Raw genomic sequence first — 72089 nt, 5'->3', positions numbered from 1 at the left:
TTAAAGTTGAATTCCCGGATAAGAAACACACATGTTTTAGTAAGCTGTCACAATAACATAAGTAAATGAAAAACATCGTGTGTGTTAATAATCATGAAATAACTCAGATGTACTACCTAAGACCATATATAGCGAATTTTGCTTTTTGTATTTGCAAGACCTTACGTTCAAAATACTGGTCAGCGCATTTTTTCTGTTTCTCGCCTTATTTTCATTGTTGAGCATAATGCTGTTACTTACAGTCAATACACGACAAAATTTAATGCTGCTTGGTGTTTTTGTAAAGAGAAACGGAAATTGCGATTATTTCCTTCTCACATTTTATCTGCGCTGCCTGTATAACTAGACAACGCTCTAAAACCATCACTAAGTGATATAAGATACAAGATATTATGATCAATGGCATGACATTTCCTTCAAATGAATATGAATGCCGCGAACAATGTGTCAAATATACCCATTTATGATTGTTAGTGGAATAGAAGAACAAGTCGTTTTGTCATTGTGAAGTTGATAATGGATGTCAACGTTTGAATTCGAATGGTACAGGAGCCTCAGCCAGTTTGAATACATGAATATTTCCACCAAATCGAAAAGACAAATTTAGACCAAAAATCATTTAGACCGAAAATAGATATTCATATATTATACAAGCAAATAAATCAAACACATTAGTGTGCTAACAATATACTTATTTTTCAATTGAGAAACTAATCAAAGTAAATACTACTTGTCTGAGGAAAAAGAAAATGATATACCGGTCAAAAGCAAATTAAACATATAAGTAAAACTTAAAGGATTATAAATACTGTATACATTTTGTTTGTTAATTTTGTTTATTTATTTTGTATTGTTTGTCTAATTTTGAAAGTCTTTGTATACTGTACACAGGGCTTCTTTGAAAAGCAGTTCTGCTGAATATCAGCAGAACTGAACCGAATATCCCTGTTAGAAGATGCTGTGAATAAATAAATAAATAAATAAATAAATAAATAAATAAATGATTGAATAAGAAATAAATGATTAGGTTATAGAATCGCACACTTTTCTACACAATGTATACGCACACATTATGCACACACGCATTATACGTAACTACACACACACACACACACACACACATATATATATATATATATATATATATGTGTGTATGTGTGTGTGTGTGTGTGTGTGTGTGTGTGATATGAGAAAGGAAGGAGAAAACGGTGCGTAGCTTTGACATCGTTATTCCTCTCACTGTTCCCCTTTTTCGGAAAAGTGCAAGAGTTGAAAAGTTGGTCTCCGCCGGAAATCGAACCCAGGTCTTATATAATTATATATGATATATTATATACATTATATACATAAATATGTTATATGTATCATATATAAACAAGTATGCGTTGTTTCTATTCATTTGTTCATGTATTTTGTATTTAACTCTATGATTCGTATTTTCTACAAATTGTTAGCAATATGATTTATTAAATACATACTTTGCATTTATATTACTTTTTTGTTCTTAAATGGATATAAAGCATAACTGAACTAAAATGAACATTATAATTGAATGATAAACCATATCTACTCCTTTGTACAAAATAAAAATGTACTTAAATATCAGATTATTTTTCATTCTTGGCTGAAAGAGATTTAGATATGAACTTTTATTGGACCTTTACATGGCAGTGACTTTTATCCTGTATCTAATTTGCTTGTGACTAACATGCAGTCTATTTTTTTTTTTTGCCGATCTCGTTTGATAATCATGCTCAAGGAAAGTAAAATAATCTTCAAAAGTAGCAATAATTTCCTCGTATCATACAGATATGTCTAAAACTTTCAAATCGTTAAACAATGGTGCAGAATTATATTGTGGGGATCTGCAGTGACGTTGTTCGAACAACACGGCCAATAAATAGTATGAGGCATAGCAAATACCCCAATAGTCATGTAAAGAGAGCGTGTTGTATATGTAAATAGAGATGAAAACATTTGAATCATGCGATATAACGTAAAAATGATGAAGGAAAAATATACTGTCAAATAGATCTAATTCACTCAGATGCGACTAATATAGAATACAAACTTGAAATAAAGTGTGGTATCATGTCATTTTAAATCAATATGTTTAATTTACTATATCGAAACCCTGTCATCGCACTTTAACCAACAAAGTTTACCGTCTTACAATCTTTTCAGAATGACAATTCGGTAAAATTTAGTTAAAGGAAAAAAAAACAACGAAATTAGAAGCTGTCATGTTTTGGAAGATTTTCCAAACTGTTTATCACTTGTAAATTACGATAATTAAAAAAGAAACAACAGTGAGATAATTATGGATGGCGTGAAATTTTTAGGTAGAATAAGATTCTAGGGCTAGAAAACTTATAAACAATCAAATAATATTGAAAGCATTCTAAATCATGCACTTTATTTATCGTCTACATCAATGCGTTTGATACTGTACGAGCTGAAATTTTCGCGTACAGACATTTTCGCGAATTGCTACATGGAGGACATTTGTCTCGCGTGTTGTAAATTTCGCGGTTGCGAGGGTCTAACTGAACTTAGCTATTCACGCGTTGTTATTTCCGCGTGTTGCTATTTTCGCGGTTCAAAGGCGATTCGCGAAATTCGCGAAAATGAAACCACCGCGCAAATTTCAGCTCGTACAGTATGCATTTCATTTCACATATCTATATCTTTGAAGAGGTGAATAAAAAAAGAATTACAGAACACACAAAAGTTATCACAAGGCAATACAAAATGTGCAAAACATCAGGCAAATTAACTGAGATCAGATATAGCAAGGAATATAATTATCTACAAAGCTGCTTTTCAGTAATTTCTAAAATGGTTACCTGGTAATACACGACTGCACTTTTATTTTCCTCTGATGATACTCCCAGTGAAACATTCAGTCATAACAAGTCAATAAATTTTCTCGAGTTATATTCAGGAATGTTGTTTGAAATTATCAAATATTTGCAGAATATCAGAGACAAGGTTAAAAATGTTATTGGGTTATGGACAGAAGCCTTACATTCATTTTCACTGTTTTCTCCCACAACATGATAGATTAAACATCGAAAGACAAATTATAGTCAGATAGTATCAAGTGAGTATATACACTTTGCTTTCTTCTGCAGTTTAGAAAACAAAGGTATGACTGTGTATGACTTTTATCCTCTAAAAATGCGTCTTCTGATATTGTGACGAGCAGAAAAATGAACGCAGCACACAAGCATGATAGGAATATATTGTTTGTTTCTTTCTTTGACTTTTAGTATTTCTTTTTCATACGTATATTTTACAAAAAGTTAAATGATTACAGTTATCATTAAGTAATATTTTGATTCTGACAGTGGATTTACTTTGAAACAGGATAACGACTGACTAAAATGAACAACATTATAACATGACAATTAATACTTGTCATGTCTGACAATAAACGGCTTATTCGTGAAACAATTTCATATAACTATTATTCACATTAATATTCAACAATTCTCAGCATTGATTATACTGATTAACATTGGTTGTTCTATCCCTGCCTCACATTTTAGAACTGTTTTGAAGCACTAAACCTTTTTTTTTTTGTTTTTTTTACTTGCAGATGGTAAATAGGAGCCTAATGCCTTTAATGAATGATTGTGGACTGTCGTCATTTTCAAACATGTTTTCCCCATATTATCATTGTTAAAGATTTGCCAGTTTAACACTCCTGGTTCCCTTTTCGTAGTCCTGATACGGCAGATATTTTCAATAATAGTTAAGTGGTCATTGGATGAAAGAAAAGTGTGACGCGATGTTTACACATTTTTTTTTTCCAGAGAACGATTTTGCATTTAAAGGGAATAACTCCGATTTCAAAATACCTATATCAAATTCATCAAATTATGAATGTCAAGATTTGCTTTTTGAAAGGAAAAGATTAACATCGCGCTCAAGCTTAATCCAAAAATAAATCATGTTTCTTATCAGGTTAGAAGAATATTTGAAAATGACTGATTTGCTCTTTCTGGACGTAGAGCTTAAAGTTGCATTTCACTTCATTTGTCACCTTGTGGCATTGCAAACTCTTTAAAAAAAATACTGTATTCATATATGTGCACCAATGTAATAGATATCATAGAAATTGTTCCAGTATAGGAATGAAAGCAGAAGGTATTAACGATGGAAAGAAGAAAGGTTTAAAATGAACATTTAATATCAGTTACGTAAGCGTTATTGCTTTTGTTTTGAATTGATCGTTTCTAGTCTGTTTCGTGCGCCAAAATTTCTTAATAGTACCGAACACAGACTATAAAGTCTTCTACCATTCTCCTATACCCTCTCTAGTAACTTATCATTTCAATTTCCGGTACGTGTCTTCATTTATGGAAGGGGGAAAAAACCGCCTATGACGGGTCAAGTTTATGTGTTCTCTTGTTGTCGCTTGCACGAGAAGCGAGAGGAGGATATCTCTCGAGTGATTATTTTTTGAGGTCTAATTTTATCCCGAGACTTTTGAACAGCGAGAAGGGGGAAGAGGGTAGAAGAAAAGCAAAGAGTTAAGGAAAAAGGTATGAGAATGTTTGGGCTAATAGTACACGGGACCCCAGAAATCTAAATCGTACACGCAATGTCGGTATGGCCCGTATTAGTGTTTATTACGCCAACAGCGGTGGGTCCTGACATGGGGTCGGGACTGACGATATTACACAGGTAAGGAAAGAAAACACACAATCCATCTGGCAAGTCGTATGGCTTTTTTCCCCCCTGTCTCTCCTCCTTCAATTCTCTCCCTCTTTCTCTCTTCTCTTTCACCGCAACACTCTTCTTGTCCCACTTCAATACTTTACTCTCGTCGGAGAACCGACGGAAAAAAAAAATGATTAGAGCAAAAAGTTAGGAAACAATATACACGAGTGCGTAATTACGAATGCAAATCCCCAAGACATATTTTCTACATTCATGTTCATGATTATGAAAAGAAAACAGCTCCGATGAGAATCTACATTTGCCATGTATTCAAACAAAGAAAAATGAGTCTGTACATTACGGTTTATTCAAACAAAAAGTGAGTTCGTTCGTTACTCTTTTGCGTATTATAATTGCGAGCATTGTTATACAAACCGGATTTGTAATTTTTGCTTTTATACGCAGTTAGGATGAAGAAAGGGGTGGAAAAGGATGAAAATGGGGAGGAAAGTTACTTTTTAAAATACTATTCACATGCTTTGAAAAAGAAAATGTATGAGAGTGCGAGCATCCTTGTCCAAAGAAGGGAACACAGACACAGAAAGAAAGACAGACAGACAGACACACACACACACACACACACTCAGGTGACACACACACAGACGGACACAGAGACAGATGCACCTGGTGATCAGCATGGGGAAATGTGAAAGCACATGAGCTGCCATTCTCGGCGTAATTTCCCAAAAAATAAAATTAGCTTACTTCCGAAAGAAACAAGGTTTTTTAAGGTGCTCGCGTGCAACACCATCCGAGTTTCGGCTCATTTTGTGATATGAAACTGCCAAAGCAATGCGACTGTGATCCTTAGCAGTAGACATCATCCAGCATGCATTGCGTCAGATCAGGCCTGGGAACGTCTCTCTTTTCTCGTCTCTCTGCTCTTTCTTTATTGAGAGTTGTTATTACCTGCGCAGAAGGCATCAATCACATTAATAGTCCCAGTTTTATTAAATGAAGCCTGAATGCTTTGCGGAAGAGTCGCTACATTCTTTTTATGATTTGTGTAATTCTCGTCTCCTTCCCTTTGTTTTTTTTCTCTCTCTTCTTCATATGGCATGTTCTCTTTCTCCTTCTTAGCTGTCTTACCAGCGCCATTTGCGCCTTCTTTCACACGTCTTGTCTCCGCCCCAGTCGACCGTAACCCCGTCTTGTACTTTCTCTTGCGTCCAAAGGATGTCCAGCTGGGACGGTGAATATTGCCAATTTGGCGGGTCGACATTCATACCCTTCTGCAATATTCTTCCATAATCAAGATGATACGATTATTCCCACCAAGAGCACGCTATTGTGCCTGGGCGAGAACATGTATGCAATGGCGTGCACCGTGAGTTTTTGTGCGAAATTACTCCCGCCCTCACGTGCCGACCACAAAATCGTCTTGAGCACCGCTCACTCTTTTGAAGCCCAATGAATTCACACAAGATATCCAAGCCCGCACATGTATATTTCCGTGAATCGCTTCCACCACTAATAAAGGGGGGAAATTAGCGTCATTGTCGTGCTCGCAGTCAGGTCATTTTCATAAGCAAATTGTTGAATGTCCGACATGTCACGAAAACAGCTGGTTGATCGGCATTGATCTCTGCATTCCTCTGTCAAACTCTGAAAGGTTTTTTAGCCTTCGTTGGCAAATCGTCGAAGAATCAAGGGATGGAGGGCTTACACTGTGGACAGGCTTATCAAAGCTTCGGATATCAACTCATGTAGATCTGCTGACAAGATTAATCTATAATGTATCAACATTACTCTTTTTTATCTTATTCCAGTTCAACGATTTTACCTTATGGCATTACAAGATGCTGGCCAAGGAGAAGAAAAAAAAAAGAAGAAAAAAAAAAAGAAGAAGCGTCATTCAATTCAAACAATAAGTTCAACATGTGATTATATATATATATATATATATATATATATATATATATATGTATATATAAATGTATATATATATATATATATATATATATAAATGTATATATATATATATATATATATATATATGTGTGTGTGTGTGTGTGTGTGTGTGTGTGTAATATACATATGTATTTATTCATTTGCTCTTTATTGGTATAACATTGCTTGTTTCTTTGTAATTGTACCGACAAATTGATAGGAAATATAGTTTGATCTGAATTGAAAAAAAAAAGCAATCTTATATAATTCATGACATTTGCAGTTAAATTCTGTCATAAATTGTATCTAAAACTGAATGAAGAAATAATCTAAACTGAACTGAAGTGAAAAATAAATATTTCAAGCTCATATGTGACAAATACGTATTCACCTATCCATTTTTAGACCAATAACTTCAAGCATGTTAGAGTTGTTGATTCCGCATAAACATTTCTGATACACCTTGATCTCTATATGGCATCATTAACACTAATTTAGAGTCACAAATATGATTGGTTTTGATGAAGAAGGCATGCCTGTCAACTTACTTTAGCCATTTTTTTAAAGAAAATGAAATGAAATCATTGGATGAGAAAATGTAACCCCGAATACTTTAATTCATAATCTGTCCTTTTTCTGAAATACAGAAAATGAAATAAGGTTCGTCAATCCGAACGCTTGTAGGGTTGTACTCCGAAAGATTGTTATTATGAAGGTTTGTTAATCCGAAAATGAAATGTGGTTCATTATTTGGAAGATTCGTTGATCCGAAAATGAATAGAAAGTGCGTAGAAACGAACTTTTGGAATAGACAGGTTCAGTAATGCATTTATATTTTATGCATGCTTTGTTCACCAACGTTGCCCTTTAGAACCACAAAACTCGCGGGAGGCTAATTGCCCTATCTATAGCAACAACTATACGTGAATTCCTGCCCATGTTACTTTACGAGAAGGAGTAGGCGAATGAAATACTTCGCTACTTGGCTGTTTGCAGGAACAGAAACATAGATAAATTGTAATACATCACAAACCTTATTTCATTTCTGGATCAACAAAGTGTCGAATGAAGGAATTTGGAATGCAGAACTGATGACTTTGAAGGATCTTTACCTTGCAATGCAATGAAGCTATACTGAGATTTGTATAAGTATACTTCTATGAAATTTTCTGCTGCAAAATAACTTTTAATCAAAACGTACTGGAGTACTCATGAGATGTGTTTACTATCAATAGATATCAATGAAAGGAGGCAGTCATTAAAGGGATGGCATAGTTTCGTTTGAGACCTAGCTTCAGGTTTTGATCTTTTTTCGATGAGATAATGAGAAACCTCTCATAAAATATTAAAGAGCACGTAATTCCAAAGGGAATTCATATTTAACGTTTATTTGATGAAAATTGGTTTTGAAATGGCCGAGATATCCAAAACAAAGCGATCGGAATAAAAGGTGGGACCCAACTTTTATTAGGATTGTTTTGTTTTACTTTGGTTTTGGATGTCTCAGCCATTCCAGAATCGAATTTAATCAAATAAATTTTGAATCCCTCGTAGAATGGTATGCTCGGTACTATTTCATAAGTGGTTTCTTGGTATCTTGCAAGAAGTTAAAAGCCCAATCCTCACCTCCACCAAAACTACTAGTATAGGCTTACTATCCCTTTAAATTTATTGCAACAATAGCATCAAGTTAATATATTGGACTATTTCAATATGGAATTAAAGTTTGTAATTGAATTGAATTGAATTGAATTGAATTGAATTGAATTGAATTGCATTGAATTGAATTGAATTGAATGGAATTGAATTGCATTGAATTGAATTTAGCTTTCATTTTTTCTAAATGAAGAAATGCATAAGATATGATAAAATGAAAGGAGAGATTGAACAAACGTTTAATGTCTGTGGCTCGGTTGTAAATAAGATGCATACATTACATTTGGAGAAGTTAAAGGTCACATAAAGGAACCATGTATGTGTTGTCATCCATATACGGAATACGGAGATATAATGAATTTCTTGACCACCCTGTGCGAATATGGAACTGCAGCTTCCCAAGAACTAAAAAGTTATAATCCAAAGAGTCATTTCCCCCGAAATTTGAACATATTTTGATCTTAGAAATGAAACTAATGTTTATGCAGGCGGGTCTGTCTTCAAAATTATTCTACACTTCTACATGATAACAAAATCATGTTAATCATTATAACAAAATCATGGTAATCATTATAACAAAATTAAAGGGTTCATATAGTTTCGGTTGAGATGGAGCTTCAGGTTTACAACGGTTTTTTGTGATTATTTTTTGAGACATTCAGAAACCTGTTATAAAATACCTTTGATGAAATATGAAAGCGCATATTATTCTAAGAGGAATTCAAAGTTTTTAAATGAAAATTGGTTTTGAAATGGCTGAGATATCCGAAACAAAGCGTTCCTAATAAAAGGTGGGACCCACCTTTTATTAGGATCGCCTTGTTTGACTTTGTTTTTGAACATCTCGGCCATTTCAAAACCAATTTTTATCAAATAAACTTTGAATTCCTCATAGAATTGTATGCTGTTTAATATTTCATAAAGCGGTTCCAAAGCATCTCACAAAAAGCTAAAAGCTGAATCCTCATCTCAATCAATACTATGCCATCCATTCAAGCTTGTGTCAATACTATTATTTTTCAGTGTCATCTGTATAAATTGTACTATATCCTGTGATTACCAATTTATCTTTATCTACTAATGTCCCTTGAACACGAAGAGGAACTGCGCCTTTAGGGCTCTTTCACTTTCGAGTAGTTCGATATGCGTGAGATTTCGCACCACATATTGTTTGGTTAGCACCGGAACGGCAAGACCTACTTATTACTCCCCAAGTTTGTTGATTTTGAGACCCAATTGCATGACTCAACATGACACTACACTTTGACTTTATATTTAGCGCCTTTTCCCTTTCTTTCCTTTTTGTTTTGAATAGAGGAATGCAAAGCAAATTAATAATGTCGACAGAAAATATAATACATGAACAATGCAATTAAAAAATATGAAGAACTGCTGATCAGTTTGTACACCGACGTACTTGTTAAGTCCTGTGAAAAAGTAATAAATATTCAAACATAAATCAATGAAAATGAAGAAATAATATGTTTCAATCATACATTTCATACCTCCCGAATCATCCAACTTATATGATGAAAACAGCGCAATCCGCAAGACACACGTTATTATACAAGTAATTGTATGCTTGCAAGTGCGCTAAATAGAAATTATAGAGAAATAGATAAATTAAAGACAAATAGATGGTTAGATGGATAAAGAAAGGAATACAAAGAGATAGAAGAGAGGAGGAGAGGGAGATTATCATAGATGTAATAAATCCACTTCAAGCGTTCGGTCGTAAAAATGTAAAATAGTTAGATTATCTTGAATAATGAGCTATCAAAATGATCACAGTGATTGTGTTTCGTTATTAATTTGTTTTTCTCTCTTTGAATGTTCAGGGGAACATTTCAAGAAGCGTTTTGTTAGAAAGTTTTTCTGACGAACTGTTAAAAGCTACTGAAATCCTTGCATCTGATTGGCTGAGAGCACAATTGTCCGACAGATTTGTCTGACAAAACCTACATAAAATGCCCCCCTGATGTCCAACATCGTGTCATGCTCTCATTAATGACGAAACTTCGACCACAATGAGTGCATCATAATTATACTGACAAACCGCGACCAGGGGGGCATTTCATGAAGCATTTTGTCCGCCAACTTGTCGGACAAAATTTGCTTTCAGCCCATCAGAAGCAAGGATTTCAGTAGCTTTTAACAGTTTGTCAGACGAAATATCTGACAAATTGCTTCATGAAATGCCCCCCAAATATCCGTAAAAGAAGTGACGCAAACTGACCCAATCGCTGTAGTGTCAAGTGAAAATATTTTTTCTCTTCCAGATATACTCTGATTTGTGAACAGAGTTGTCTCGTTGACGCTCATCCACAAGCTTTTGCTCTGCCGTGTGTGGCGCCCTTCACCACATCCCACATCGGTATTTTTATCACTGGTGAGTCACGGCGCTGTCGGCATGCACTGTCGAGTGGCTGGCAGCGTGGACGCAGGAATGGAAAATATTGAACACCCAACGTCACTACAGACACAGGTACTGAATGGTATACGAAAAAATAAGAAGACAGAGAAGAAAAAGAAGTATCTAAATGCCTAATGATAATAATAATGATAATGATAGTAGTAGTAGTAGTAGTAGTAGTAGTAGTAGTAGTAGTTAATGATAATAGTAGTAATGATGATGATGATGATGATGATGATATTAATAATAATAGTAATAATAATAATAATAATTGTGATGATGATGATAATAATAATAATAATAATAATAATAATAATAATAATAATAATAATAAGAATTGATTTCAAGATATTGATGCTGGTTTATAAAGCTCTGAATGGTCAGGCCCCTGGTTATATCAGTGAATTATTGAACTTTAAATCTCAGACTCATAGCCATAATCTCCGCAGTACAAATGATAGATTGACATTGCAGATACCCCAAATCAAAACAAAAGTTACCTTAGGTGACCGATCACATTTTTGTGCAGCCCCTAGGTTGTGGAATAGATTACCATTAGACATTCGGAAATGTCAGACTTTAAATAGTTTTAAATCAAAAGTGAAAACTTTTTTGTTTTAGCATGGGCTTATTTCTTTTTGTACTTCCCATGCAGCATTGTGCAACATAGGAACTTAAGAGCTCTTGAAGCGCAGTAGAATATATAGACATAGTTTCTGTGCTTAATAGATTATTTATTATTATTATTATTATTATACAAGTTATAATGATAATTATAATTATAATAAAAATGATAATAATAATGACGAGGGAAAGGATAGGAAAATGCAACTTAAAAGGATTGTTTTATGACCTACGATCCGGTATTTTGCATATCTATTTTGTACCAAGTGAAACACACCAAACATAGAGGAGGATATTGAATGAAATGAAGATAGACTGTTAACACACAGAGTTGGATGACATCCCATTTCTATTATTAATCATTACCTGTATTGAGAAGAGTTTAATACCAAAACGACTTAACACCATTCTTGTTACTCTGAGACATTTTGCAATTAAAGCTGTTATGAAACAAATAAATGATAAGGAAATATGGGGTATTTTAAATCAAAATTTCAATCACATTCCTTGTTATTTAACAGGTGAGATACAGAGAGGTTGAACCTCTTTGGTGAGATATCACTGGAAAGGTTTTATTTTACTCTTTCTGATGATGTTCTTACTCTCAAATGTTTAAGAATGACTCTTAACCCGTTTTATTATCGACTCTTCATAAAATGTATGTTTCATAAGGGTGCTGTTCGTTATTCTGAAGGTTCGTTATTCCGAAGGTTCGTTAATTTGAAACACACAAATTTCCTAAACCTAGAGGTTCGTTAATCCGAAAATGAAAAAGGGTTCGTTAATCCGAACATTTTGTGGCGTTATTCCGAAGGTTCGTTAGTCCGAAAATGAAATAGGGTTCGCTATTCCGAAGGCTCATTTATCCGAAAATGAAAAAAGGGTTCGTTATTCCGAAGGTTCGTTAATCCGAAAATGAAATAGGGTTCGTTATTCCGAAGGTTTGTTGATCCGAAGTGATATAGGGTCCGTAACGAACCTTCGGAACAACGAGCTTTGTTTCATTTTCGAATTAAGGAGCCTTCGGAATAACGAATCTTATTTCATTTTCGGATTAATGAACCTTCGGAATAACAAACCCTATTTCATTTTCGGATTAACGAACCTTCGGAATAACGAATCTTCGGAATAACGAATCTCCGGAATAACGAACCTTCGGAATAACGAGCTGTAACCGTTTCATTAAATGCATTAATAAATGTAATATCAAAATAAGAAGTATAAAAATTCTTGAAAGCAAGAGAATAATATAAGCATATTCTCTTGCTTTCATTAATGCCTTGTCCGCCTTCGACTACTAGTACTTAACATAACAATGTCGAAATTTCGGAGCTTGGGTATTTGGTCCAGTTGAGTTCATCGTGTCACTGCCGGCAACCAGGGATAGCCTGGTGGAAGTGTCGCTGCCCAGAAAGCAATAGATGACAGGTTCGAGTCCCGTGGTTCCTTTTTCTGACATGTTTGTTAAATTGTAGATCAGCAGTTGCGATCTTACAAATTCCATTTGCAGAATGAGACAAATTGCACCTGCACACACATTCACCACCACCACCATCACACACCAGAGTTTATTTTCCCCTGCTACCTTCGCAGCAGAATTTATATTGTTACGAATTTAGTACGTCCTTATCTTTTCCTCGGGCCGGCCATCTTTTCAAGCAATGCTTATAATGGCGGCCCTCTGCATAATCGTTTCTTAACTATAAATGTTATTCTTATTGAATCACTGCTGCATAGACATGCATACTGTATATTAAATTTCTTTCATATCGTTGTTTATGCAAGTCAAAAGACTGTGTTAAATTTACTTTACATATGTCCTACATGTTCATGATTATGTACTTAATATGTATCGTGGTTTATGCAAGTCAAACGACTTTGCGTTGAATTTACTTTGTATATTTCCTGTATTTTCATGATTACTTATGTATATTGATTTGCAGAAAAAAAAGTATCTATCAAACTTCTTCTAAAAATTGAAGAAAATTCACACTTCATCAAATTCTTATTCGTACGTTTTACCAAAACAGAACAGATTATCGATAGTTTTTTGTTACTTTTTTTTTTCATGGACAACGAGTCTTCATTCATTGTCTTTGAAAAGGATCATTTGTTTCCTTCTTATATTTGATATACCCCTTATATTTCGAAATCGTAAATTTTCTGACCAATATTCCTCATAATGAAAGTACAGGTGATGTTGTGATACGCTGAAGTTAGAAGTGAACTCAGAAATCGATACAACTAATCTAATTGATGCAACTCACTCACACGCAAACACGCAGGTAAACATAAACTATTCACTTCATGGAGTCTGCTCATGCGTGCTCGGCTCTACCCCCCCCCCCCCCAATCTTTTGCATCTATATTCACACTGTGATCTTATAACAATGTCGATTGTAAACGATACAGCGTACGTAACAATGGCGTTGGTTACTGATACTATGATAAAAAAATGTGATGTGAAGGTATGGCATGTGTGCTCATTCAGTGGACTTTATGTACGTATTTATGGGTAATTTAGTAAAAACATATATGTGTGGTTTAGAGATGGTTTAGACACCTGGGAATAAAATGTGCTTGCGTACTATCTTGATAAAGCAATTCATTTACACTGATCATATGCTATTGTGTTGAGAGTTCACGCGGGGAGTTAACGGACATGATTATGTATGGAAATGCGTTTAAAAGTTCCGAAAAGGTCTACGAACGCTCAGTCAGTCACCTTTAGCAATCTGTCAAAAAGTCTCAAATCTCATCACAGAGCATAGGCAGAAGGAGGAGAAAAAAAAAAGAGCAAACCAGTATGATATTATACCAAGTCGATTTTTACCCACCGAGATGGGGAAATAATCCCTTTCCGAGGAGTGCGCACGGTCGTTTCGGATCTCGCCCGTTGCTCCCGGCGTTTCAATCTGTCAGCGCGCCGCTCTGAACTTTTCCTTTCCTGTTTAAAAAGAAAAGCACCACCCCACGGTCTGTTTGTGTGTGTGTATGACTCTCCTGCCCTCCAATACCAGTTTGAATTGAGACCTCCCATCACTTTCATACTGTGCTGTATGTACTCATCATTATGAAATTGCTCAGTACTATATAATAGAATCGCGTAATCTGTTGGTATTTTACAACTGCATCGAATTTCAATCTTCAAGAAACTCTGATGGTTTTCTTGTTGTAAATTGGGTGTATTGATCGTGTATGTAACTCCATATTCTCACAGACTAGCAATATAGGGATGGTTGAAAAAACTCTGCCACGATGGAATATCATAACTAAGTGTTGTTTTTTTTTTAAATTATGAAGCCTTCACATTAAAACAAAAACAAAAAAAATCCAAGAAGAAGGAGAAGAAAAATGAGAGAATCCAAATTTCGATTATGTGAATTATGCCATCTATGTTAGAACGTCAAAATATGAAATGGTTCAGGACTGAACTTCAGCCTGGTTTATTCGAAGAACACCGATAAGCTGCAGAATACATGGAATCGTAAGGATAAGGTATAATTATCATGGGTTGTCTCAAATCTAAACCTGATTGTGATCACAATCGTATAGTGTGAGGGGTAATAAAGGCCGTGATTCTCTGTTTTGGAAATACTACAGGATTTCATCTTGGTTTGATTTTACATTTGAACTGACATTTAGAATTATAATTTACTTACAAAGAAATCGTTTCTTTCCGTCGGTCGAGCGTCTGAAAAAAATAAAATCACTGTTTCTTGTATACATTCATGCTAATGGTGTTCTTTTTAAACCAATCTATTAGACGCCACTTAAATCCACTTCAGAGCCACCACTATGATATGTATGATGTAAAGCGTATCGTTATCTCATCATGAAAAAAAAAAATCACATCACGATTGCAAACACCCATCTCGTAAGTTATATACCATAGGGAGAGTTCAAGCTCACATAATGTTTTGACATTGAATATGAGTCCCATGTCCAAATATCATTTTCAAATCACACATCCCCCGCTGATTTTTAGAGTGAAATTGACCTTGGGATGGGAGGAGACTCCATGCAATGTTTTCAACTGGTCTCCTTTTGTACTTCTCTACCTTCCTCTCATTCCCTTACTCCTAAAAACTTACATGACTTTGAATTCTCTGCGAGTTAGAATCTGAGCGGGGAATTGTCCAATTCGGCACAGCGAGCGTGGTGCGAAAACTTGCCGGATTTGTACGGATCACGCAGCGGGCGCAGCGCCGCGTTGGACCCGCGAGGGAGCCCCTCCCGAGCGCCATTCGTCCACTAATTATCGAATGGCACGTATAGAGCCGATTCGGTTTGCAGGAGTCATCCCGACCAGTAAGTTAAACATTGCTTGTGACATATATACTCATTTCACTATATAACTGACGTCAAGACATAACTCTTCTCTTCAACTTAAATCCCATGCAATACTGATGGAGCAAGAGTCATGCCGATGAGTATGAAACATAACATACCATACGACGGCTGGCAAGCAAACGTAAAGCGCTCATAATGTATCATTACGTTTAGATGTAATGTAGATATAGGTGAAAACATTATCACCTTATAGGTTTAGGCTTATGCGTCATTATTTATTCAGCATTCAAGAGATTAATGCATGGGGAATATCCAATATAAATGGGAATATAAAATTCAGTGAATGCGAGTTTGAGGAAGATCCTTTAAATGGACAATCCGTTAACATAGTTTTCAAATTTCACAGATTTCACAGAAATCCATGTGCATACATTACTGGATAAATTGCACAGTACTGTACAGTAATGAAACTGTATGTAAGGGAAATGTAAAGAAATGTCTAAATATTTTCATTGTTCTATAGCGTAATGAAAAACACTGAACATTTCTTCACATAGTTCCATTACCGTGATATCCTGAACAGTTCCTCTAGCCACTTATCCAGCAATGATTCATTGTTCTAGCGTAATGGAAAACACTTTTCCTCATGTAGATACGTATTTTTTATCCCTTTTTTATTGTTGTGCTATTTTGACATATTTTGTGAAGTTAGATAAGGTTAAATGTTAGATATATAATACAATGAAAATATTAGATTATACATTGTGATAGGTAGATGAGATATTGTTTTGGCGTTTGTTTTGTGTAATTGTTAACTTAAAAATTGGTTATTATTATTATTTTTTTGGGGGGGGGATATTTCATTGTTGATTGAGGCTTATAGTGGAGAAGTGTTCGTTGTAACTCCATCTTTTTTGTATAAAGTTGCTTCTTTAACGAATTTATTGTTGAAACATGGTAAATGTAAACATTTTGAAGCATTTGATTATTATACATGTGAATGATGTAATGATGACGTAGGACAGGACATTAATGAATGTGTTTATGAGTTGAATAATTGTATGAAAATGATATATGCTGATAGTTTTGTTTTTAGTTGTAAACGCAGGGCTAATAATGTCATGTTGTTCTGGGTAATGTGATATTATCTGTTGATATATTTAAGTTTCTGTTGCATTCCGTGATATGTCTCTGGTGTACTTGCGATGTATTTGATGTTTATTTTGTTTTGATATCCAATGTACGAAAAATTTCACTTGCAGACAATAAAGTAATCAATCAATCAATCAATCAATCAATCAATCAATCAATCAACCAACTAATCAATTATATAGCGTTTCGTTTTAACCTTAACATCCATGCAGCGATGACGGCACATTGATTTAACCAAACTTATTAAAATCATGTATTTAACAGCTTGTCCAGTTGTCATTACGTTCATTATGCTTTCTTATCATTTCTTGTATGTTTGTACTCACTGCATCCACATGAATTGAATTGAATTGAATAATAGTTTGGCATGTTCCCCTTCAAAACGTGCGAGTTTAAAGGTTGACCGAAATAAGCACTCGACATGATGAAGACTATGAAATCATCTAAAAATGATCTCTCAAAAAATTGATGGCCGAGTCAGCGTATTACAGTTTGTAACGTACTGCGTCTCAGACTAATTCCTCATATACCATTATGGTTTCTTAAATATTTATCTTTATCATTATAGACTTCAATAGCTTTCCCGAGCTTTTTTCTGCCACATATATATATATATATATATATATATATATATATGTAATGGAGTAGTGTCTGGTTGTCATTATGTGTAGCGTTATAGTTATTAGAGAGTACACTGCTGTATAGATGTATGTTTTGATTCTTTCATGGTTTATTAAAGAACTTTACCGTGCCATTGCCTTAGAAATATCAATCGCGTTTCTACGTGTTACAAGAAATGTCACATCCACGACAATTATGAAAATCAAATACTATAAATAAAGAAGGAATTAACAGGACGTTCATGGAGGTCTCTTGACGCGAAAATGTCCTTCTGGCAGAAAAACTTTCCAGAGATGATTATGACCTCAGAGTCTGCGTCAGTTATTATCTGGGAGAAAAATCTCTTCCAGCGAAAGAGAACTTGAAAGCCAAACACTGGCACAATCATTCAATTTTGATAAGCATTCCATAATTCTATTTGGACAAGTTTGCATACGTCACAAAGTGTATAAACGGGTTTGGAAACAACGTCGCTCCGTTTGACCTTTGACCCGCTCCTTCGTCGAGGTCATATTCTCGTGGGATCTCGTTTCACTTCCGCTCATAAATCTCGCCAATCTCGCCACTAATGATCTCTCAATTGAGCTCAAAATATCCCCATTAACATGTGTAAAAACGATCGACAGGGGCTGTAAATAAAGCGGGAGAAGGCGAGAGACCGCTTCTGATCCGAAGTCGACAAGTTTCAGAAAGGTTATTAAAACTACTTGAAATAATTATGGTTTCCAGGATTCGCACAAGTAAAATTTTTGATATCATTTTTGAAAGTTATGAGCCCTCGATGTTGGTGGCGAAGCTGTATGCTAATGTCTCTCACTTCTGTTTATTTTTCTGTGGTTGGAAATCATGAATTAAGTGCAAATGAAATCGCGGCCGGAAATTGAGAGGATTCAAATGAGTGAAGGGGCAGAAAAGCGGCCAACAAGGCCTAGGGTAAGGTAGAAGCAGAAGAGAACTACGAGTAACTGAAGCATGTGAAGTCACCAAACATATCTTCATGTAGTATGTTTTGTAGTAAATTCACAGAATATAAAACAAGGAAGGCTGAGCAATTTCCTATATGCGTTATGCATGAGTTTTCAATTTAGTACTAGGTAGATATCTCTATTACTCCTGCCATATCATCTACTACCAATTGCAATAGCCATGATAGTAATTATGATAATGGGTATTGAATACTTAAGTAACAGTAAAGATGAAAAGAAGTAGTGATTTCATTTCTGCTAAAATCTTATCTGAATTCTTAATTTTGCTATGACCATTGTCATCCTGATTTTTACCTTCTTAAAAAAATTTTAACCTATAATTAGTTTAACTGCTCTACTTATAATTTTCATTATTTTGTTTATTAGTACTACCATTGTTTTTGATATAATCATTTCCCTTATCCTACTAATACACCATGAGAATCTCCTTGCACTTTACCATCACAACAATTACCAATTATAGCTATTCAGAAAGAAATTACAAAACATCAATGAATAGTTTAGCCTTTATCAATTTTCTGCTTCCTTTTGGGTAGAGGAGAATTCCAGTAAGACGGTCAATCCAAAAAAAAAAAAAAAAAATACATACATTCAGATGCGGATCTTCGAAGAATATAAACACGAGGACTTTACGCATGATTTTTGAAGGTTAGAAGCACACAAAAACACAAATCGGGTATTTTACGGAACAAAGGGAATCTAACACTCAATTTTCGTCTTCATTGCGGTTCCTGTATAGGTCCGACTTCAGACACTCCTTGCATTGATTCTCATAATTAGGAAAGGACCGAGATTGAACTCATTTTGCATTTGGGTTTTTATTTTGATATGTACGACCTGGCTGAGAAATTTTAGTACGTCGGAAACAAAATATTTCTTTCATCACTATGAATCTTGAAATCTCATCAGATCGCGTAATAATGGGGCTTATTTCATGTGCATGCAGTATATTCATTCCAATAATGCAGGATAGGTTTGTCCCGTTCTGTGCGGTTACAACCTCCTGTAAACTGAAGCTCACAATAACACCAATGTTCGCCACTTGGCAGGGGGTGTGAACCCAGAAGAGAGGGCAGTAAAGACCAAAAGTAAGGAGAGGGCATGTCGGTACCGATGTGGGGGTCATTGTTTTGCCTCCTACACATCCGATGAGAGTTTCTTGTTGAGAGAGGGTGCAAGGAGCTGAACGCACAGCTCAAGGGCGTTCCCCCAAAGGCGCAAAATAATTGGCGATGAATGCTGGCTGCATCGTCTGAGGAGGAGAGCATGATTTATGTGAATCTTACGCTGGGAACGAAAGAGGGCCCAGCTGATACATTCACTCCGCATCAGTTGACACACCGCAATGACTGGCTCACATTTTCACGAATGTTTTCACTCCCTGTTTGACGAGATCTCTCCCTCCGCACCCTAGAGTCATCCGTGATACCAGGGAGGTTTTTCCACCTCCCTGGTGATACCAAGGACCTCCTTTATTGAAGAACATCTCAAAAGATGGTGAATAAAAAAAGGCATTGCTATAAATATGTCCATGGATTTGTTTGTAACTCCTTATACTTTGGTTACCGTATTAAATATATTTGGATAAAAAGAGGCATTGCTGATAATGTCCCTTAATTCGTTCGTAGCTCAAGTTCGGTTTGGTTTGGTCTTCCAAAAAGATGTTTGGATAAAAGGGTACTATTGTCAATGTCCATTGATTTGTTTGTAACTCTAGTTTGGTTTATAAAGTTTGGTCTTCCAAGACGATGTTTGGATGAAGAAAACGCATTGTTGTTAACGTTCATTGTTAAGTTTATAACTCCACGGTGGTTTGATTTGATTCGGTATTCCAAAAAGATGTTGGAATAAAAAGGGGCATTGTTGTTTAATTTGTCCATTAATTTGTTTGTATAACTTCTGTTTGGTTTGGTTTGGTTCCATTTGGTGTTTCCATAACATAGTTTGACAAAAAGCCATTGCTGTTAATGTCCATTGATTTGTCTGTAACTCTAGTTTGGTTTGGCTTCGTTTGGTCTTCCAAAAAGATGTGTGGTTTTTCAAATACGTGGCATTTACTGTTGTTAATGTCCATTGATTAATTTGTTTGTAACTCTATCGTGGTTTGGTTTGCTTTGGTTCGGTCGGGTTTTATTTTCATCACATCCCTTTTCTCCTTGTACGGTAACAATAAATGGATACAAACTTTGCCAGGAATGCAAAAGATACAAATCAATACAGGAATTGTCAATTCGGCTTAAAAACACTGCCCCTAATAACATAACATAACATAACATAACATAACATAACATAACATAACATAACATAACATAACATAACATAACATAGCATAACATAACATAACATAACATAACATAACATAACATAACATAACATAGCATAACATAACATAACATAACATAACATAACATAAAATAACATAACATAACATAACATAACACAACATAACATAACATAACATAACATAACATAACATAACATAACATAACATAACATAACATAACACTAAAGGAAAATAGCGACATTGCATACGATAATCATACGTATACCAAAGTGAAAACAACACAGGAGGCGGCCACCATAGGCGGACACCTTGATGGGGGTCTCATCCTACACATTTGATATACCATTACTATATATGTGCCTGGCTGAGATACTGGGTGCCCTAATAGGTCACAGGCAACAAAATATGCTGTACTAAAATTATTGTTGTTGTCCAAACTAAAAAACTTACTCGTCTGTCAACAAAAATTACTCACAGAACCGACAGAATCCATCTTTAGCATTTTTTCCCATAATTTTTGCCAAATTGCGGAGGATTATGGGGTAATCTATGCTGTATTTTACAAGAAGAATTGTTACATGTGAAATCTTAAGATATTTGTCTCCTTGTCCCTTTCTAAAGGGAGAGAATGTGACAAAGAGTAATAAGTGATGAACTGGTAGGAGAAGGAAGTTTCTCATGACAACACTTTCTGAACAAGAGGAGTTCCAATGCATGGGTGGGGCCTGCAGATATGTGTCCAAGGGTGAAGAAAAAAAAGATAGTGGAGCACAGTTCATACACCTATTGTTCCAAAGTTTTGATAGAGCGTTGGAAAGAACTTGAATTACAAACAAGAGCGAAATGATGCAAATCAGTGAATCAAAATCATTAAAATACACCTATTTTCTCTTTCATATTTTTTGGTGTCCATGTGTTATGAGAGAATCACCTACAGGAAGCTGGACTTAAGTTTTCAAAAAACATTGAATATATTGAACAATTCAGCCTAAGTCCAAAGAGTAATGAACATAAATGACAAATACTGCAACCTCTTTATATGGCTTCGTTAATTTTCTGAATGAGTCAACATTCTGTCGTTAGTGTCCAGTGTGGACACGAAATGTTGTGAGCAAGTCAAATGTGCAGATTTACATCCTCTCCTTCCAATAATAGGGAATATTTGATTAATTTGTACACGTTCTGTGATATTTTGGTTAGTAACAGAGTTTTTAAAGGTTTTAATGATTCAGTTATTGGTCTAAATGAATTTACCAAAATAATGATGTGGCTTAACAGGACACTAAGTTATGAGCGTGACTATTGCTTTCCATTGCAACGCATGGTAACTGGGGTGTTCTTAAAGGACAAGTTCACCTTCATAGACATGTGGGTTGAGTGAATGCAGCAATATTAGTAGAACACATCAATGAGAGTTTGAGGAAGATCGGACAATCTGTTCAAAAGTTATGAATTTTTGAAGTTTCTGCTCAGTCACGGCTGGATGAGAAGACTACTATAGCTTGTGATGTCATATGAGTACAACTACATAAAGAAAGTATAAAGAAAATTCAAGATATTCTTACTTTTCTCACATAATAAAAGAACACTCGACTTCTCTCTTTCAGAGGTCAGGGGAAATAATATTACCCCTAACATAAATTAGTAACATGTCGAAGAAATGTGCACTTTATTAAAAAAGTCAAGTTTTGTGAAATTCTCTTTTTATTTTCCTTATATTGTTGTACGCATGTGACATCATGCACTGTAGTAGTCTTCTCCTCCAGCAGTGATTGCACAGATACTTTATAAATTCATAATTTTTGAACGGATTGTCGGATTTTCCCCAAACTTTCACTGATTCTACTAATATTGTTGCCCTCACTCAATCCACATGTATATGAAGGTGAACTTGTCCTTTAATGGCTGATAACTTCGAAATGCAAAGTGCTGTAGGTCTAAAAATTCATAGGTACACATTGTGAGATGTGTTGATCATGGTATCACAGTGTTTTTTAATCTTTAACACAGTTCATATTTTGCCCCTAATATAACACAAGGGGTACCCAGTATCTGAGCCATGCTCATATTATATACATTTACATCACACCGTTACTTACCCGTATACATTTGATACCGTACGTGCATTCCTATAGGGTAAGGCAACAAATTGTTAAAAGATGATTTCTTGTTCACATATTATGCGTCTGTAAGTCTACCATGTCAAACAAGACTCCGAATAGAGGATTCTATATTAGGAACAGCTGGTCATAACGTATACACTTTTCCAGCCCCCATGAACCCCGTTCCGCGATGATGAGCAATCAATCCGTGCTATACGTTTGACATTTAATTGTCAATCGTACTGCATCTGTGTGGTTCGAAATATTCACTTTTGTCTATTGGTGATGATCCTAAATCATGAACAGCTAATGATATACGTTATATTCATAAATCGACTGTTGATCACATGAGTACTACGAACGACGAGCCTGAAGTCATGAAATCTTTTAAGGGACTGTACAGTTCTGGCTGAGGTGAGGATTTAGCTTTTAACGTTTTGCGAGATATACAGAAACCACTCTATGAGATGTCAAAGAGCATGCAAGTCTATAAGGGGTATCAAAAGTTTATTTGATGAAAATCGGTTTTGAAATGGCTGAGATATCCAAAAACAATGTGAAACAAAGAGATCCTAATAAAAGGCGTGGCCTGTCGCCTTTTATTATTGTCATTTTTTTGATATCTCAGCCATTTGAAAACCAATTTTCATCAAATAAACGTTGAATCCTTCTTAGAATTACATGCTCTTTCATATTTCATAAGAGGTTTCTCATTATCTCACTTAGGAATGTTATAAACCTGAATCCCCACCTCAACCAGTACTGTACAGTCCCTTTAATATCATCTAAGGGAGATGGGGAGATAGAGCTAGAGAGAGAGCGAGAGATAGAGAGAGAGAGAGAGAGAGGGGGGGGGGGGGGAAAGAGAGGGAGAGAGAGAGAGAGATGGGGGGAAGAGGATTGAAATAAATTCATAATTCTTGTGTTGTGGCATTTATGGAATTTACAGAGAATTACTGCAAAAAAAAAGTTAAAATGAAAACGTCTGTTTAATGCAAAGACATTTAGATTATGACTTTGACCAAAATGTATCTGTCATTTTTTCTTTTATAAAAATTTAATTGATTTGTTTTAGTGTTTTACGTCATCAGTTGTATGATTTGCCCTTGTTATGAAAAGTGAAATTACATGAAAAAGAAAGATATGACAATTAGAATATTACCTTAAAATTTGCTAAAATGTTAAATTCACAAGAAACATTTCATAAATTATGCAATTAAGATTTTCACGGTAGGATATAATTTGACAGCATAAACAGGTCAATAACGCAGATTTTGCAAATCTTTAACGTTATGATAAAACCTGTGGGAACATACGCTTTTGATAGCTGTTCGCTTACAGAACGATTGATTCATCTGTTTTCATTGAAACGCTTGCTTCTTTTCATACGCACTTTCTTTGTAGTCAAATTCTTGTCTTCTTTAGGAATGAAGAGCTATCCATTCAAATAGAATCACGTATCGCGTGAATTCTCATGAAACAGGTAGCTTATTCATCTCTGTATAACCATCAAACATTAAGAAATCATGTCTATGGATTGCAATTAAAGGACAAGTTCACCTTCATAGACATGTGGGTTGAGTGAGTGCATGCAGGAATATTAGTAGAACACATCAAGTTCAAGTTCAAGTTCAAGTTCGAATTTTTTCCTCAAACTCTCACATCAGTGAGAGTTTGAGGAAAATCGGACAATCCGTTCAAAAGTTATGAATTTTTGAAGTTTCTGCTCACTCAAGGCTGGATGAGAAGACTACTATAGCTTATGATGTCACATGTGTACAACGATATAAAGAAAGAATAAAGAAAATTCAACATATTTTTACTTTTTTCGCATAACAAAAGAACACTTGACTTCTCTCTTTCAGAAGGCAGGGGGAATAATATTACCCTTAACGATATGTCAGTATAAAGTCGAAGAAATGTGCACTTTATTCAAAAAGTGAAGTTTTGTGAAATTCTCTTTTCATTTTCTGTATATCGTTACACGCATATGACATCATACACTGTAGTAGTCTTCTCATCCAGCAGTGACTTCCCATATACTTTAAAAATTCGTAACTTTTAAACGGATTGTCCGATTTTCCCCAAACTTTCACCGATGTGTTCTACAATTATTGTTGCATTCACTCAATCCACATGTACCATATGAAGGTGGACTTGTCCTTTGAGGGTTACCACTCGTTATTCCAAACGTTCGTAATTCCGAAAATGAAATAAGGTTCGTTACTCCGAAGGTTCGTTAATCCAAAAATGAAAGGTTCGTAATAACCGAAGGTTTGTAGATAGTTAGTAAGCACCAATCGGACTATCGAACCTTCGGAAAAACGAACCTTGCTTCATAATTCATTTCGGACCTTCGGAATAACTCCACAAATAATGATTGCATGAACGAACTCTATTTCATTTTCGGATCAACGAACCTTATTTCATTTTCGGAATTACGAACGTTTGGAATAACGAATGGTAATCCTTAATTACAATTCATAAACATGATTTCTATCTGAGACATCACTTGTAATTAAGCAACAACCCCCTTTCCCTATGAAAGTCATTTGTGCATACCATCACAACTATAATAGGTGCACAATGATATGATAGGTAGAATCATGAAATCCCTTGAGCTGTTTCATTTCAAAAGTAGACATCAAAATGCAGAATTTGTGCAGGTCAATGGCAGAATCACTTGGCTACGATATCATCACAGTCCTCGTCTATAATATTATAATTTACATCATGCTTTTGCCAAGTATAACTTCTCAAATCAAGCGGGACTTTGAAATTCAAGAACTTTCTAATGTCTGACCTTTTTTAACCAATAATTTCCCCTTTGTGTTCATGGAAAATTTCTGTATTCTTAAAAAGTCGACTTAGAACATAAAATGACATGAAGCCATACGCCCAGTACAGTCAATCCTTCGCGTTTTCACGAAGCAAAATGTAACATACTCAAGGAGACCTCTCATTCATTGTCATAACTGCATGGAATCTTGACATTCGCCCAAACCAGCTTATTTCCGAATGCCTCCAAATGCCGTCTGATTCCAGGAAAGTGATGTGACAAGAAGATTAGTGGAATTATCTTATTTTGGTCAGGGGAAATGGGGTGAATAAAAGAGATGGGGGGGGGGGGGATGAGATGGAGAAAGGAAGAAAATGAAAGAAAGACAGGCCGACAAAGACGGACAGATGACAGGCCGACAAAGGTGGGAAATACTCAACGTAAGACAAAACGTAGGAGGTTTGATTTGGTAGATTGAGGGAGACACAAAAAAGGAACATATTTATGCCTAAAGTAAATAATTAATATATGTCACCTTTTCCCTCTTATTTTGATGCGGATATCACCCGGACTAGTATTACCACATGCTGACATAATCATGAAACATATCGATCAGTGACGCAGGTCTTTGATCTCTTCAATCGCATCTTTCACGCGTGGTCTTATCTTGTATACAAATGCACACACGTGCATGTGTGTAGACCTACGTTTGTTTGTGTGTGTGTGTGTGTTTTGCAGCTTTTTATAGCTTATATAGAATTGATATAATGTAAATCTTGTATGAAATGTAATCACCACAACATCTACAAGGTATAATTATACGCTTTAACTGGTTTGTTCTACTTTCAATACAAATCGGGAACTATTGATATTGTTATTGGCAGTCTTGCGTTGCCGGTGAAAATTGGGCAATAAGATTACTCATTACATACAATGAAATATCACAACTATGACTATTGAAATGGTATACTTTAAACAAAGCAGGACTTCACTTTAATATCTTGTAAAGTCGACAGGGGGTAATCTAAGCACTGGCAACATACAGTAGACGACCTTCATCTTCTGTATGAGTCTACTAAAACATTTTGATGGAAAACGCGGGAGCAGACAATAAACCACAAGACTGTGCCCTATTTTAGCCTGTATGTGTTGCAGTAAATTCTTTTCTCAAAGCGATTTCACACCATGATCCCACGTGCATATTTAAGTTCATATGCATTATTGATAGAGTTTGTATTGTTCTCGCCCCTATTTTGCGGGGTGGCTATACAAAAAGAAAATCGAGCTCTAAACCCTTTCGATACACACACCCGAAGAACGTGTCGATCACACGCTATGTACTTATACTGGTCATGCTGGTTGTGTTGTTTGTTGCTGTTGTTGTCTTAATATCATATACTTTCTGTCGAAGCTTCTTTCAGCTTTGGCGGCTTATCGTTTTCAATCTATCGACTGTTTTTTGTAATTTTGAGGCCACCATATTCTGCATGATTGATAAGGTTCGCGCCGCGCATCTGTGACGGACAACAGCCATTGAAACCAAAAGCAGGCCGCTCCAGAAAGTTTCCCCATAGTTGAAAGCATGATTCGTATGTGTACGCGCATGTATATGCTGAAATAATGTCACTTTATGACAATGCGAAAAGTTTATGGAGTGAAATTATAATTCTCAGCAGTCCCACGTCATGGTAGAAATTATAATCATCTCATGAAACTGCAAGAGAAATAGCAATGATTCAGCCTACACTGATTATACAAACAAAAGTGTGTTCCTACGTCCATCCGACGACTCCCACTAAAAGGACAAAAATGGAAATAAGAAACAACCGTCCATAGCAAAGCCTAAAATTCAGTCAAATTCTTTCCAATTATTAATATTGTAATAGGCTTCAAAGAAGTGAACTTAGTGCTTGTTCTATTCTGAAAAACTCACCATGAGTGATTCTCCGCGTATACTACTGTAGCACATAATATCTTTTTTTTTCCTGAAATTTATCTTTTGTGGGTAAAACAATTCATCTTCGATTCTTTCCTATCGATAGGAAGTTGAATTTGTTCGAAAGTTAAGTTTCCACCCTGGATAATAAAAGTCAAATTCACAAAAATGCCGGGAGGTTTATGTAAATTGAAAATGCAACGTTCAACTTGTACAGTATATATGTATTATGAACAAAAAATATATTATTTACCATTAGCAGATGAAACAAAAACCCAGCATTAGTGCTTCAAAATAGTTCTAAAATGCAAATGTGAGTTTGGGATAGAAACAACCAATATAAAAATGTTGATCAGTATAATCATTGTTAAGTATTGCTAAATATATAAAATGTGAACAATAGTTATAATAAAGTTGTTTCTAGAATAAACCGTCTACATTTATGGTTTATTGAGAAAAATAGTGATATCTTCTTATATTTTAGGCTTTATATACTGCGAAATATTCATATGGCAGGATGTTTTGTAATACAACTGACCTGCACATATGCATCTAATGTGACGACTTTAACATTTTTAAATCACTGCTCCCAATTAAAAATTATACCTGTAACAGCATGACGGCTTTTTTTTTCCTTCTTAGAATAATCTTCCAAGTGTTAAGATAAAATGTCAACCACGTGAGAGAAAGAATGATTTCTTTGATCTGCACTTTGTTGCATCTTTCGACAATTCAGTGAGTGGTGACTTGAGTGTATCCCTTTAATATGTTGTATTGTTTTGACAACTATTTCTGAGGCCATTATCCTCGTCAAGCGTCTTCTTATGATGATGGTCTCCTGTATTTATGTTATATTTACCATGTTTACAGTTGCTTGATTTAAATTTTGAACGGCAGGTACAGGTGATTCTTTAGTTTGCATACATTCATAAAATAACACCTGCTCGTCTTTCTTCTGAATTACTATGGGGTGATGTTGTATACTTGAATTACTCACTTACCTATTTCAACTGTTAGATTCAAATGATATTGTACTCAGTTTGTTCAATTGACTTTATATTACATTTATGTATAAAAAGGATATGCAGAAATAAAATCAATCAATTCAATCAGTCAAAATACAAACGGTCTCTCACGTTTCAAATCAATGAATGAACTATTAAAATCAACTTTTAACTGAAGAATAAGAACGCCATGAATAATCTGCTGCATAGAGGTGAAAAGTCATGTTCACCTCTATGCAAGACAAGAAAAGTCATTTTTGATATGTGATTCAACCGCGCCCATGAAGTTAAACACAAATTAGTGTTATGCACAAATAATACGAGCGAAATGCGGCTGTCAAACTCGAACCAAATTATTTAATTCCGACAATTACAACAAAATATGACCTCTGAGACCAGTTTGTGGGTATTTCTGCTACCGACAGAAAAGAAAATAGAGTTAGAGCTGATTTACAACAAATGGGAGTGACAATTTCGCCACGATATCTTCAACACTGTGCGTACCTATACGGCAGTATTTGGACACCGCGATAGCAGGGTCCAGTAACACCAACCTCTTCTTTGTCATTGGCGTGAAAAAGAAAGAAAGGAAGAAAGCACGAAAAAATCGTTAAGTAATTCTTAGTCATCTAATTTTGTCAAGACACCATTCCACAATGCTGTCAAAGCGTTAAGTGACAAACCGTCGGAGCAGATAATTGGTCGAACTTTGTACGGGCTCGAACCGCCAAGGTCGCCACGAGTGCATCAGGCCTTGTGTGCGCGCATTGTACGGAATAACCATTGAAAGACCAGTGCGAGTAAATAATGACGGTCGTATAGACCATAGCTGGGAAAAATGGAAGCAATTGCAAGGATCTACGTATTGTTTATAAAAACTCTTTTTGAGCTGTATTTCTGTCGTTCATCGGTTTTATATGTTTCTCGTCGCATTCAGGTTTTTTTTTTCTCTCTCTCTCCGGCTCCTGATACAAAAAAGGCGTAGATCGCGGTCGCGTTTGTCTTGCGCCCACATTTTAGAGATCTAATCCTGTTTTACGGACCCGCGATTCACCATGGCTTGCGTCGTCAGTAGTCTGTGCTGTTCTGTATGCAGAAGAGCTCACAAGCCGGAATCAATTTAGTATTTTCAAAGAGAGAGGGCGAGATAGAATGAGGGAGGAAGAGAAGGAAAATGTAATATCACGTGTTTGTAACTATCAAGGGAGCTGAAATGATTATATTATATACATACAATAATTAGCATCGTGGTTCTTCTACTACGCCACATGTATTTTGACAAGCAAGTGCAGAGACAAATAAAGATATGAATAGAAAGAGAGAGAGAGAGAGAGAGGGGGGGGGGGGAAGAAAACAGAATTTGATATGTTTCCTGTCCGTGCAGTGTTGGAAAGGAAGTATAGAAATGATTCTTGATATACGCCATCACGATGAAAATTTACAATGTTGGCTTCATTTTATTTATCTTTTTTTATCACCTTATCTTTTATATATTTTTTTTTTGCAATTACTTGGTTTGAATAGATATCGGTGCTCCATATTTCCCTATATCTAATTTTCTCTATGGGAACTACGACTGAAAACGCTTGCTTTTTTAATACGTAGGCCAGACAATGTATATCTCACATACTTTGAATAATTAAATGTGCAATACTATACTGTAAACAGATCTTTGCTTTTATTCATATCGAAACAGTTGTACATTCATTGTACATTCATCATACTTTGCAATTTTTTGTATTGTATAATGAAATCGTATCTTTAGTATGACATTTTCTTAAGAAGTAGGAAAATAAATTGAAATAATCGTGTGGTACACAATGTCTCTGTATTCTAAGAGACTACATCAGGATGAAAAGATACAAAAGATACAACCAAACATCCCCTGTAAACGGAGAAAGAAATCGAGGTATTGGCTCAGCTACGTGACAGTTGAATAATCTAATCGACTGAGACGCAATAAAAATATGCGCTGACAAAGATTTAATTAAACAGAATGATAATGCATTGCTGCAGCTCCGTATTGTTGGTGCGCTATGTGCAGCAAGAAATATGGAGGAGTCATCTCATTTTTTTAAAGAACAGGCATCAATTGCAGTATTTCGTATATTTGCAAATTGAATCTCATGCCAGTGAGCACTATTTGGGGGTGATGCTTGAAAGCGACAGGAGAAATCATTAGTCATTCGGAAAAATGTACAAACATTGAATATTACAGTAATCTTAGATAATCACCATTCAAAAGTCCTCCGTCCTAAAGAAGCGCTCATCAGTAATATACAGCTCATACTGTTTGTTCAAAATAAAGTTTCTTTGGTTTTTTTTTCATTATATTTTATCGACTCTTCAGTCAACAACCAGATGGTTTGAACTGTAATGCCATAGATGGTCTTGTCTTGGATGTACCACAGTATGCCAGTTTTCATTTATTCAATTTTTCAATTTTCACTTACAGTGTAAACAAATTGTTACCATTACCGTTAGAGTTATGATTCTATTCATGATTACTTTCAGCATCATATCATTTCGATTGTGATTATAATTATGCACCATCTTAGGTAAGAGTAATTTTGTTATCATTGTAATTGTCATAATCAGTATGATCATCAGCGCTATCATGAAATCATCCAGAATATTAAGCTGGCGACTATGATTATGCCATGTACTGTTACGTCAAAGGCACTTTACACGCACATCAGTGCAGATTTATTTTGCCACTTAACATAATTGTAACAGATACACACACACACACACACACACACACACACACACACACACACACACACACACACACAAAACAAACAATGTAATACAGCAGTCACATTAGTCGGTGGAATTGATGTGGCATGTACTGAGTAAACATCGTGACGTAGGACTGTAAGTAACTTTAAGTAACTGAAATCGAAAAGAAGCTGATGAGATTTTTTCATCAACATTTCCATCAGCATTGCCTCGTACCAAAGCCCACAATGAATGAAGCTTCGTTCATTAACACTCCAATAAACACATTTCAATTCTCTGTGATGGGCCCATGCAAGCACTACGTTAACCTTGAATCAACGAAAATATGGGTCATAACATGCACTACGTAAGTGCGATATTGTATTTCATGAGTAATTGGTATATATGTAATATATATGAATAAACATATATGCGATCATGTTGAGTTCAGAGAGTTTATTTCATGCGGGATGCCTAGAAATAATGATCGAAATGTAGCTGGGATTTGCTCACTATTAGTTTACTTGAAGCATAAAAACAATCAACCAATCTATAACCATCCCAGTGACAGAACGATATGTAATCACGTGATCATAAATGTGTACATCCCAACTGCCTAATTCATTTCTTTTCTTATATGTAAAGTCACTTAATCATGCGTCATCAGAAATGGCGGTCTAAAAGCTGACCTGTTCTCGAGGACTCTCTAGGGGATCGAAAGTGTGTTAATGAGACCCCGTAGTAGCGGAGACATTATTCGGCGAGTGTGAAAATGGAGCTAGGTGCATTAGCAGCCTGTGGGGAAAGTAGATGTGATATGTCCATTGAATTACAGAATAGCATTGCGTTGCCGTGTTTATTCAAAATTTCAATAAGTGACATCCTTTATATAGTTTACGTATAAGTAAGGTATCTGGGCACATAAAAAAACCCCAATGCATTTTAGTGTCTGTGATTGTGTGTATAAATCATCTTTGTAGAGCATAGTATACCTGTACTCATCAACAATCAAACGAAGATGAGATTATAGTGAGATTTTAGTATACTTTGATAAACTGATATGTAATTACATGGAGAGAGAAAGAAAGATGGAGACGGGGAAAAAGAGAGAAACAAACACAATGTACTGGCATGTGAGGGTCACAGAGAGTGAGGAAAAGGGGAAGAAATACAGATAGTGTAGCGTAAAGATATTTTCTCTCGCTGGGAACCATTCATGGATATCAATTTACCATGGAATTGAAGGTATTATTCGCATTTGCTGTAGCTGAGCAGTCGCTGTTTTCTCGTTGTTTATTTAAACTTCTAAATTTGCATGTTGACAGGCAGGTCGCTTTATTCACATGAACACCGGATTAAAGTCCACAAATTTGTCCCTTTATGTACCTCTACTTTTAGAGTTCACAAAGAGAGAAAAAAAAATGGGCAAAAAAAGTAACTTAAAAATAAATGCACATCATCGGAAAATTCGTCATTGTATAGATGCCATAGAATGTGCCCACACCTTTGTCAAGTTTGCTACGGATTTCTGGTCGGATTGAGTGCTGCCACAAGGAGTACAGACCGTTGATACAACACTGAGAATGTCCTATAGCCTGTAATCAAAGCGTATAGGCGTTTTACGGCGCTGTTCACGCGTTATACACCCCATACACGACGTATACCTCTGATTAACTTCAACCATTATCTTGGTTTGTGATGCAGAGACTCTAGATATGAACTATTGTAAAAACACAATCATTGTCCAGGAAATATCAAATTTTATATAACCAAAACCACTATGCACGAAGAAAGTTTGTGAACGTTGTTTGAAGGGAAAAGCTTATCGTGGGCTTTTTCTTCTTGCTGTTGAAACTAACAAAACTATTCACTATAAAAGTAATTGCTGTGAAAATGAAAAATATCCCGCACAACCATTATACTTACGCACTGTTTTTCTTTCTTTTTTAATGCGCAGCGATTGGTAGTTTTAGTGTACCAAGGCCCATAGTATGAGTGATAGAAATATAAGGAAATGATAATATACGTCTGCCATGTGATCAATAGTATTCATGGCTTCCATTCTACAGTGTTTATTTCTTTTTTTCTTTGAATTTCTCCTCGAGTGTCATTGGTTGTGATGACGTTATTTCCAGGGATTTTTCGTTAAGCAAAGATAATGTTATCTCCTCGTCATTTTGCCGCGATATGTGAACCTTGAAGGATGTTGAGAGAGTGTGGGAATATTCTTTATCAAAATCATTTGCAAGTATACCCATGTGTTACTATTTCTAAAATACGTATCATTTTCCTTATTACGCAAATAGAATATGAAACTTCTTACAGATTAAAAAATATCAACGTCATTCAATTTGATTCCATTTCATTCAACCTTAAAGTCATATAAATTTCTTCCTGTCCGAGTTAAAAATCAGAATGAGCAGCAGCAAACTTTTCGGCAAAGTTAAGCGATACTTTCTAATCTCATTGACAGTCGTAATCGTGACGATTTCTCGTATTCGTGTTTGAGTAAAGTTTTGTGGCACATTGTAAACACCTTATGAAACTTCGCCACTTTATCGACATGGTTTACGCGTACTTTTCTGCCTGGGTTCGCGAGAAACTTTCTTTCTTTCTTTCTTTTTTCTTTTTCGTCAACTCGGCATGTCTGCCACACGTGGAGAACACGCATGCGCCGCAGTTTCTCCGATTGGTTGATTGGCCGTCAACTGACAGCTCCCCCAAAGATGGCCAATCAAGCGTGAGATGCAATAAGGCTGGCTCCGAAACGCGTTGGCCACTTCTAAACAAGGCGCTCCCCTGAGTTTGGGCAATCGCAAGGAGATCGCCACACCTGAGTGAACGCTAGCCGCCGATATTGGCCCGAACTACTGGAATAAAGTTCGCGGTAAGGTGTAAACCTGGTAATCCCCCTGCCGTGCCGGTGTGAAGAGCGACTAGCGGGGTGACTGAGATTTGGACGAGGCCCACGCCGAGACTTAGCATGAGTACGGAGACCCTTCCGCCGCAGTGCATGGACACCTCGCTGGTAAGGCCCGGGAGCTCGGCGCTACGTTTCCTCGACGTAGGGTCCCATCATTACCACCCTCACCAAAGCCTGAGCACGGTGCCCGGCTTCAGCATTCCGACGCCGGCCTACTCCGCCCCGACACACTCGGCGGCAGAGACGACGCCGCTGAGCTCCGGGCTCGGCGAGAGCACCGGGATGGCGTTGAACATGAACCCCTACGGCATGGATAGTTCGCACATGGCGGGCACGCTGAAATTGAGCCCTCCTCATCACATGACGCCCGAGCATCAATCGACGGGGCAACCAAATTTTGGCAGCCAGACGCATAACGGCTACGTCCCCCACTCCCACGCCGCTCATCACCCTTCCCATCATGGCATGAGCAGCTATCCGGCGCCGCAGCCGTTCACGACACCTCGCGATTACCTAATCAGACGAGACCCATTGTCCGGATCGACTATGCCCCCGTTTAATGGACTATCGTCGCATGATCCCATGCCGACGAACACCGGTGCCCACCACAGCATGTTCCCGACGACTAGCTCACTGCATCACGGACACCATGCCGACACCGGCTCGGCCCACGTCATCTTCCCGAGCCTGCACGAACAGACGGCTGGCTCGATGAACGGGCAGATGCGGCTGGGGCTGACTTCTGACATGCGAACAGACCAGTTCAATCACCACATGTCGGCTCCGAGAAACGATTATCTCACATCCCCACAGCTTCACAACCACCACATGAACATGAATATGAACATGAACATGGGTCCCCCTCACCACCCGGCCGCCCATCACGGCCCGCACCACGCCGCCTTTTTCCGCTACATGCGGCAGCCCATCAAGCAGGAACTCAGCTGCCTGTGGATAGACCAAGATCTGCCCGAGCCAAGAAAACCCTGCAATAAAACGTTTACAACCATGCATGAAATAGTCACGCATATAACAGTGGAACATGTTGGAGGTCCAGAGCAGACAAATCACACGTGCTTTTGGCAGAACTGTTCTCGGGAACAGAAGCCGTTCAAAGCCAAGTACAAACTCGTCAATCACATTCGTGTTCACACGGGAGAAAAACCTTTTCCTTGCCCATTCCCGGGATGCGGGAAAGTGTTTGCTCGATCAGAAAACCTCAAGATCCATAAACGAACACATACAGGTAAGAACGCAATATCCAACCTTCCCTCGAACAAAATAGACATAGACTGAATGAGTAAAACTGTTAGGTAGAAAAGAAAATACATAATGTGTTGTTGATGGACGAGATTGCTCTGTTAGGACGCCTATTCTGTTTGTCACGGTCATTTATGCGATTTATAAATTGAGGTGATGGGAAAGAACATCTCTTTCGATGTGTATTTAAATCAGGATAGCAAAAATAACGTTCAAATGCTGTTTAAGATACATGCCGTTGAGAGTATAGGATTCGTTTATATCATTTGCTTCATACCGGTTTAATACTTTACAAGTAGTGCGCATAAGTGGTATGACAAGATTATGATTGTTTTGCCCGTTTAAACACTTCATCAAAGAGCATAAAGGGCGACGATGAGTGAGAAGTAAAATTTGCGACGTCCTGTGAGAAACTGTCAAAATAATGTTGTAGCCAGCATCAGTTAGTAGCTCCATGATCAGAGCATAAAATTTTAGTAGCCAGTCGTAGCTCGTGAGGTATGTATAACTCACCATAAGGACTTGCAACATTCTCTGTCGTAAACACGCGAGCAGTTTATCAACTCTGACACGAGACAGCGTCATAACTTGTTGGTACTCGCTTTGGCGGCCCATAAATCGTCTGCTAACGGTCCCATCGGGACACTCTCGCAGGACTGCGAGTACCTTTGATCCGACACGTTGAAATCGATGTAAGCTTTCATCACACACAGGTGTTCTCACTTGGTATACTTCTTAACGGTCATCCGGGCATGTGTTTACCAGGAATATGAACCGCAAACGTAACTTTCATTCAACGTGCATTAAAATGCACATTCGACGTGCCATGTGTATTCTAGACCAATGTGCAAGCAATTATGCCATTATAAAGGAAGGTCACATGCCGAGAACACCTTGACAGGAAGTGCCAAGAAAGGTCAAGAGGTCATCTGGGTTTTTGTTATTACTCCTATGCAGAACATTCACCTTTTATGGAAACAATCAATTTCCTATTTCATTCGTCACCATGTGTACAAATTTGCAGACTGATTACATTTCTCAGAAGCTCTCTTTTTTCCTTTCTAATTCTACAGTACGCCTTCAGAGTAGCAGTTAGTGCATGCAGTGCAATAAAACATAACAAAGATGTCATTTTTGTTTGTAATCCTAAATATTAAGCATGAGGGAAGTGAAATGAATTGATAGAACAGAACAATGCTTACGTACACAAAACAAAATTTATAACAGTATTGAACCGCAATTGCTGAAAAAACAATGTCATAGATTTTCAGCTTTTCTAAATAATCGATAACAAATCTATGTGGTCTCCAAAGACTGTTTCATGAAAAGTCCAAAATTGTAAGAATCATCCTCTTCTACATTTTCCAGGAAAAATAAAATACCATTAAAGAAGAAACAATGTATTAGGCTATGATTCTTATGTGAACGTAAAAAAAAAATACACCATTGTTCCTTTTTATTGTTTCGTCACCCTATCACTTGTCCTTGGTTTGGTACTCCCAGAATGAGAAGCATTCGAAGTAAACAAAGAACCACGACGAGTGGCCTCATCCGATTGACTCAAAAAAACAACAGATATACGCTACTTTGCCTTTGAAAGTAATATATTCTAATATCCCTTCACATCGGTTGAAAGTATACACGATTTCTTACTGCATATTGCAACAACAATTCAACGTCATGGAAGGAACAAAGAAAGAATGAAAGAAAGAAAGAAGAAGAAGAAAGTTATAGGGGCGAATCTTCATGAACTAGCCCTAAAGCGATTGCGCAATAATGAACAAAACGGGGATAAGTCAGTCATTAAGAAGAAAAGTAATTAAAGTCCCCTTGTCCCCATGCCTGCAAAAGAATGTTGAGTTTTATTAAAGCAGTTACCCACATGCTCACACGCGACTTCATCATAGACAGTCTCAGAGCGACTTCACCCACATGTCTTTTGTCTCCTACTCATGCTCAGCGGAGAGACGATTACTTACGACGAAGATTTGCTAATCCTGATTACAGCCACAAGACAGGCTGCAATATCCGCACCACTTAGAGCTGTCAATGCAAGCTAAATAAGAGCACCACTGTCTCTTTTTTCTTTTCTTCTGCTCTCAAACTTCGCATAATATGAATATATGAAATATGGTTAAGTTGTGTTGTTGTATTTTCACACAGCGGAATTCATCTAGCAGTTTGTTATTGCTGAGATTGTCCGAATCGTCGAAAATCGGGACAGCTTAATTTAATAATCTCAAGCTCCGAAACAATATCAGAGCCTCGGTTAATGTGCAATCCACCATCACAGCTTTACCTTGCATTGAAATAGCAGTTGTAGCCTTAGAGTAGAGTCAGTGAAGGAAAAGCAATGCTTGGAAACGTATATTATATCTTTTGAAATAAAATATTGTTCGCAGATAATGGTGTAAATATCGACAAAGCTGAAATGATCCGGCAACAGGGTAAAGAAAACTTAAATTCTGCATAATGTTCATTCGAAACAAAACAAAAAGATGAAACAAAAGGCTAGACCCATGAAGCAAAAAATAAAAATAATAGTTAACACCACAACGTATATTGCGCGAAAATGTTGTTATTTTTGTTACTGTTTTGCTTGTCATCCATCGCAGATATGTTGGCGTTCAAGTGAATGAATTCAAAACCATACCTTATAGTGTACGTAATATAACCTTTACAATTACGTGTAAAGGTAGAGCATAGTTTTGGAAAGAGCATAATGAAAACAATGTAAAGAGATGGGTGTAGGATGACAACAACCTGAGTTGAGAATATTATGTATATAACTCAATGACCATTTTTTGAACGATCGGATTACTGAAAAATCTCATTTTATGCTTTGCTAAAAATAGTCGCACTAGTCCCACGTATTCATGTCCATGCTGCTGCTGTTTAGCGCGCATGATCCTTCGCACAGTTCTTGTAACAAGATGTCAGTAAAACAAAAGCTACATGCTTATTTTTTCTTTGTTCTCCACACATATTACTTTTCACCAACTCTGAATTATTCTATGTCTCTTTTGGAAGACATGTTTAACTTAGAGTAATATTCACGAAATATCATCAACGCAAAAAAGTAACTGAATTGATTCTTGAGATCCTAATGTAAAAAAGTAAGATTAAGAGGGTTACTATTCAATTTATCATTATGTATTTCGAATCATATTCATAACTATAAAATATCTCTACATCCCAAAATCTTTCTGCACAGGAGTGTTCAAAAGGTGAGAAGTTCACGCTGACAGCAATCTTGTGCTGAGATATAACTCTAAATGAATTATGTGAAAAATGACACATGCTATTAATTTTACGGAACAAAGATGATTCAAGCACTTTTTAATCTTGACATAGATTAGATGTACAAGAAAACTTTAAGATCACCTTATTAACTTTGATTATGTTGTATCTTTATTTTTTTATTTTATTTGTTTTTTAAGGGAAGGCATACGTTCATTCCCTACACTTCAATTCATCTAAATTGTTCTTTTTAAGAAAACATCAACCCAATATCCCTGTCAATTAATGTCAATTGTTTCAACTTATCAGGTACATTTCTTACTATTCACTTTAAAATAATGCTGTTCACAGAGAGAAAAGTATCAGGTGGTCATATTCATTCTAAGTATAAAGTATAATACTCTCAAAGCGTACTAGATTCAACATGCCAGGAAGTTCTGCCCATTGACAAAAATGATGTCTGACTTTCAATCCGTTGCAAGGTTACGTCCATCAGTGTCTCCCTATACGTTCTGTAACAACGGGTATCAATTGCTGTCACTCAGGCCTTAATTCTCCCCTTTGTGTCTCTTCATTCTTCTGTTCTCTTCTTCTGGACGTCACAAAGACAAAGAGTCTAATCCCGCATCTTGAAGGAGGGATTGAGCAGTCTTTGTCAAGGGTGATTCTTCCGGCGAAGTCCCGAACACCTTTCCCCCCAATCAGCCGCCGATTGTTTAGCGGTGACGTGTGGGTCAAACCGACCCGTTCTCGCCGGGGCGGAAGCCGCAAGATTTCCACCCCCGTTTGAAAGGGAGGTCCCTTTCCCTAAAACCGCCTAAACAATGGGTATAGCGCCACGCAGTAACTTTGTTGGGGTGGTGGCAGCAGGAAACGAATTCGTGGCATTATCAGTCGTATTCGTGGTTTTTAGAGCTATCAATGGTGAGAAGGAAAGGTATGCCTCACATCAAGACACACCAAGTTGTTGTTGATAAACACGTCTCATTTGATTACACGGGTCACAAGTATTCATTCCAGTGTATTTGTCGGACTTAGAAGTCTCCCCGGACGCATAGTCATGCTTGTGAACCAGAACAGCGTAAATTTTACGGAGACGAAGCGTGTGAAGGGTTTGAACTTGACTGGTTAGTGACGAACATGGAAAAGAACACCGTAACTCTTAAACAGACTGCAGCTGAATCAACGCAAATTTCGAAGAAATGTTAGTCGAAGAAGTAAAAATGTCCTACATATAAGTCACTCACAGAACATGCTTTGTCAGTTCGTTTGTACACATACTTACTGTGTACCCATTATGAATGTGGATGTGGTTTTATCCAACATATTTAAACTCCCTTTGTCGTTATTATATGAATCTTTGATATACAACAATTCTTCAAATTTAAGAATACACTACTGTATATTGCGTAGAATTGAGTTGGCGGATGTATACAAAATGCACGCCTTCAAAACTCGCAGTTTCTTCGAGGTAAACAGCACAAGGAGTTCACTGACTTTGTGGAGTCGCGGGAAAAGTAAGCGGGCTTTATGGGTCGATGCGCTCGGAGTTACGAATCAACCCCTACACTACCCTTGAGAGTCCAGATGATAAAGCCATCAGTACCGGTCGATGAGAGATGTACTCGACTCTTGTCAACAGCAATACACTTGAACTAGCCCTCAAACATTTCCCCCATTAATTCTCGGTACTCAGAGAGCTCCCGAATTTTATATCCCCGTGCAGCAAAGCCTTTCGAAACTGTGTTGGGGTGGGGGGAGACACTCAATACAAAATCAAAGCTTTATGAAGGCAAATTGAAAATGAGAAGAGCGTAGTTATATTTGGTAGTACTGATGCATACAGATTTAATTCAAAAAATGAATTTGATGAATTAGCATAATCACTATCCTGAGAAAATGAGAAGAGCGTAGTTATATTTGGTAGTACTGACGCATTACAGATTTGATTTTAAAAATGAATTTGATGAATTAGCATAATCACTATCCTTGTTATTGGTATTCTGTCATTTCTATTCTAACATCATAGGGCTTATTTATTGCTAACATTATTATTGCCATCATCATTATTACTGTAATTATTATTATTTTTTATTATTATCCTTATCATTATTACCATTATTATTTCATGATGATGATGAAGATGATGACGACGATTATCTTGTGGTCATCATCATTATTATCATCATTGTTATTATTTCATCTTAAAACCTAGAGATTTGATAGTGAAGGAAATGTATGACTTCACCCCATGTTAATATATACACGTTGCTTTTCGAAAAAGGAGACGGATAATTATTTGCTGTAAGATGTACCAAATCATAATTCTATCTGATGATCGACGCGATAATACTGAAATTTAACATGTAAACGTTGATATAACTTATTTTCATTGTCATTAATGACACATTCGGCCACTGTCACGTGACTGTCTTGCAAATAAACTCTCCCTTAACTGTAGGATAAACGTTTTTCTTCCACAAGAGAAGTAGGGCAAAAGGAATCAGTTTTAGCATACTAAAGTATTCATTAATGTGTGATAACTACCCGATAGATTTTTACCAATGAATCTTTATATACTTGGGTACGTGAACGATACAAAATAATTATGATTGCTTCAACTCTATAACCACTGACTATCTAGGGACTTTATTCAGGTAGTTCAGTTACTTAATACCATTCACTTCCATTGTCCATGATACATTCGTATGTTTTACACAAGGCTTCAAAACACAGAAAGGCAATGAAGGCAAGTAAGAGAATAATGCTTAAAACAAGGTATTATGCATTACCCTCTTATTCGTCGTTCTGTTTGTTTGTTTTTTTGAAACCTCACGTGCAGATGCATCTAGGAAGTCGATAATGTTAGGTGCTTTAAGAGCAGCATGTAGACTTCAATAAGTAGTAAATAACTCTCTTTAGAGTGAATATCTAGACTTTTTAAAGTGCGGAAATCGAAAAATCGGAAAGTTATTTAACATGATCATAACATAACTTGGAAGTGGGCGTAAAGTTAAACCAAAATTATTTGAATAATTTCTTTTTAATCAATGAATTCATGCATACAGAAAAAACTGGCAAATAACCCAAAGATATATAAATAATCCCACACTTTGTTATAATTCACGTTTGGTATCATATTTATGATAGGAAGTTCAAATGTGTGCAATGCTTTTTAACCTTTCCACCAAAGAATTCTTAAAGCAGTTAGTAGAAGTCTAGCAAGGTGTCGTATTAAATGTCATGATATAATCAACTGATGCTTTGACTGTTGACCTTATATATATATATATATATATATATATATATATATTTATCCCCAATCTATCACACAAAGAAGATTTTTCATTTTTTCATTGTCATTTTTATGATGATCGCTCCACAAATAGAACTTTCATATGTCACGCGATCAAGAGAATGTATCTAAGTATGAAAAAGAACTTTTTGATAATCGTTTGATAACTTTTCATGTAAAGGAAAATATAACGACACGAACGCATTAATTTCGTCAAACGTATTTTGCGAATATGTGTGCATATTTCGTATGCGTAGCTTCTGTAACGTAAAATCGTCAGCACGACAGGGCGTGTGCCATGGTATGTATGTGTATGTGTAGAGGAACTTGGCATGAGAAGCTAAGATGGCCGCCATGTGGGATTCCACGCTTGTGTATTCATAGCTGCAACTCGGTATCCATGCTTGATATAGTAAACCAATGACCTCTCCCCAACTCAAACTAACCCCGGCACACGTGAACCCGACGCCTGCCGCAGCCCCGGTGCCCTCGACCCAGTCCCGCAGGGACTCACGCGACACGAGATCCTGTGGGTTAACCCGACGCGGCGCGTTTCAGACGATGGGAGCCCTCTTTCTAGCAAAAGTTTTGACTTCATCAAATGCTTTTTATTCTCCCTCCCTCTTCCATCCCTATCCGCCTTTTTTTCCCGTGATAGCATGGACCTCTTTACCCCGATACGTGTGATCTTATTCCGCATAGCTTGAGGGGAGTTTGACACTTGCTGAACTCGGGAGCGAGTGGGGAGGAGACGCGATATTCTAGCGGAGTGCCTGCTTTGTCATTTACTACATGCACAAGCACATACTCACTCGATCTGCATTAAAGTTGACAACGAATGAAGAAAGCGTAAGCACAGGGAATAGTGGAAAGTCTTCGTTAATCCCTTAAAAATGACCCCCATTTTGAGATGTAAAATCATTTGTTTAAATCGCATCTATTGATGTCTATTGTTTTGTATAGATAATCTTTTGCATCTGAAAAGAAACCCAACACAAATATTATTTATGTGCCAGCTATAGTATCGTCTCTTTTACCTTGCCAATCAAACAAGAAACTGAAGGTGGTGAGAGTTAGTTATCATTGTCAAAGAGACATAAAAGTGATGATGATGACACGAAACTAATACTATCTTTGTCAAATTGAGGATGTTACCATGGTTACTATTGTTGTCACATAATATACGTACAAGCTAGAAAAGATGGATAGATAGATAGATAGATAGTATAGATAAGATAGATGGAAAGAAAGATAAAAGAAAAACAGACGGACAGATAGATAGACAGACAGACAGACGACGGGCAGATAGATAGATATAGGTAGATAGATAGATAGATAGATAGATAGATAGATAGATAGATAGATAGATAGATAAAGGGAATAGATATTGATAAATTGTAACTGCACTTATATCTCTCAAGGTTCTAAAAACAGTCCCACTTTTGATTGGTGGTTTATGAAATCAATGTCAATAGTAGATTTGATTCGGTGGAGTTTTCTCTTAAACTCACAGTTGGTCACTTCAATAAGGCACTGACGTATATATATTATCAACACAATTTTTCGTAATTCCATGATTGCTTACGAAGACAATTTTTAAGCCTTTTACAAAGGAATGAATAAAGACGGAGGGAACACACAAACACATTCACAAACCGAGTTCAAAAAAATAGGCCTAATAATAAACTTTATATCCCAGCAGTATACGATTTTCGTTTTCAAAACAGTGTTTGCATTTCTGCTAAATGTGATTACCAAAACCACACTCCACCTGACTCAAAAGTAATGGGGTCTATGTCAGAGTGGCGGGGACTTTCAAACTTTGTAATTTTCCGAATAGTTAAACCCCAAAACACATTTTCTTTAATAGAAAATGATAACGATTGAGTGTGGTTGTACATAATATATAGATTTCTGCGCGCGCGTTGCTAAATGTTATGTGTGTTGTGTATTGCCTTCAAAATGCATATCCCTTTGTTACATCAGTAAAGTGAAGCAGAATAAAAAGCCTCAAAAGCGTGCTTTATTCATAAAGCTTTATGATATAGAAGTTTTAAAAAAGGAAGAAGAAGATGTGGACATATACTTTGTAGAAAAGAGTTGATGTCATCATGAGTGTGACTGTCAGCTATGATTCTGAAGTTTTTATAGCATTTGGGTTTTTTTCATGAACACATTCTTTACATTTCATGTTAGACAGGAGAAACTTCGACCTAAGAAAGAACTACAGTGTGTATGTCTCAAAGAGCAATCTCTTAGTATAAAACTGGAACATCCCGTTGTGTGGCAAGCGTTTTCACACTGTGACATACTGTGTTCCACACTGTGGCGTACTGCGTTCCACGCTGGTTTTACACTGTGGGAAACTGTGTCATTTCCATAATTATCAGAGGCGGTCCGTTGTAACACTATTCTCCTGTCGTCAGGGGCAACGATAACAACAATAACAATCCCTGCATGCTGACGAAATGTAGTTTTGAATCGGCATATTTCATAAATGTACTTAGTGAAATCAGGTGACTTGGAACTTTGTATGTAAGACATATCTGGAGTTCAAATGCCAATTGATTTATATGGATTGTATATCTATCGATGTCTCAACGTGAATTAAGTGTCTTTGTATTATGAATACGTGTACTGAGAAATTCACTACTATACTTATTTCAAACGTTCGTTTAATTGTTTTTATTGCAACTCATAGACAAGTTGCCCTTCATCGATGTAAATGGAGACCGATAATTCGGTGTTTAGCTGTAGCCATGATAAAAATCATGGGCACAATACTCGGGTTGGACTCGAACAAACGACCTCCTGATTGGCGTCATATCCAATAGACTGCAGAGCTTCCGCCCAATAACCAGTAATGGTTTTGATGCCTTGATATACATTGTAGCTGCATCGTCCTCATGTCTTCCAATGGTTATGGGACGGAGCGAGTGAGTGAGCAGCGGGTACTAAATATTTATTCAAATGAAATGATTTTTGCATTGAGTTGCTTTTATTTGCAACTGATTGACAAGTTTCAAATTTCAAGCATGTGGTACATTTTGTAATCATGTCATAAGCACTCAGATGAGATGTATCGATGGAGAGTTGCTGGACGTTGATCACGCGATCTGGCACAGCACCACCTTTAACATTGCAATGAAGGAGAACCAACCTGCCAGGATGCGGAATGGAGGATTCCTCAGGGAGGGAAGGGGAGGGGAGGGGAGGGGAGGGGAGGGGAGGGGAGGGGAGGGGAGAAGAAGAGGAGTACATGGAAAAAAGCTTGTCTGCAGAGAAAGCTGGCCGGAGAGGAAGAGAAGGGTGGCAGAGAGATAGATAGAGGGGAGGGGAGAAAGGGAACAGAGAAGGTAACTTAATTCTATTAATGTCATCTTGGCTCTGATGTTCATTCTCCTTATACTTGCGCCATCAGTCAACGCTAGCACGCTCTACACAACGTACACGACACACACACATTCACGACACTCAACATGCTCAAATAGTACATGTATGATGTACTATACTAAACCAGCGGATAAAACGAAAAACAGTTGAATTCCACGTACTTCAAGAGCCAATGAGGATGATCATTAATTCAATCTGTCATTCTCCAATAGTAATTGAGATGGTTCCCACAAAATGTGAATTAAAGCGTCCTACACCCCCTTAAGATAAAAACAAATTGTTAGAAATATGCTGCGATACAACAACCAATTACCAATAGCTACATCATTTTAACGAGCTGCAGAACAGCTGTTTAGTAGGATTACCATTTTTTACTATTTGCTATTTTCCCATCACTACTGCATTTTGGAATATTCTGCATTGTGCCCTGAACAATTTATTATACTTAACTTTCATGATGTTATTACCATCACAAGTACAATTTTTGAACCAATTATTACTGTTTCCATCATAAAAAATGTCCCCAAATATTGCCATTATCATGATGATGCTCAGTGTTTGTGTGTTTTTTGATGAAATGTAATGACATTGTCCGTATATTTTTTCCTTATATGGCCGGGATTGGTTTTTGTTTCATGTTATTCCACTTTTTTATTGTTCTTCTTTTACGTAACACGTAGGAGTCCCATAACCATGTCTAACTTCTGGCTCTTGTGCAATGATTAGGCCAGGTGCTGTATTTTGATCGTTTTAATCTGTGTACAAATCCTGATTGTCTGAAATCCTGTGTCAATACGTAGTATTGAAATCTATGTCACTGGAAATTAAGCAACCATAATTTACCATTGCTACTTATTGTGTATTCTATGATGCACATCTGCGAATATGATCATGTTTGATCATCAAGCAGGTGTCACTTGCAATAAGTATTTGATTACTTCGTAATTTCTTTAACTGTGATAATAAGAAAAAGATTCTTATGGGTCTGTATTTCGAAATGTGTGGATCGTTCCTGGATATTTCTTCAGAGTCTGTTTTCCGTGATAACATTTTGCAGTTTTACAAAGTTCCCTCTTTAGGCTGTTGATGGTATAGGGGTAGTACTCACTCCATAAAAATAGTTTTGGAGCTAAACGAAATAGCAAAAGTAATAAAATTTTTCGGGGGAAAATACACCTATATGCATGGATGAGTCATCAAGCAAGAGAAAGTGCGTTGTTTGTGACTCAGCAAATCTTCAGAATAACGTCAATTTGATATGTAAGAACCGTAGGAAAACTCATTGTGCTGGCATATGACCCTGTACCAACCTCTCATCTGCGTGGTTGGTGTAGGACGCTTGCGTTCGGGGTTGAGCGGTGCAGCGATGTCATGCCGCGCCCAACCCTCCCGAGGGATAGTTGTTATTTCAGGATATCAACTCGGCACTCAATTTTCGTGATTTTCTTTCATTTCTCTTGCTGGCAATCGTGTCCACGAGCTATAAACGACAGGGAGTTTCGGTACTGGCTCATTGGTGTTTACTCTTCTGAATAACCCATATATTTCTTATATCTTTAAAGGCAGACTTGGGGTAGATACTATATTCGTTCATAATATGTTTGGTCTAAATGAAAACCAAACACGCACACACACACACAAAACTGCAATGCATACCAGTGCATGTACTCCTTACACACCTCATTAGGTATTGTTCGTTGCTTATACTTACCACTCAGTTGCTGGCATGAGAGATTGACAAGTTCAATTTCAATGGTGGTTATGATGATCAAAGAAAATTGTATGAGTGTGTGTCTATCTAAGTTTTATTTCTTTGTTCTATATTGAACTGATATCACTAAAACTACCATAGTTCCCTTCAATTATGTTTAGAAAATGACAGATATTCATAACATTGTGAAGACACAATTTACATCATTCTCTCTGTTGTTTTTTCATATATTTTGCTTTAATAATGGGATTACAACTGTTTCATGTACCTGTTTGCACCATGTTGTGGTGCTCCGAGTCGTTTCCAGCACATTTCATTGCAAATGTTGTATCCTCCGTCCTTGTAGTAGTAGTAGTAGTTATTGTTGTTGTTTTGCTTCCGTTTTTTTTTGATTGCTTGCGCTTATTTTGAGATCGTCAACATAGCAATTAAATACGACGCCGAAATTGCAAACACACACACACACACACACACACACACAGGAAAAAGATAATGCTGTAAGGCGTTTGTTGATAGTCAACTGTCTGAGTTGTTTGTATCTATAAATGTCATTATTTTTTTTCTAACTCGCCGTTGAATCTTGTACATATCATGGTAGTAATGTGTGAGGCGCATTTGGCGAAGAGCAGTTGTTGACAATCCGAGACAGTATACTACGTGGAGTTAGGAACGTTCATCAAACCCATATCCCCCAAGGTCAATAATGGAAGCTAATTGGTATCAGCGATTGACATTGACCAAAATGAAAAAAAAAAATCCTAATGAAGCAATTATACGTTTGAGAGGCGTCTCTTAGCCGATTGAATGGGTGGGTAAGGCACATATTTACTTTATTGTGCTGTGGCCAATTTGAATGGATTGCTTTTCACAGCCTGTCTATTGATCTGATATTCTAAACGTTACCTCGTCGGCTTATCCCATTGATCATACTTGAGCGATAGCTGATCGATATAATCATTCGAAATAATACTGCTTGAGTTGTTACGTAACGCAGAGTGGCGCCTTTTCGACGGAGAACCTAAACACTTCACTAGTCTACAATACCACACTTCCTTGTTTAAGCATGACAGTCTATCTACCCTTACAGCAGTGAAGTGTTACTAAAGAGAATTTGGGAAGATTTTTTTCCATCTTTACGCAGAATGGTTGATTCCGCAGCTTAAAAGGAAACCAAAGCCCAAATATAAATGTGGATTGAGTGAAAACACCAATATTAGAAGAACACATCAATGACAGTTTGAGGAAAATCGGATAATCGAGTCAATAATTATGGATTTTTAAAGTTTAGGTGCCGTCATCGCTGGATAAGGAGACTTCTACAGTCCATGACATCATTTTGGACAACAATATGACAGAAAATATAGTAAACGAAAATTCAACATATTTTCACTTTTCTAGGATAATGAAAGCGCACTTGATTTTCTTCTTTCAGAAAGCGGGGGAATGATATTACTTTTAACTTAACAAGCTATGGAATCTGTACTTTTCATGAAAAATGAAAATGTGTTGAATTCTCTTTTTCTTTATATTGATATCCAAAATGACGTCATGAAGTGTAGTAGTCTTCTCATTCAGCAAAGACAACACCAAAACTTTGAAAACTCCTATATCTTTTGAATCTGTCGTCAGATTTTCCTCACACTGACACTGATTATTGTGTTCCACTTAGATATTGCTGATTTCACTCAATCCACAGATATAATTAATTGGGTTCTGGTGTCCTTTCAATCCCTAATAGAATGTGTACTTTTGTACCAGATATTACATGGAAAACTATACTCAAACTTTAAGAAGATTATATCTGACATAATTTCACTTTAAAATTTAAACAGGTAGGCCTACAACATTCAAGTCGTTATTGAGACCAGAAGTGATAAGTTATCAGAGTGCTGCTGCCTCTGAGGTCTTGAATCCTTATCCACAATTACGCCTCGGAGGAAATGTCATCCATCCGAAAATGCGAAAGTAACGCTGATGGATCTCCTTAACGAGATTCGCATTATAGAGTTTGCCGCGACATTTTTGTTTTTATTTTTGTGCCTTATTGGATATTTCATAAAACTGCCACACCCTCGTATTATTTTCCGTTACCGCTAGGTTACTAATGTGTGATAGCATATTTCTGTAGATGAGTCGATATTAAATACAATCAGCACAATGAATCCCGCAGATGTTGTTGGTGCAAATGTACAATCAATAATGCAAATATATACTCATTTGATAGTTTAGGAGCTGATATAGTCACACCCTGCTCCTATTGCAGATTTACTACAACTATTTCTTTAATTGTCTTCTTCTGTTCCCTCCCTTTCGCATCCTCTGTTCCATCTTTTTCTGTTATAAAAGTGAATTAAAGTTAAGGATATTTCTAACTGCAATAAAAAAAAAACTATGTCTCTCCATACACCAAGAAAGGCAGCTGGCGCTATTTTGACTGTACTGCCGTCATTTCTTCGAATCCATAAACTCGTCAATTTTCGGCCAAATCCCCACTTCCCCTTTCAGACCTTTGCCATTGACCGTGGTGAGTTCTTGACCAGACGTGGACGTCGTCTCGCATTCAGTCATTTCTTTTTCTTTTTCCTCTCTGCTCCCCTTCTCTCTCTCCTCTCCCTCATCTCCCCATCTCCTCAGCCCCTCTCTCTCGTGCTCATATGTCTATTAGTGTACCTTATGCGATATAGGTCCACGGGATTAGATTGAAATTGACCACAAATAGTTATTCGAATTATCCACGGAGATGAAAACTCTCCATAGGCAAGTCATCCGGGAATTCTTGTCGACACCCACCACTTCCGCTTTTCTGCGGGGGCCCCTTGTAGATGTGACGACTGATTTCTTTTTGATCTCTCCTCTCTCTCAGCTGTTGATCATTTTGGCTTGCCCCTTTCCCCGAAATTTTTTGCACTTCTTTCAGATTTTGCCTAAAAATTTGGCACTACATTAATGATAATGATAGTTTGCATTGATGTAGCGCCTTTTTTTAACTCGATACAAAGCGCTTTAAGATGTTGTCCTGATGGGCCACCATTGGAGTCAAAATATGTCAAAACTACTGGACAGCGACAGCGACAAGTTTAATGAGAACAAGGGGTTTCACAAACGATAATATGTCTTCAAACTGTGTTTCACTCTTTCGAATGTTGGTGAAGATTTCAGATGAGGAGGGAGAGAGAGAGAGAGATCAGTAGTTTTTGATCAGTAGAGGAGAAAGCTTCATCGCCATCCACTTTGCTGTTCAGTGTTCGCACGGAAGTCACGAAAGTTGATAGTTTGGTAGACGAGCGTAACTTGAATGGGAATGTCGCAAATGACCCTCCATGAAGTACTTTAGTGCTCTGTTGTCGGCCATTTTGTAAACCGGTATAGAGGGAGATTGAATAAGCTTTACTATACAATTTTATATATTTCTGATATAATAGGGAGAGAGCTGATAGACGAAATTGTTGCTCCTACTATGCTTGTTGGCTTTGGTGGTGCTGTAGCTACTATCAACGTGGTTTTTTTTTTTTCAAGCAGATTGTTTGGATAAGTGTATTATGTGCGTCAACGATGCAGACGGAATGCAACTATATGTGCGTGCTACTAAATATGCAAATGTGTATATGTACGCCTGTGTGGGGAAGTTGTCGGATGACGAAAGTTGCTGTCAAAGATATCTGGGGTATTAAGGAGGAAATATAGGTTTTCCCGTTCATTTTCATTTTTTTCTAGTGTCATTCAGTTTCATAGATTTTTAGTTCAATGTCGTCCTGATAAATCTGGAATATGCCAATCTTAGTTTCATGTTCGTCTTTTGTCGATCATTTTCGAAGAAAAAAATCAATTCAAGTTAGTCATTTGTCACACATTCTCGTCGTTTGCAATTTAAATTCGTCCGTCACACTCGCTACACACATAACAGCAAAGGCACTTTCATCTTTTAGCGATCATTTTCGTCAAATTTTAATTCAAATTAATCTCATATCTTTTCTGTTGTGATTTCGTGGTTATTTCATCTTACCTGCAACCATTCACTCTTCCACAGTTAGGAGTAACTACACACACGTGTACCCCACCCCAAAACACAGACAAGCATGCACACACACACATTTACACACGTTTATGACTAATTGGTTATGGTGACATGTGATGCCATTGGTATTTATTTTAGCACAATTCATTCGAAGAGGATCTATATTTTTTTCTTTACTGCAGGTGAAAAGCCATTCAAGTGTGAGTTTGATGGCTGCGATCGTCGATTCGCCAACTCCAGCGACAGGAAGAAGCACTCGCACGTCCACACATCGGACAAACCTTACAACTGTCGGATCAGAGGATGCGACAAGAGCTACACCCACCCGAGCTCGCTCCGCAAACACATGAAAGTCCACAGCAAGTCCCCGCCCCCACCTGGGTCGTACGACACGGCCAACGACAGCAGCAGCGAACCCTCGCCGGCGGGGTCTTCTGACGCCAACAACCAGCCCGTCGGCGGCGCCTCGATCACGGCGTCGAGTCTGGCCACCAACGCCGGCACGAACTTGAGCGAGTGGTACGTGTGCCAGAGTGCGGGAGGGATGCCCACTCCACCCAGCAACGAACCCTCACCCGTGAGTGGGTCGGGAGCGAACAGTCACGCCCCGAGTGTGGGGTCCACGCTGCTCACCCACTCCGCTGGGTTGGGGCGAACCTCCAACTCAAGCACGTCCTATCCGTGACTTCGAAGGGAGAAAATACAGAGCGATCAAACTTACTTTTATGATCTCCCGAACTTATTTTGCCAAATCCTGTATGCCGCCTGATGTTTTTATGCACTATTCTGCAAGTGACGATACGCGATTTGAACCATAGTCACGGCATGTATGTACAAAATTCATTTCAACATCGATATACACAAAATTAATGTCGGACACAGTGTACTATTGACTAAACATTATACATGTGTACCTGAGTGTGAATTTTCAGAGAGAATGCGAGATACATTGTTTTCCAGACAGATGTTTGTGCAAGTCGGGTAATCGCTTGGTGTCCCGCACAGGTCGGTGTATCAATAGGCATAACTGTGGTCAGTGTGTCTCTGTTTTTTTGCCAGAGCCATAACAGGCTAGCGGGAAAACAAAATGTCCGCCCTCCCGTGAGCGACCGTGGCCTCCAATAATAGAGTCACGCAGGTGTAACTAAACACCTAGGTCGAATTCTACGTACGAGCATGTAGCCATGTTTGTATCGTCATTCCAATCACCTCTGTCGTGCTTTTAAAGCGACGAATTAGCTCACTGCACAAACAAAAGATACTCGTACTATTTCACTTGTATTTCTGTACGTTTTCTCACGGAAACCAAATTGAGAAAGGGAAGAAAACAATAAGAAAACTTATGAACCTGTGAAATATCTGTCACTCTATGTGAGGGGAGTCATTGCATTAGGTAGACATTTTAACAAAAGTACCCTAAATGATCAAATCAGTCATATTCAGTTTTTTAGACATAATGTTGACGTATTGTAATTCGTAACTTAAAAGACAGTGATAACCTCGTTTTCACCAATGTTTTCACCAATGTTTTTTCGATGGCTGCCGTATCAACATGATCAAGATTAAATAGAAACTAGCGCAATCAAAAATAAAGCTGAGAGTCTAGCTATACTTTCTCTCTTGAAAAAAAAAAGTTAACTAGATAATAGAGGTTTTGACGCTGGTTTAGGTCGCAAATTGATGAGAAAACCACGATTAGTTACAAACATTAAATCTAATAAAGCATAATATAAGATTGCTCCGTGAGTGTACACTTTTAAGATGAATACCTAGCCTAATATCATCATGTGCATGCCACTTAAGATTAAACAACTCGAGAATTCTAGATCAAAGTCAGTACTGAAGTCTTGAAAACTAAAATTTCCGACATTGGGATCAAGCTCAGTTTTACAAGACATCTGATACTTATAAGCAGATACACATGATAAACAAGTTTATCAAAATCATATGCCATTGTTATTGATCCCGACTACCCCCAAATGCCCCTGATTCAGGGGCGGATCCAGGATTTCCGTAAAGAGGGGGCGCGTTTACAAAATTAAAGGGGGGCGCACGCACCCCTCCCCCATTTTTTCCTTTTCTTTCTTTTGTTTCAACAAAAAATAAGGGGGGGGGGGGGGCGTGCGCCGGTTTCGGTCCTCCCTGGATCCGCCCCTGTGATTGGTAAATGAGTATCGAATGAAAGAAAGACTGGAGTACAGTTACATAAAATCTGTAACGTGGTTATACTTTCTTCAACTTCTAACCGAATTAGAGTATATTGCAGTTGTTCTTGTATCCGAGTGTCTCTTTTTGACAAGTTCGCATTCGAACTGACGTGGAAATTACTTCGTAAGAATTGTCGTTACTAATACTGGCCGCTTTGGAAATGTGAATGTGAGGTTTCACACTTCCGCACTTTGTGACGCAGAAGCGACGTATAGTTTGTACACTGTAGTCCATACAATTCACTCATGTATTCACATGAAAAATTGATTATATCGTTCACTATATCATCATTTGAACAACTACATTGAACTATTATGCCCCAGGCTTGCCCAAAAAAGGCTATAACAGATAGCGAATGTATATATATGTTTTATCGATGGCAGTCCGACCAATCACCAACAGTCCTTAGTATGGATTTCGACAACGAGTGGAGGTTTGGATCTGTCCCGTCACAATTTCGAAACAGAAGATGTCAGTCAGCATTAAAATTGAGTTGCCTTCGCGTCTTCTTTAACTTTCGACATGGAGTTCAATGCAGAGATCGATTTCGTGCTCGTCAGTAAAATATCAACTATGTTTCACCTGTTCATAACTGTCAGCTGAACAATATTGTATGTGTGATGTGAATGTCAACTGTCGCGCAAATACTACATGTCGACGTTTAGTAAAACATGTCTTGATATGTGTGCATCGATGCAAATTGTTTTAAACCCAAAAGTACAGCGCCCTGTATGTTAGGTAAAATGGATGACAGCAAGACAAGAATGTGTCTGTGTTCTTCATTAATCTGAATTAACCAGTTCCATGCTGAATTCTGAAATTCCCATAGATTTAATACACAGGCCGCCAGGTTCCCGTAAGGAATGGGTTAAGCTGTCAAACGTTCATGCAGATATTCATGATTGATTTTCTGTTGCAATTATTCACTGATTGTTCTGATCCGTTCACCCACGACCGTATGATTATTGGCATCATAATTTGTTAGCACAAAAAGCACTGGATGCTCAGACTTGCTCTTCAAGCCATTGCAATCCCTAAAATATCTTTTCTGAATTTGACTAGTATGATGATGATGATGATGATGATGATGATCCACAGCATCAGTATAGTGCCACACATCTGTGTAGAAACATTCAAAAGCGAAGCATGTGTTTCAGTTTACGTCAAACTCCGTCCTATAAAGTTAGATATAAATACATACATTTCTAAAATAACGTAACAATTTCAAGCATCTTCATGAAACAACGTTTTCACATTGTTTCACTCTAACTAAACTGGATATCATCATTCTAGGATGTTGGGGTCTGATTGACTGATTCATATAAAGTTTCCTCTACAGAGTTCCCGCTGTTTTATCCTGAAACTCACATAAGTCAGAATTAGACTATACATGTAATACTTTTTTTTTAAACAACGCATCGTGATAAAAAAATGATGGTTGCAATTCAAAAGAGTCAGTTTGGGTCGAAGTTTATATAATCAGACACGAATATTCTTAGAGCTGTAATGTATAGGGCATCCTGCAAAAGACGTCTAAATTTTCTGTCAAATTATATCAAAAAAGATCACATGAAATGAATCCAAATGAAAGTGAGATGAGAGGAAATGTTGACTCCAATGTGAGATGTATCATCCGCCAAACACCCACCTGTGTATTCCGGGAATTTCCTCTTTTTTCACTCTCGACAAGTCCTTAAAGAGGATTGAGGACAAAAACGCTTCCATTTCGGAGTTTGACTCGATATTTTTTTACAATAGGGACACCCTGTCATCATGGGCCGTACTCGTGAGTAATTGGATTGTAACAACGAGAAATTCTCTACCGTAGATATGCAAACGAAAATAAATAAATATGAATAAAAATAATGAACGGCTTGCTTGTAAAGAACACACTCTGTTCAAACATTTGATATGAAGGCATAATCCCGAAAAGGAGTGTTGGTGATAAGTATCAGAATAAATTTACTGATTTCCTCCATAAATATCTGGGACTTGCCAAAAGGGTACCGGGCTTTGACATGAAGATCGTGCCATTCTGTAGCGTGTGTGCGTGTGTGCGTGTCTACGTGTGTGTGTGCTTTTGTTTTGTATTGTCTCTATGTTTCACGAGAGTACTTTTCTCATTTTCTCTGTGTTTGGTGAGCTTGTCACCTCCATCGTACATAGGAAATTTAAAGACATATCAGTGAAAAAGTCCCACCGACAGTGAACAGTTTTGTCCATTGAATCTGCACACTTCTTCCATCTGATATTCTTCCTCTTCTGCTCCGTGTGATAGACAGAATCTTTTCTGTAGGCCTATTTGTTTTTTAACACCAAATAATTTCCTATAGTAACACACTCCCGATATATACCGCATATCTGTTGTTGTAGCCTTCACTGAAGACTTTCCTGACTTAACTCGTCTGTGACCCTGGTATTCCTGCTAAAAACTTGGTTGGTGATGATACCCGTAGGTATACACCGGCGAGGAGTTAAAGGAGAACTCCGGATGATTTTCAGATTTTTTCATTTGAATAACGATAAATTAGTTATACTGAGGACATAGTTTCAGAATTTGTGATATTTGAGATGAAGAATAAAAATATTTTCAACATTTAGAACAAATTGCAATGAACAAGGATGATGACATAGCAGAGTCACCATAAGAATGCATGAGTTGGGATTTAAGGAAGCAGAACAAAAGAAGAAGGCATGCATGGATTATACACAGGTGAACTCGCAAGCAAGTGGTATTGTAATGGAATTACACTGCTACATTTCTGAAATATGTGAACCTCCTATGTCATCATCCTTGTTCAGTGTAATTTGTTTAAGGTTTTTCAAAATATTGTTTCTTTGCTCAAGAACCACAATAAATTCCACAAATCTATACATGGAGTTGTCGATTTATGAACTACATGATGTGAAATTATGAAAATCGTCTGGAATGTCCCTTTAAAGTAAAAGCTCCTTGACGACAGACTAGCCTTCTAACTACCACAGTCCGATTGTAGTTCAACTTTCGTTTTTCTGTCTGACCTGGGGAACCTTGTCTCAATCCCCAAATTCTTATTTAAAAAAGGAGGAAAAAGAATCAAAAGAGTTCGAAACACAGACGGGCAAAACTCAGTTTAAGCATGTTAAGAGAATATAGTTTTCCTTCCTACGTAAACACATAACTTGATGATGTAATTTATGTAGCTTGTGAAGCAGCATTGAAATGTGGAACTGAATAAAAAAAGAAAATCAGTGCATTTTTTTCGACAATCGACTGCCATTCGATGCTATCAGATGTCATAATTCTGTGGTATACAGACAGAAATGCCTTCAGTGTGTTGTTATTATTAATATGTAGAATGTGTTTTTTTTTTTTTGCTAAACTCTATTGGTCATTGGCGAAGCCGAGCAACAAAACCTCAAGAAGGCATTTTATACATAGAAGAACATAATTATTTTTTACACCATGTCTTACCCACCTCCAACGAATCCTGTGAATAACTGGATAATGGTAATCAGGAACATGCCGTATATATTACAAATGTTATTGTAAAATAATGCTGTTCATTCAGTAGCTCACTATGAGTGAAATGTACAAATGTAAATGAATAAAAAAAATGCAAAGGAGCATTCCTTTAAAACTGAATTCACGTTTCAGGATCTGATTTTCTTGTTGAGTAGAATAAGTTGATGATATGCGAAATCCACATTGAACAATTTGAAATGACTACAGGGGGTTATGGACGACCGGCAGTAACTCTTCCTCACCCCCTTCATCGTTTATAAAATGAGAGTGGGAGAAAGAGAAAAGAAATCACATTAAAGGACAAGTCCACCTTCATATACATAAGGATTGAGAGAATGCAGCAATATTAGTAGAACACATCAGTGAAAGTTTGAGGAAAATTGGACAATCCGTTCAAAAGTTACGAATATTTTAAGTATCTGCGCAGTCACTGCTGGAAGAGAAGACTACTACAGTGTATGATGTCACATGCGTACAACTATAATAAATAAGGAAAATAAAAAGAGAATTTCACAAAACTTTACTTTTTGAATAAAGTGCACATTTCTTCGACTTGCTACTGACGTATGTTAAGGGTAATATTATTCCCCCTGCCTTCTGAAAGAGAGAAGTCGAGTGTTCTTTTGTTATGCGAGAAAAATGGAAATATATTGAATTTTATTTTATTCTTTCTTTATATCGTTGTACTCATGTGACATCACAAGCTATATTAGTCTTTTCATCCAGCCGTGACTAAGTAGAAACTTCAAAAATTCATAACTTTTTAACGGATTGTCCGATTTTGCTCAAACTCTCACTGATGTGTTCTACTAATATTGCTGCATTCACTCAACCCACATGTCTATGAAGGTGAACTTGTCCTTTAATAATTCAAAGTTGTGATATTTTTATAAAGTTGGCGGAATGAAGACACTGCTTTTGATTGCAAATGTATTGTTGTGTCAAATAAGTTTGGCGCAATTAAATTCAACTTTTCGTAGTATTGTCACTATATGTTATCCATGATAAAGGAGGAATATTGTTTTATGTTGAATGCTGTTTGCTGTATGCGATAAGTGATATTATCAGAATATGTCAAATGGAGTAAATCCAACCTAAATCTTATTTCATTTCATTTCATCATAACATATAGGGGCATTTGATTACATACATGTTAATTTCTTAATTGTGAGATGATCAAAAATCTCAGTAAACACTCATAAGCCATTTTCACTGACAGTGCCATATTGATGTAGTTAGTGATTACCTCTTTCCATTAACAATTCTTTAATCAATGCAAATAAATAAGCTTGCTTTAAAAGCAGGACAAAAATTCTGCTTTATCTTACAATTATTTTGGAACAACTGACGTTAAGAAATCATTACACCTAATTCTAAAGCACGACTTACATTTTCCTTGATTGTACAAAACACAAGTAGGACCATACGATAAGAATACTGCAAGACATGGAACTCCATAGTTCAATGCATGTTATTAGATACAGGGTTCCAGAGGGAATTCGGAAGAGTAAAACAGTTGAAATCATTAAGTTTACAACCCATTTTGCCTTCCTTTCAGTATATACTTTGAAACTCATTTATAGAAACCTGATTGGAGCCAAACTGATTAAATGACAGCAGCACATCAGTCCAAGTTTGAGCAAAATCAGGCAAGCATGGATGCTTACGATTCAAGGTTGTTAAATGTCATTAAGTTTGATTATGGAATGGAGACTTCAAAGTTTTGGTCGTTGTCGCCATTAATTAGACTGTGACTACCACGTAAGAACAAAGCGTTCGTCTTCGTGATCTTTTATGATGACAAATCAGATAGGTTCATGGACTACAGGTATTTTTTTAAGAGGAAAAGAATACACGGTTAGTGACACGATCAAATATTCCGAGCTGTCCAATGACACCACGCGATCTTATGTGGTGATAGCTAAGTGGTTTCAGTCCGGCCCTATTTCACTCAAGTCATTCCTCATCTTTCACTTTTTGACTTACTGTGCTCAATTCTTGTAAATGTTCCCTCCTTTTTTATAATTTCTCGAAATAGAGAATAAAGAACAGAATAGAAAAATATAACGAAATGAGACGGTAACGCGTTTCAACAATATGGCCATGTTCCATATGCGAAGAGTTTCATCACAAAATAGGTTCAATGCCATTTTCAAACCTTTTAAAGTAAGTCCATCACTAGATACAGCAAAATAAAACCTCTCCAGTGTGACCTCGCATGTGACATAACAAGGAATATTCTTGAAGTTATGATTAAAGATATCCCCTATTTCTTATCAATTTCTTTGTTTTTTTTTAAAGCAGATTTATATCGCAAATATTTCAATTTAACATGTAAGAAGTTGGCTCCTTTTGTAATAAATCTCTTTACATATTACCATGGATTTTATCATTGCAGAAATGATTCTACTCTGGCCAACCGATGAACGTAGTGCGCGCATGCATAGCAATGGTCAATCGTTTAAAATTAATTTATGATTTATAAGCAAATACAGGGCGGGGGGGGGGGGACCGACAAAAATAAATGAAAGCACCCTTTGGAAATTATTTGCCGTTCCTTACCATTTCTTTGCTCCCACGTGTTTACACTTTTTAATCACCTTCATATCATCAGAAAACTTCCCTAACTTCCATCGTGCATATTCTAAAACTTAATAACAAAGTGTATCATGATAAAAAATGGTTCGCATCGAGACAAGGTAATAAATATCATGTTCATATATTGTGTAATCAGTTCAGTTCATGTCACACGCTCAAAAGTACATCCATTACATATTATGGCTCTTCATTTTTTGTTTTGTTTTAAGTCTGTCTTCATTTCAGTGAGACGACATCATACTGCGCCCTTCACAGCAGTCATACCCGGTCACATAATTGCGAGAGCAAGTTGCTTATGAAAGCCGACAGACGCGGGTGTTCGGGCTGGTGAAGCCGGTCATAGGGGCGTGTCGGGGCGTAACGTTCTATAAGGGGTGTGCAGCTCGGCGGGACCGCCCCGGAGAAGGTCCTGTCTCGCTAATTTCAAGCTGTTAAAACTTTTTGGGAAAAAAAGGAGTCCCAATGTTCACTATCATTACTACACAATACTCGTTAAGCATACTATCATATAGTCGAAGCTCCCGGCGTCATATTCCTTTATTTGTACTACTCAGTATATAGTTCCTCGTCAAACTCCGAATACACTATAGGAGCTCTCAAACAAAACCAGAGCAAATTTCTGATAATGTCATCATATATATCAGTAACAGCGAGACATGAAAAACCCGAATTTGGCTGAAACACATAAAGTGAAGATGGAGGAGGCTATAGGCGTAAAAATTAAAGTTATACTATCAAACAGTAGAAACAAAATCTCCGAATTTTAGAATAATGCTTAATGAGTTCATAGTAGTGTAAACACACACACACACACACACACACACACACACACACACACACACACACACACACATACACACACACACACATACTCACATACTCATAGTAAACATATACATACACTTATATGTGTATATATATATATATGTATATATATTATATAAATATATATGTGTGTGTGCGCGTGTGTGTGTGTCTGTGTATAGTTTTTAGATTTAGACTTAGATTTTAGACTTAGATATCTTATGTATGCATATGTGTGTATTTATAGATATATAATATTGTATATATATATATATATATATATATATATAATTTATATATACAAAAATTACACAGATTGTTGCTTCCTACACACAAATGCCAGCAGAGAGGATTATGATACAAATACACCAACACAAACATATACACATGTATAATATACACGCACACACACATACACGTATATGGATAATGATGTATATGATATATATCACATAATACGTATGTATATATATTTTCCATGCGTACTCAGTGTTCGACTAAATCGTACTAGCTTGCATAGGAATACATATCTCCATAGTTCGGACGAGATACACACATCATGCGGTAAATAAGAGATGTTATGGGAGAAGACGAACGGGGATATTTTTGAACTTCCTGTTTTTGATGGTAGGTCGACACGGCACCCCGCGGCGTGTTTCCCCATCTCGCACGGTTACTATGGCTCAATGGGAAGCGGTGCTTTAAGGACAGGTATAAGACGGATTTACACGATATATACCGGCCGAATGGAGTCGCTTTATCCTGTCTATTGTATCAGCTACAAGCAATCAAAACTACTCGACGACTTAAACAAAGTAAACAAAAAAATAAAAGAGGGATGTTTGTGCCGATTATTTTTCTCCCGGACGGTTTGTTTAATTGTCTCAATGAACTTCCTATTGTAAGTGGTGAATCGTCAAGGGAAGGTGCATTAAAATCTAAATGATAATGTAGTTTGTTTTGATTATTTAGTTGATACTGATTTCAACATTCTAATAGTTTCAGACTTTTGTTTTATCTATAACCTCCAGTTTTGCGTGTGACGTTTCTGGTTTGTACCATGACTCTATAGATCTTTATCGGACGGAGTTGTTGTTCAGGACAAGTCAATACAACATAGACTTCCGATAATTAACATCTACCTGAATGATGCAAATTTCAAGTACTAGTAGTGTCATACAATTCCTGTGGTCACTGTTTCCCGAAGATCCTCAATTTTAATTTTTCCCTAAACCTAGAGTCGGTCGGGTGACATTTCGTAGAGAGTCGGCAGCATGAAGAATGGTCAATCCTGCTAGCGGAACGATTAACTGCTCATTAGAATCAATAGCTAAATTGAAGGCAGCTTTAAGACCCTGATCACAGGTGTCGTTTGATTGTATTTACAGTTTTAAAAAATGGCTGCATGGTAGCACATTCTATCATTGTTCGTGATGCTATGTGAAAATAAAGTCATGAAAAGACTGCTGTTGAAAATTGTTGCAACTGATTCACACAAGTTAAACTGGTATGTCTGTGACCGAATTCACCATGCTAAATTTTCACACAGACAACTGACAGTTCTGGAAGAAACCAATTCTAATCAATGCCAATATTTATTCATCGGATGTATTAAAAGTAACAGCATATGTAAAAAAAAAAGATGAAAGCTTGAATGTTTTTATCCTCTTGAAACTCACTATAAGGATCACTCAGTAAAGTTTGACAGTCTTATAAGATTGAACCACAAAATGTTTGAGCAGTGTCTTTACACCGAAGACTACACATGGGAACAGTACTTTGAACCAGATTGCTTGGAATGTGCTTTCATTTTCGAATTGAGTCGGTTTTTTTAGAATTTAGGTCGGTCATAGCCGAAGTGAGGCTTAAGTGATAAACACAGTGCTCTGCAGGTTTAGATACAATATTAGGTGGTAAAACAAACACTGAAATGATTTCAAAGTGGGTTTATATTCTTGTTCAGCAATGCCAAGGGTAGAATCTAGCTTACGTCCTTATTTCAAAATCGAGTAGAATAATAGATTATGCCATGCCTAGGATGATCATCGATTTAATCTATCAATCTGTTGGTGCGAAATTGGCCTATAGAAGTAGAGAAGAAGAATATCAAATTGTAAAGATTTGACCAAGTTTTCCACACGAGTGTACGCCACGAGCTCGACACCCTACGAGTCATACAGTCCACGAGCTGGACAATAGGTAAATAAGGCCCACGAGTTAAACGGTCCACGAGATAGACACCAATAGACAAAATCAATAAGGCTTCAAGCTATAGACACTCGGAAAATACGGCACGCGTACATGAGCCCGACGCTTTATAGGCAAAAAATAATCAACCAAACAAACAAACAAACAAAACGCACACACACACACACACACAAACATAAGCTTAAACATAAACTTACATCACGTACTTTGATTTAGGGTTAAACCAGTGGACGTTTATTTTACGTAGTGTCAACTCGCGGGCCTGTCTTATTTGGTGCCCAGCTCGTGGGCTGTGTGACTCGTGGACTATATGAATCGTGGGTGCATGACTCACGAACTCTTTTTCAATGGTCCAAGCTCTTGGGCCGTATGACTCGTGGGTGTCGAACTCATGGGATGACCCCTTCCACGAAAGCAGTTCTAGGTTTGAACTCCTTCACTTTTCAATGAGACGTTGTCTGGTATAGTTCCCCTAACAAGAATTATTTCAATTCGCTTAAACATTTGCACTTCGTGTGTGGAAACAAGTAGGACTGTACTGTTAGCTAAATGTTGTTCAGAAGTCTTAAAGCCGTTTTAACCATTGAATCTACACTCTCACAGATCTTTGTGAAAAATTGATGCTATTTCATTTCAATTCATTTTATTTGACGTCATGTAATTTAAATATATCATGTTGCATCAACATCAACTGTGCTTTTAATCTGCTAGCTGACAGAAATAAGAAATAATTAACAATGGAATCATTAATCATTATTTTACATTATAATCAGGTACATTAAAAGAGCGACAAAACATCTAGATGAGATCACAACACTATAAGAAATATCCTAAATGATTCGAACGCAGTTCAGGAAGATTATTACCTCCTTCGTCTATAGTCCTATTCACAGAATGTCTCGACCACTTATAGGTGTTCTCACCTTTTGTTACATATTTCTGTACGTGAGGCAAAATTAATACTAGCTATCGAGAACCAAACCTCATATGATAATACATATAGTGATATTTTGGTCGGCCGTTTGAAAGGATACGGTGATCTACTACTATTAAATTTCGCGGTCACTTTGTTTAATGTTTCTTCAAACCCCAAGAAAGAGAGGAAGTGGCAAAATATGCTCTTTCCTTAATTTTTTCCTCTTGCTTCCCTTTCGTGGTACACAAGACGCTGGCGATCCCTTTTTTTCTGCCGTGTCTTCCGGCGGACCCCATGCGGCTCGATCTCGAGTCCGAATCGCTCCGGGGGAAACGCGTCCACTGATTATTTTTCAGCGCGGAAAGTGCAAAGAGAAAATTAGCCCGACTGAGAAAGTTATTCGCTACCATTGTTTTCCACCGAGGGAGTATAACGATTTCTGAAGGACTAAACATCGAAAGAAGCAAGAAAGCTAGTCGACTTCAAAAACATAGCGGCTTCATGCGCTCCGTCTATATCGCCTGGTGTATATTCGGATGAAAGGTATGACTGCCACGGACTTCTTTACATTTCAGAGTGATTACTGTGTTCTGTTTAAAAAAAAAAAGTGGTTCCTGTGATATTTCATATTGGGTGGACAATAATTTGTTAATACTCCTAGGCAGAATAAGTTCCTAAAGGTAAGGAGAATCACAATATTGTTTTCTGGTTTTCCGGGACATTACCCTAGAGAAACATCTGATTACTACTGGCAGACACACGAGGCAATATTCTCGACTGCAATTCTTACATATTTTGCCTGTTCTCATATTCATTATTTCTAATAAGTAAAGAGACGGTTAATTGATTCCCATCCTCCCTAAAAATGCATGAAATTATTGAATTTGCACGATATTTGTGGCAGAGCGAAATACTAAATGAAAAAAAGAGAAGAAAATAGGACTGGGAATTTCCGGGGCATGATTGATCCTCAAAAGACAGCAACCTCAGAAGAAAAGAGAACAGGTAACCAGTATTTGTAAGCGTTTTCTTAAAACATCGGAACACTAAATTTTAGGACTCAGTATATGTACGTCCCCAGGGAGCCCATTCCCAAATCTACGTAGCATGATACATCATCTAACTCATTATTATAACTTTTTATAGCTACATATACCCTCAAAAGTTTGTTCGCTTTTGTTAACATTTTTGTGCCTGCACACTAGTATGCACATCATCACTCTGTCACATTCTAATGTGGAAGAAAATAAAACGAGTGAAATGAGATGAAAGAAACATAACATGAATGTACTGACTTAAAATATATATTTACTTATTAACAGTGCATTTCTCATATACGTTTGAGCTGGTTTCTGTTTTGATGCAGGCTTCGAAATATACATGTGTACGCCCGACCAAAAGACATGTCCTCGTTCTGTGTGTTGAGTTACTTCGGGCCGCCACACAAACTCGTCTCTCGTTGTTGTTGTGTAAATGTAACAAGAAACCAGCCAATCAGGGCCTTCCAAGGCTTGTCACATGTTTCTGGTTAATGCTGATCACGTGACTGTGTACGCGTTGTAAGCTTGAAGCAGTCCATATTATTATAATTCTAATGTATATGTGCTCCATGAAATCAGTGAAAGTCTCTTTTCGACGTGGATCGGATAACGAGAGGTTTTCATTGATTCGTCGTGTTTTACCTTTAATACCCATGGTCCACAGGTTTAAACGGGTTCAGTTTAGCCGACTGTTACGCCGATAATGAATGAAATGAGAGAATATTTAAAGATGAATAGAATAAGAGACAGTTACAGTTGCTCCTCTATATAAACGATTATTTTCGATGATTACAACTTTTGATGATTTACTGCCTGACTATATCGTACTCACATCTTTATTTGATGCATAATATCTTTCGGCCTGTAGGCGTTTCCTTTCAGAAAATCATCCCGAAATTTGACTCAAAGTTTTTTAGTTCAAATCTCTATCCGTACTGTTTGCAGAAAACATGATGATGCATTGGTTCAGGTGAAGGACTGTCGAACTCAAGATCCCGAGTTCAAATCCAAGAACATTTTATAGGTAGTTGTAGATCCTCTCATGCAATCCGCTTCCGTCTGCTTTTTACGTACAAACGAGAGTTAGCATCACAGTGCCGGTAACCTTTACCTTATATATCTTTGCCCTATCTTTGGACAAGTTCCGGTGAGACGGGATGTATGAGTGCATGTCACGAGTTCGACACCCACGAGTCATACATTTCACGAGTCACACAACTCACGAGTTATACAGCCCACGAGAAATACAACCCACGACTCATACCGCCATATCGTCACTAGGCAAATAAGGCCCGTGAGACCCACGAATCCGACACTAGTCAAACGAGGCCCGAATGCTAGTTCGCCACAAGGCAAAAAGGCCCATGAGACCGATACATTAAGCCCCGTGATGTAATGTCAATCTCGTGGATTTGTTTTTATTTGTTTGTTTGTTTGTTTGTTTTGCCTAGTGTCAAACTCGTGGGCCTTGTTTGCCTTCTGTCAGACTCATGGATCTTATTTGCCTAGTGTCGAGCTCATGGGCTGTCTGACTCGTGGGCTGTGTGACCCATGGACCTTTTTTCAATGTCGAACTCGTGGGCCGTATGACTCGTGGGATGACCCCGGATGTACAAGCTAAGAAAAGTCACGAGTCTCAATATCATCTTCATGCTTCGTAGATAGTTCACTAGGTTGCTTCCATTTTGTGCTAAAGGCATTTTAGTGCAATGTAATATGAGACAATCATCAGATCATTATAATTATATGTTTTTGTCGTTGTGAGAAGTTTCAAGTTATCCTACATTCTCTCTTTATCTCGGGCAGCTTGGCGTCACAATGAACCATTACTCAGCTAGTCGATGAATTGGAAGGAACACGACCATGCGATATGACTGTGGCACATGCCGTTTCAACCCAGCCAAGGCATGAATTTTCCAGAAATAAAAAAGATCCTTTTTTTTTTTTTAATTGACGTCAACCTGCAAAAGATCGACGCTGCCATTTTGTGAACTTTGACTGAATCTAAAACTTTCGTAATATTTGGAGACCAATGGATCTGTTTATCTTTGTTCGTTGTTTATCTGCTTCATTTTAAAAATAAAAACACCCCGAAAACAAGAGACCCCTGACATATTTCCCTACGGCAGCTGTTAAGGTGCTTTATAGCATGTGGTTGTATTGTTGTTGTTTTTTAAAGTTGACTGCATGTTCGCTAAGTCTATCTAACTGAGTCACTGTTGAACTTGAAATAACACGAATCGTCGTCTTTAATGTGGTGCAAATACAAGTGTTGAAGATGTCTAAAAGATCCCAATCATTTTAATAGGCCTATATACTTAAGGCTCTTAGAACGTATACGGCTGGTCAAGGTTATGGCATAACACTGTTTAATCGTGGTAAATAATAGTACAAAAGTAAGATGTAATGGCCATTAGAATCCTTCTACAAAAACCTCATGGGCTTGTTATACAGGTTCCTATAATATGCAACTGACTAATTGACTGTAAATATATTTATCGAATATAACATTATTTATCACTGTGGTCTAGATGAAGAAAATTGATCTAATGCAAACCGGAAGAAGACAAATATTCAGAGGTTGAAGGATTTTGATGCCTCACGTGTCATGGCACAACATGATACGTCAAATTCAGTTTGGAGAACTATGGATGTTCTCCTCTTTGAAACGTGGAAATTCAGCGTTCAATTTTGAATCTTATGATGCTTATGAAGATCGTCTTGAGATGAATTCCACTAGAGACAAAGGGTAAGCACATCCAGCAATGGTGATGACATATTTTGGAATGGAAAGAGGTACTAACTTTATGCGATCCCTGCTGGAAAGAACACAGTGTCACACAGTGTCTCACAGTGTGAGAACCACAGTGTGAACACATTGCGAACACAGTGTGAATTCTCTTCACACTGTTAAATTCGAGCGTTTTAACAGTGTGTGAGCACAATGTGAGTCGTCAATTCACACTGTGAAACAATGCATATACTATGATATGTGAACACTCTGTGAAAACCGCACCACAGTGTGAAATCATCTTCACACTGTTAAATTCAAGCGTTTTCACATAGTCGACTATATGAACACACTGTGAACAAACTGTGAACACACTGTGAACACACTGTGGGACACTGTGGTGTTCTTTCCAGAAGGGATGTCCTCTTTTTTCCTATTAGTATTGCATGCTTGTTCTAAGATCGGCTCAGGAATTCACAATCATCATTCATTGTAGGAAATAGGGAAAATACCAGGTTATTCAAGAATTTTTTTTTTCGATTAAAAGTTTAAACGATGGAATAAGAATGCAAAAAGGTTCCAAAGAAAGTTCATTTTAGGTTCAAAGAATGAGTTTTCGTTATTGCTGTAAAACAAAATGAAAGAGCAGATACGTGTATATCAAATTATATAAAAAATTCGTTTTGGCAATATGGACAAAAACACAAATTGATTTTTTTTTCTCATCAGTTTTTTTTTTTCAAAAAGTGCGCTAGAGAGAAGTCGCAGCTCCGTGTAAGGAATGAGATGGATATACGATGAGACTCCAAACTTATACCATTGTTACAACTGGAGATGATTAACAATAGTTGCACCTCACCTTAGCTGAACTTGTTCTGCTAAAGCCACATAATAAAGCAACATGTATCGTGTCAACAATACTAGAGAAACTGCTGTGAGCCTGCCTCGGGGGGAAAAATGAACAAAGCAATTGGATGTATAGCCAGCCTTCCATTTTTCCTACAACTATTTTTCGAGAGAGGGGTTTTTGGGGGAAAGGGGGAGGGGTATCGTTTGCCTGCTATTGGTAGCCGCATACAGCTATCCGCTTGTAACAATTAACGTTGCCTTCCTGCCTCATCTGTGGTGTAGGGCGCTTACACTACTAATACTGCAAGAGATGTGGTACGTTTAACGCTGCCCGCGCGTAGCAAATTACGTGCGCTGAGTCGCATCTAGACAGAAGGTTTGCGGACAGGAAAACTCGCCTCGACGCTTTCTCAAAACAAAACGAAACAAAAAAAAAATATCGTTCTTCGTTTCCTCTCTTCTCCTCCGTTTCCTTCGTTCCCTCTTCTCCGGTTGTATCAAACTAATATACCAACCATGTATTTGCTTTTCACTCGGAGATATTACACGCTTTACGGGAGCGATACAAAAGGAAGTAGTAGTTTTATTTTTCCTTTTATGCACGAAACGTAACAGTGCACTTTTCCCCTTGATGTACTCCTTCTATTTGTCTTTTTGGGATAACTCGCCGGGCGTGAAATTCAGTGGCGTCGTGTGGGCCGCTCGATGTGCGAAGAGTGGGTCTGTCGGCTGCTCGGAGTCTCTGCAGCCAAGCCCGCTCGTACATCCCATGACATTATAGCCAGCCTGATGCAAAATTGAACAGGTGTGGTGTGAATTAAGGTATAGGGCCACTTAAGCAGCCCTTAAGCACCGATCGAGTGTGAATTAAGGTATAGGGCGCTTAAGCAGCCCTTAAGCATCGATCAAGTGTACTACATTTGCATAAATACATCAAGCGCTCAAAGGAAGGCCCCCTTTTTTAAATGAAGATTATCAAATGATTTGGAACCAGATCCTATAATGTTACCTTAATTTCCCTTTCTGTTTGGATGAATAGATCATTCATGAAGTCATCAAATGTTGCCAATTTGAGAATCCAAAGATCATCACAATGAACATGAGCCTAGTTACGTCATTCTGGCCATATGAAATAAACTTTTTAAACTGAAATCAGTTGAATTCAATCTGATGTCTATAAACTAAAAAAGCAAAAACAAAATAAACAAATAGACCTGATCACACTCTGGCTATAGTTCGGCAGCGACATCATCATTCGAAAGAGGCTGCTTAAAATCTGAACAGCCAATCATATGATATTCATAGCACTTAGAATGTCCTATAGACAATGTACCGGGGCTAGCTGTTGAGTGCCAGTTAACAATTATTTTTGTTTGGTATTTGCCATTTTTTGATACATCTCCAAATGACATTCGTTTAGAAAACACGTCTAAATCTATCAGCTTTAACAAAGATATACATGTGGTGACGAAGTCATCCTCAGAGTAAACTTTGATGATACTAACATACCCCTTTGATAAGGAAAATGAAATTTAGGTTTAATGTGAGTAAATTATGCAACATTGATGAATAGATTTCGGCCTTTTAAGGAACTAATGTCTAGACATCAATAGTGCTTATTTTCAGCAAAAATTTAATTGTTTGATTGGCAGCCATTGCATCTAAAAACCAATTAAAACAGCCAATGTGTTTTGAGCAGTATCCATCTGCTTCTTTTTTCTCATATGCCTTGTAAGATAAGGCCATAACTTGCTTGAGAGAGCCATCTAGTTTGAACGAATCAAAAATCTGTTTTAACGCAAATATGACAGATATTTAGTTCATTTCATGAGATTACCATTTACTTAAACCTTTGGTTTGCTGCAGTGATGTCGTTTTCATCCCTCTTAGTTTCATATACTATACACGTAATGTGCAATGCAGTTTTGGGAAAACTTGTTCATTTAACTTCGGCTATGAACATGGGAACGTGTTATTCAAGTCAACCATATTAGATGCATTATGCGCTTTGAACTCTTCTTAATATTAGACGTTCTCCCTCTTCAGATGATGATGAAACTGATAACATTCCAATTATGTTGAGATGTTTAACACTGACGACAAATCATTCCCCACTCATTGGAAGGCTATTACATGAGATCTTCGCTCATCCAAGACCAGTCAGAATCGTCACTACGTTAGCATGCTTTAGTTTAGGATGACTCAGAATGATGAAAGAATGCCAAAACACTTTGAAGTTAGGTACATCTTAAAGAATTTATAATGAAAACAATCTGATGGAAACAGAGGAGCAAGATGAATACAAAAGTTACCATCGCGAGGCTGAGTCGCATTGAGCGCATTTGTTGTTACCCCGGCCGCTTCATTGTGAGCAGGGCTGTAGTCCGTGTTGGATGTTGATTCGTTTCTTTGGACCTGCAATAATGGGGTGTCAGAATTGGCAGGTCAAAAGTACAAGGTAACCTTGTGACCGTGACTTGATCTAAATCACAAAAAAAAAGAAGAAGAGAGGGATAAAGAGAAATATAGCTTACAGGGATGTCCCGATATTACGCGTAATAAATAAAGTATAATAAGATATAAAATGAGCGTAGAATTAAAATCTCTCTCTCTTTTTATTACACATATAACTTTCATATATATATATATATATATATATATATATATATGTATATATTTGTAACTTATAAATATAATCACACATGCTCATAATCTATCTTGTAAAAGTTTATAAACAATAATGAACAGTCTCATGATATGTATGAACAAGTGAATTTCACTGCTGATACAAATTTGAGGTTACTAAGGAAAGTAATTATTAAAGAGATGCGAATCACAGTGCGTCAAATGCTGTCTTCATCATCCTACTTAAACAAACAAACAAACAAACAAACAAACAAACAAACAAACAAACAAACAAACAAATAAATATGTCGTGTTTTATAATCCTAGACATCCATTAACATTGATCCATTGACAAAAGTATTGTGCTTTGTATTTTGTATTACTTCTTGTTCGATGGAAATAAATTAAATCAAATTGAATTGAACTGAAGTGAATTGAATTATTATGATTAATTGCTTAGGCTCGAAATCAAGTGAATAAACGGTAACTGCAACACGGCAATTTTAACACTCCAATTCGATTCTATTAAGACATTCAGACCCTCACAATATAACCGATCGCAGGACTGCATACCAACTGCCAAGTCTTAATATCTCTGTATTTAGTGGACATAGCCCTCTCGTTGGCGTAAATGCATATCTGATGCTCTCGATTGTTTTTTTTTTAATGAATGAAATTTAAAATAAAATTAGATTGAGCACTCTATACAATGCCATAAAGAAGTTCTCTTAAAATTTAATAATGCATTGTTCATGACTTCTGTAATTATGTTCTGAGGTATGGCAGTAATTATATCCTCATTTTTGCAGCACCGGCTATGAATAAATGGTAACGATTTTATTATTATTACAATGATATAGCACATGCTTGTGTACTGTTTCTTATTTTTTATTATTTTTTTACAGGCATTTATTTACAATAATAATTTCAGTACATAAGATATTGCTACACATTCGACATATTCGTAACAACCCCCCCCCCCCCAATAAAAAACATGAAAAAAAAATACTTATTGGACCGTAAAAATTGCTCTGACGTGCTGTAGATCTTTTATTTATAGATTACTAGAAGAGTTTTCATGTGACTACCGATATACTTTTTTTTCTTTTTGGCAACCAGTATAGAATATGCAACTTGCATAGTATTTGAAAAATTACTGATGCTTACTTATATCACAAAACTTATAATAAACGAAGATTATTTTAAGAACTATAATGCTGGTTGTGACACTCAGATCACTGCAGGGTTTGACGAAAGGGAAAACTATATACTGTTTCCTGATGATTTCCAACCATAACAATTCGGACACGCTGGCGTGTTTGAACAAAATGAAAATTGAATGCAATAAAACATTCTACATTGATTTGTCTGAATATAATCTTTGAACACTTTTATCAGTACTTTGCACAAGTACACATTATGACGTCGTTTATTCGTATAAACCATTTCATCTTAGAACAATAAATCTGGTTGTTGCAAAGACACTCTTTCACGGGGATGGAAAATGGAATAATTTCAAATCATGGTGTACAGAGAATCTTTGTAAGGTTAAAAACCTCAAACAAACGTTTAAAGACTC

At 37.0% G+C, this 72089-nt stretch overlaps 1 protein-coding gene across 1 annotated transcript; it reads left to right on the top strand.

Annotated features, from left to right (window-relative positions):
* Window positions 1-34172: 34172 nt before the first annotated feature.
* On the top strand, window positions 34173-51711 carry LOC139721349 (zinc finger protein ZIC 4-like). Its single transcript, XM_071632666.1, has 2 exons — window positions 34173-35358; window positions 51209-51711. Exons 1-2 carry the CDS (start codon window positions 34173-34175, stop codon window positions 51709-51711), a joined length of 1689 nt encoding a protein of 562 aa, XP_071488767.1.
* The last annotated feature ends 20378 nt before the right edge of the window (window positions 51712-72089 follow it).

The sequence above is a fragment of the Diadema antillarum genome, unplaced genomic scaffold (genome assembly GCF_040938485.1).
Source record: "Diadema antillarum isolate AM-2024a unplaced genomic scaffold, OU_Dant_1.0 scf00000141, whole genome shotgun sequence".
NCBI lineage: Eukaryota > Metazoa > Echinodermata > Echinoidea > Diadematoida > Diadematidae > Diadema > Diadema antillarum.
Note: the sequence above shows the minus strand (reverse complement) of the source record. Positions and strands in the feature narration are given on the sequence as shown.

Bases quoted from the DNA above. Each gene is read 5' to 3' on its own strand.
- LOC139721349 (XM_071632666.1), top strand. From the start codon at position 34,173: ATGAGTACGGAGACCCTTCCGCCGCAGTGCATGGACACCTCGCTGGTA. The intron at 35,359-51,208 runs GTAAGAACGCAA...TCTTTACTGCAG, and splicing joins CCATAAACGAACACATACAG to GTGAAAAGCCATTCAAGTGT.